Genomic DNA, 60,948 nt, shown 5'->3' with positions numbered 1-60,948 from the left:
GAGCATGAACTGCACTGCTTCCTTCAAAGCACCAGGACTCCTTACCTTGTCCAGGGCAGCACCAAGGGGTGAAGGGCTTAATGCCTCCTTCCCACTCTCCTCTCCCTCACAGCTCATTGCCACTTGTGCTGACACTGATCCAAAACATGGATTTTAGGAGAGCTCAATTGCCTCTGAAAGTGCAGCAGCTGCCATGTGGATGCCCAAGGCCTTTCCCTGCCCTCCCAGAAGCTCAGATCCCATCTGTAATTGGATCGCTCTTATCTGCACCACAGCAAGCAGTTCCCTTGCAGCAGCAAAAGCTGAGACTGGCTACCAGCCTGCAAGAGTCCAGATTTATTGGGCTATCTGCCACTTGAAACAAATCCTCAGCCTGAGATTTGCAGGTGCTGTAGTAGAGAAAAGAGCTTTCCTTCTTTGTCTCTTCTTTGTCCTAACAAAACTCATGCTGCCAATGATCGACTGTGGCATGAAACTGCTCCTGCTCTCACTTCCCACTCGTACTTTGATATTTGTGCATCATCTGTAGCATGGGGTGGCCCCAGAGCTGTGAAGAAGGTGCTCTGCCATCAGCTTGCTAAGGATGAAGGCCAAGGAGCACAGAGAGGTGTGGAAAGAGCACCTGGTGTGTGGAGCGAGATTTGCCAGGTCCCTGGGACCTCTCTGCTCCTGTTAATTGTTGAGTGGGGTGTCAGCATGGGCAGGCACTGTGTCAGACATGGGGCTCTGTGGCCTCTGGCTGCTGAACTCCAGTACGCAACCCAAAAATGGGAAATAAAAGGAAAAGCTGCAAGGAGCTACTGCAGGGAAGTGTCCTGAGCACAGCATCCCTCCTGGTGCATGACAGCAGATCTCGCTCCCACTGATGTTGCACAACAGAGGAAAACGGAAAACTGTCCACCGCTGTCACCCAGAGAAGGCATCACACCTGAACCCCACGGCTTACTGCATGGCCATGCTGTCAGCTCAGGGCTCTTCTCTTCCTTGTCTGCTTTTCTGACCTGCCTCATATCCCGAGGCAAAGTGTCTACAAAGCCCTGGTCACAGACCCACTCCGTGCCCTGCTGGGCAGTGCGGGTTCTTCTATTTGTGCAATGAATCTGACCACTTTTGTTGGCCCAGTGATGGGATAAAATATCTAACTTGTGGAAGGTTTTTGGAGCAGCTTTGTATGCAGCATGGCATTTCATGAAGGGCTAAGTACTTGGTCAGTGATAGTAACCCAAATAAGGGTACCTGAGGGCTGGTGTGATGCACAGGGCTATGGATCTTCTGTGGAAGATGAAGCCAAGTCCTGCCTGTGGTGTCTTGTGGCCCTGGAGCCCCAGAGCAGCAGCAGTGAGGCCGGAGGTGAGGAGCAGCCCTCAACTTGCTGCACTCCCACATGCGTGCTAGTAAAACTGTGATGAGGTATTTGTTTTAAAATTGTTTTGCTGCTCTTGTTCTATACCTTTCTACATTTAGAGGGGAGCTTTAGATTAGAGGTTTGGAGGAAATTTTTCACTCGGAGCATGGTGAGGCACTGGAACAGGTTGCCTGTGGATGCCCCATCCCTGGAGGTGCTCAAGGCCAGGCTGGATGGGGCTTTGGGCAGCCTGGTGTGGTGGGAGGTGTCCCTGCCCATGGCAGGGGGTGGAACTGGGTGGTGTTTGAGGTCCCTTCCAACCCAGGCCATTTTATGATTGCATGGTTTGGATGTGTTCCGCTCAGTCACCTCACCGGGCACCAGAAAAACAGACAAACACCACGCGATCCCAAGCGTCTGGGAACGGCTATGGCTATTTCACGCCTCGGCCGGGCACTGGGCTTGGACGGCAGCCGCCTCCTCTCTCAAACGGGGCTGTGACACACCAGGGCGAGGCGGCAGCCCCTGGGGACACGGCGGCGGCATCCCTCACCCCCCGGCCCCATAATTTGGGCGAGGCTCGCCCAGCCCAGCGGCAGGCGGGCGCGGGTGCCCTCATCAGGCCGCTCCGCGCACCGCCAGCAGCAGCAGCAGCAGCAGCAGCAGCAGCAGCAGCAGCAGCAGGAGGAGCAGGAGGAGCAGTAGCAGCAGCACCAGCAGTACCAGCAGCAGCAGCAGTAGCAGCAGCAGCATCATCAGCCGCCGCCCCCCCGCCCTGCGCAGCGGCGGCAGGGGGCCGGCGGCCGGCGGAGCCTCCCCGGCTTGGCCGGGCAGGGCCGGTGGGCGCCGTGGGATGCGGGTGCCGCCCGCAGCATGCTGTGGGGGGTCGGGCTGGCGGCGCCCCGCTCCTGCGTGGCGGACCTGAGCCGCAACCGCAGCCTGTCGCTGGGCTGGTGCGGGGGGCCCGAGGAGCCGCCGCCCGCCCTCTATGGGGGCGAGATCGTCGCCTTCCCGCTGGCGGGCGCGGGGGCGGGCGGCACCATGGCGGCGCTGGGCTCCGACTCGTGGTGGAAGAAGACGCTGTACCTGACCGGCGGCGCCCTGCTGGCCGCCGCCGCCTACCTGCTCCACGAGCTGCTGGCCATACGGTGAGGGGCAGCGGGGCGGCGCGGAGCCATCTTACGGCGCCACGGCGCGGGGAGGGCGCGGGGACGCAGCCCTCTAAGCCAAGGGGGGATGCGGGGAGCCCCGAGGGCTTGGGTTTTGCCGAGGGGGCGAGGGGGAGGCTTGCGGTGGGGCACGGTGCGGGACAACGCCCGGCGTGAAGGCGGTGCTGAGAGCCGTGGCAGGGGCTGGCCAGGCGCAGAGCCCCTGTCAGAGGGACGAGGCGATGGGGCCCCTTCGTGTTGGCGCACCCGCCGCCGTCTCCAGTGTGGGATCGGCCAAACCTCGTCTCTGCCGCAGCACTGTAAGTGCCTTTTAGTGGCTCAAGATCCAGCGAATAACAAACAAACAAACAAACAAGAATTGCAGTAGGCCATTAAGGGAGGACGCGTGTGCTGCTTCAGCCAGGATTTCTCCTTTGTGTCTGTAATGTGCTGGTGTATGATGCAGCTGGGTTTTGGGGTTTTAAATGCTGTTCTGTTTTTGACAGGAAGGAGCAAGAGGTGGATTCAAAAGATGCTATTATACTGCATCAGTTTTCGAGGCCTAACAATGGTGTCCCGAGTCTCTCCCCTTTCTGCCTGAAAATGGAAACTTACTTAAGGATGGCTGATTTGCCCTACCAGGTACATCTGTACAGTTTTCCTTTCCCTATAATTGCATGAAGTAGCAAGCAGGCATCTTCCCCTCCCAATCTTCCTCATCCGGGGAGAGGTACCCGTACAGCTGGCTGGGTAGATCAAACCTTTTTTATCTGCGGTTAAATTTGCTATATAACCTTTAAAGGTACAACTTGAATGAAGTTGGTCTAGAACAGCTCTAGATTTAATTGGTAAAGCTAAGTCAACATTGGAAGTTAACTTGGTTGGAAGTGCTGGAGTGGGAAGGTAGCTCATGGTTTATGTAATGCTAAATATTACACTAAAACTAAAGCATGGCATTATATGATCTTTGATCTTTATTATATGGTCTTTGAATTGCATCTTGCTAAAGAGAACAAGATTAAATAGCTGCAGCTTCTTGTTTTCCTGGTGGTGCACAGGGTTTCTTCCCAGTGCTCTCCTTCTGCTTCACCTCGCATCACCGGTGCTTCCCCTCTCGTGAGGGAAGACGGGGCTGCTCTCCATGCTGTGAATACAGCTCCCTGGTTGTGGCTGGGTGCCCCCCATGCTGGCTTCCCTTGGGGGATGAAGCCCAAGATACTCCAGTGAAGGAAAGGCAGGAGAGCACAATCTTGCTGTCTTGCCTGTTAATGTCAGGGTTCAGTTGCGATGGCACGAGTTGGGCGCATGCTGTGTGGTGGTGTCACCAGGCAGCTTGTGCAGAAGACAAGCTCTTTGAAACACAACACGGGTCTTTTTGCTGTTTGTATAAAGCACTGAGGGCATTTCAGATGTCATCATTACTGTTGTATCTTAGGTTGTATCTAAGGATCTTCGGTGGAAGAAATCTCTCTCTTTTTTTTTTTTTTTTTCCCCAAGCAATGTAAGTTTGGGATTTTACTGTGTCTCCAAGGGCCTGAGCCATGGCTCACCTCGTGCTCACCCCAGATGGGTTCAAGTCACTTTTTTTTTGCTGCATATCCAGGTGCTCTTAAGAATATTTTGATCAGTCTTTTGCAGAGGAAAACAAACCATTTAACAACTTTATTTCATATTTGGGGTTGATATTCATCCACATTCCTATGCAATTAAGCTCCTTTACATTGGAAGTAAAAGAAAACCTAAGTAGTACATTTTGCGTAAGTCTTTAAAAGCATGAAATTTAATGTTCATTACCTTAAGATGTAATGAAACTTGAATAAGATACTTCAGAGCATTTGGAAGTAGATTGGGGGGATTTCTGTCCCATGGGATGTACATGTATTTTTTCCTCATTTTGGGTTATGGAACCCGAAAGATACTGAAGTTTGAATGTGTTGTTGGACCAGAAGGCCTTAATGCACATTGCTTCTCAAACCAGAGTAATATGAGTAGAAATTGCACATCTGAAGGGAAAACTATTCCTGGCGACGTCTGTTTTCTCTCTAATAGCAGTTTATGCAGCTCAGAGGTTTGAAATGATTAAAAAAATCGCTCTGATGGGGAGTAGTTAAGGAAAGCTGCAGTGTAAAAGATGGCTGTCGCAGGATGTAATTACTTCCAGAAGATAACGCTGCACATTCGCGTGATTCAGGATGGAGTCATTTGGAAAGCTAGTGCTGGGTACAAGTCAGCCACCTGGCACTGTGGGAAGAGAGGGATTTCCAGAGGGCTCTCCTTCCCTTTCTGTTTCCTGTACTGTCAGTCAGCGTGTTGGTTTATACACAATTTCAGCATTTGTGGGGTTACCAGCCCTACCTAGGATTTTAGGCCTAAGGTCAGTGGTGCTAAGTTTATGAGCTGAGGACACAGCTCTTTTGTCTGAAGGAGATAGGTTCTGGTTTTTTTCATTATGTTAGGAATGTGGTGCTGCTTGCAACTCATACAGGTAGGGGAAGGCGTATGTTGGTAGCCACGGCCACCAACCCTGTGGTGTTTCCAGTTCTCTGCGGGGGCGACTCTGCCGCTGTCTGAGTTGTGTGGCCTCCCCCAGCCCTGTCCAAGGGAGGAGGTACCCCACGCAGCTGGCAGGGGCAGGAGTCACACTGAGTTACAGATGAACTCTGCAGCTCTCTGGGCACCAGGTGAACTGGAGTGGTGCAGCTCTTGGCTCTGCAGGAGCAAGCAGTGGTAGCTACCACAGGTCCCTGTGCTGAGTGTCTGGGGAGGGGAGAACAGCCTGGGGGGTGCAGCCAGAGGCTTGCTATGAACCATCACCTTCCTGGGGAGGGGCTGCTTAGAAAGGAGGAACATGAAGCAGGGTGACAAAAAAAAAAACCACAAACAAAACAACAAGAGAAAGTTGTATCTGATAGAACAAATAGCAGAGGTTTCAGACTGTTATTTCTTTTTTGATTCCTTGTGTTTTGACTTTACTGGAGAACATTAAAGTACTGAGTGACGTGCTGTGTGTTGCACAAAATGTTTTAATGGTGTGTCAGAAGACAGGAGGAATGAAGTAAAGTATTCCCACTGTTTCCTAATCTGGATTTCTCCAAACAGATTTGTTCTTATAACGTGCTTGGTTTTTCTTGAAGCTGCCTTTCTAGGTGCAAATTCTCAATCAAAAATAATTCAGCCCGTTCTGCTCGGGCTGGTCTGTGATACGACCTAGCTCTTATTTTCAAAATGTTTCATGATTTTCTTCATAAAGGCCTTTTAAAGGAACCCGTTCTTGGTGCTTGTGGAAGTCTTTTGGGTGTTCTTGTATTTCCTCGTGAATATTAAGATTTGAACATTTACATAATCTGATGAGTGTTAGCACATCAGAAACATGATGTTTTCAAGCCAGGTCTGTGAAGATGGTACTCTCTATGAGAGGAGACATGAGGCAGAGTAAAATATAAGCAACAATAACGGAAAATGTGGAGCCTAATTTCTTCTGGAGAGCACTAGAAAATTGCCCCAGAAGTGCCCTGTGCTGCTTGGTTTGTAATTTCCTCTGTAAATGATGTTCTCAGGAGCTCTTGTTATAGTTGCTTTGTAGCCTGCAGTTCAGGTTAAAGTACCATGAGGTATGAGGGTATTTTTTTTTTTAATAATACCATGGCTTTCCTGCTTTGCAGATGGACCAGTTTTCAAGTGGAAAATTGATAAATATTTGATGGCAATTAGCAGCAGCCATAAGGATACTGAGGTTTGAAGCCTAAAAATATCCACTTGAGAACAGTGGATATGAGAACAGTATGATGTGAGATTTGCCCAGAGACAAAGGTTTCCCCAGGTCATTGAAAGATGTTTCCCCTTTTGTTTGATGAGCTGTGTGTAACAAAACATGAAAATCCTGCAAGAATTTTTTTAGGTTTGCCTATACCAACTTTCCTAAAGCAACTTAGGCCATCATTTGTGTTTTTGGGAGTATAATATCAGTGCAGTACTAGCTTTTTACACAGTGTATTTGTATGTGCGTGTGCATGCTTGAGGAGTTGTGTGGCTGAATAACAAAAAATTGGCTTTTTCTGGATTGCAAACGATGTGGCGTACAGAACTGCGATAGGTTATGGGCACATCTTCAAGCCCACCGCCTCCTGCAGAATATCAGTATCTGTGCACATCTCATCCTGAAGGGGCTGTGGACTTCACGCTCTGCGTTGGGTTTCAGGCTCTGGGTGGTTTCAGTGTCTTTCCCACTGACAGGGCAGTCACCTGCACGTGCGGGCGGGGAGGATCCTGCTGCTTTGTTCGTCCTGGCGTGGATGCAGCGTAGGAGACATTATATAACCCGGTATTCCTTCCATCATATTTGCTTGGGCAGGAGTCCCGGAAAAGGCTGTGACCAGAAGGCTTTGTTTTCCCAGCAGCGTTAGGCATTTCTTCTGCTCTGATCCAAAAGGGATGAGCCTCCGGGAATGGGCGCGCATTGCTCGTGGTGTACACATCCTTATTTTGGGTGGCAGCCTGGGTGCTGTGTACTCAGTGTGTTCAGGCCGAGCTGGGGTCACCTTCTGGTGTGTGCTCCTTGCTCCGTGGTGACCTTAACCCATCTTTAGTGGATTTGTGTGGGGTAAATGTTTGAGACCCAGGCAGATCAGCTGAGAGCAGCTAACCCTGATCTTAGCAGCTGGACCCCAAAACGCTTAGGCTGACTGCCAGGTGTGGGGCACTGAGTTTGCTCGTTGTGAGCCTTTCTGATTCTGTTTCTGAGCTAGGATTTTTATTTTGCTAAATAATGGGACACGAGGAAGTGAATCCCAAGAGAAGAAAAAAAGTTCTGCCTTGTATCCCTGCTTTCAGAAGCAAGAGAGAATTGAGATCAAATATCTGATTGCATTTTGGAAGCCAGGCATACCTCTCGTGTTTGTTAGATGAGGCATAAATTCTCTCATCTCTCTATTTCACCTTCTCCAACTGGAAAATGGAGAAAATACATTAATACATCCGTACAAGAGCTGCTCTGAGGACACGTACTAGTATTCAGCAGTGTGCTCGTGCTGTGCTCAGCAGTGCCGCTGGCCCAATTGTAGATCCAATTGTAACAACCCTGGCTGTGAATGTGAGAGATTTCTAAGTTAGGAAATTGCAGAAGCACATGTAAAGGCATATTTCCCTCCTGCCCGGTGAGGGAATGATAAAATGATAAAAAACCTTTCATCGTGGGCTCACTGAGACAGGCAGTGAATTAGTATTTATAACATAATTTTAATACAAAAAGTGCTGCTCTGTGTATGAGCCAAATTAAGGTGTGATTCCTGTGATTAAAAACTTGTTTAGAACTATGGACCCAATCTTCTGGGAGATCTGAGCATCTCCAACCCCTTAAATACCCCAGGTACTTAAGTAATATTAAACCACGTGGCTTGTAATATGGAAGCTTGTAAGACATTGCAGGACCTGGAAATAACTATTTTGGTATCACTTAAAGCCACTGCTCTGTTTGTATAGGTACAGTTAATCTGGTGTATTAATTAAAAATGTTACTTTTAAAAACACAGAAAGCTATTAAAAAGCTTTATTCTCATTGAAACAGAATCTGAAGGGCCTTTTTTGTCTATTTGCTTTTTTTCTTAGAACTATTTTGATGGAAAACTTTCCCCTCAAGGAAAAATGCCATGGATTGAATACAATCACAAAAAAGTATCTGGCACTGAGTTCATTATTGACTTTTTGGAAGAGCAACTCGGAGTGAATTTAAATAAAAACCTGGGTCCACGTGAACGAGCTGTTTCCAGAGCAGTGACAAAAATGGTGGAGGAGCACTTCTATTGGTAAGCTTGCATGGAAAAGCTGCTTGTGTTCTGCTGTCAGACCTGCACCTGCGCTCTTGCCTGTTAGGGAATGCTCATTTTGTCTCGCGGTTATTGCAGTTATCCAATTATTAATTTCACAGCTCTTCTCACTGTGGAAGGCTGCTGCTTCTTTCTGCTTATGCTATGAGTCAGGAGCAGCTCCCCTGAGAGCTGTAGTGATGTGTAGGCAAGGTAAGGAGTCGGCGTTGCAGAAGGAAGCAGCTGTTTGTCCTCCTCCCTCCGTGTGCCCTCCACATGGGAACAGCCTGGTCAATGAGGAGCAAAGCCAAGATGGCTGCAAACGTGAGGTTTGAGAGGGGAAACAAAAAATAATGCCCAACATTTACCGTGAAGCTAAAATATTGTTTTCCTGCAGTTACTGTTTTTTTTTATTGTCTGTGTGTGTGATTACAGTATGGATTATTGCCTTTCCTGTAATGTAGAATATTCCTGTTAGTAAGTATTGCTGGCAGCAGCACCAGTTGATAAGGACACAACATCACTTGTGGTATCCTCAGAAGCTGGAGTATAGATATGAATGAAAAACCTAAATATAACTTCGCTGATATTCTATGCATTTTACTGACACATTTGAAAATAGTATCTGTGATTTTTAAATTTTTATTATTTTATTTTTATTCCTTCTCCTGCGCCCCGACTTTTCATTTCAGTGCATTTTTAAGTGTCCTTTGCAGACTGGATCCACAGAAGTAGCAGGTGGGTGTGGTGTCCCGGATGCTGCATGGGATACCTCAGTAGGCATAAGGCTTTTTCTCAACCATTTGCTTTCTAGCGTGCACTTAAGTTCCTGTTGTACTGAGTCTTGCATTCACACAGCATTTTATTTTCTCCAAAAGTGTGTGATTTAACTTGATTGCATTTACCTTGTTTTTTTCTTTTTTTTTTTTTTCTTTTCATTTTCTTATTGAAGAAGAGCAGCACCAGGTGAACATGTGTATGTATAGCTCTTCAAACCATTTGTAGTGTTTCCTGGGAAGGAATGTAGCGTTCAGTAGGCAGGCTGAAATGATGTGGTTTCAAAATGAAATCCCAGCCTTCTCAGAAGTGTGACTTTCACTGCTTATGCCCATCTGCAGTGATGTGTCTTCAAAAATCTGACCACAGCTCTTAGACACCTGTCATTTGCAAATGTGCTTTTTTTTTTTTTTTGTTTGTTTACTTTTTTTCTTCCGTTATTGTAGCAGCTGGAGGGAAGGTGAGGCCTTTTAAGCCCCTAATGCTCCATCTCCTTGCCTAAGTACGTTGTTTGTTTTGTGGTCTGTGGACTTAACTGCTTTAAATGCAACACTGCGGATGACAAACTTGTACGGCTTTTGTGTGTCCCAATTATAAATCGCTCTTCCTTCCTTTGTGAAGCTGATGTCTGTCCATCCACACTCCCACTGAGCAGACTCAGCGCTGCTGGGCACGAAATAGAGGAGTATGGGAGGCAAGGAGCAAGGAGATGGCATTGAAGTAGATGGATTAAGCTAGAAGAAATAGAAATAAAACCATGTGCATGCATGGTTGCACATCCCTGTTGCCTTTTGTATTCAGTCCTACAGGTGAGTTTTCCTCACATTTCCTAGGGCATGTTGTTTTTTTTCTGCAGCATAGTGAAAGGTCCAGCTGTAACTCCCGGATAACAGCCCTGACCCCTCCGTGGTTAAAATAAAATAAAATATTTTTAAAATAAAATAAAATATAAATGATAAAATCAGGCCATAGCTGTGTAGGGCTGAGTTTGTATCTGACAGGATCGCATTCATGGTTGTGAGGTTCCTTCACACCGGTGCTTGAACCTGGGTGCTTCCCACTTCCCACCAGGAGCTCAGGGTTCATTTGTGATGTCTCCAAGTCCCATGGTGAGGGAGTTGTGAAAGCAATTTCTGCAGAGTAAGGTTTATAAACTCAAGCCTCCAAAGCAGTAGTATAAACTGTGATTAATACAGTTCTGTTTCCAGCAGCATGCAAAGTAGTTCCGTCATAAATAAGTAATCCCGTAGTGCATCTATCGAGTGAAGAGGCAGAGAACATCTTGTGGTGTGCTGTCTCTTCTGGATGGAGCTAATCCTGGTGGGTGCTCAGCATCTCCTCCTGAAATGTTTAGCTTTTGCTGAGCTAATTGCCTATCTTCAGCAGCAGCTCTGGTTGCTTAGTGCCTCTTAAAGGTGGAAATTGCTGCTTTGGCTGGAGCTGAAAGCGGTGTAGGGTTGTTGTGAACATCAGCCTCCAGCCACCTGGCCTCTGCCCCAGGCTGCGATGCCTGGCAGGGGTCGGGCAGAGAGCCAGTGAGTGATTGAGTGTACCCATTTTATTACTGGGATTACAGCATGTCTCTGAGATTCATGAGGCTGGTGCTGGAGCTTCTGTCCCCGGAGGAGGCTATAATTGTCAGCCTTTTGCTATGTTTAAATCAGCAAAGGGAAGAAATCTCCTAACCTAAGTGGGGGTGAGGCTGAGTCAGCAGGAGGAGATGGGGGCAGAGCAGTTCCGTGCCTCAGGGACCAGGCTTTGACCCGAGGTCCTCGATCTGTGTGCAGACCTCTGTCATCTTCCGAAGGCTTGGCCTGGGACATCTCCGCACCCAGCAGTGACCCGTGGGCCCCTTAGGAACCAGCTAAACCTATCCAATTGGTTTAGCTGTGTTGTGAAAAACAACCTTAGTGATTTATAAATGTATATACATGCATAAATCTATCAATTTCTTGCTTTGTCTTTTAAGAAGACCATGTAAATACCACGTATGTGGTGAGTGAAGGACAGGAAGAGCTTGGTACGATAACACAAGAGAGTCTGACTTTGATAGGTACTCAGACCTGCCATGCATTGAACATAATGTAATGCATGTTTAACATCAAGGCAGTTACACGAGTGACATCTCTCCTGCTATTGACAAGGCCTGAATACCACTGCTGGCTTAACAGCCATTTCCTCTGAGAAGTCACACAGCAGGTAAGGTGTCCACAGCTGACGGTGGATTGAATTTGTTATAATCCGTTTCTCTATCACGAAATTCCACGCTGTGCAGGATTCAGATGGGAAAAATAACCCCCAGTTCGAATCACTTTCAGCATCTCCCCCCTTGCCTTGGTGCTTTTTTTTTCAGTTCAGTTAGTTTGGGGATAATCAGGCAAGCTGCTGCTGATGAGTCACTTTCTCCATCTCTTCTCCTGATTTATGTATTGAGGCCAGAGCTGCTGTTACATTTATACTTCAGATTTGCTTCACCTCTGTAGCATTTTTTTTCATGCATTATTGTTTTATTTATACTCCAGGATTTTTACAATTTTTACGTTTTTACAGATGTGCTGGTACTAACGGAAATGCTAATGTTACCTGAAATGCTCAGTTCAGGCCAATATTTAAAATGGCATCCCATAAATACTGACTGTAGTTTAAAATGTATAATTATGCTGAATTAGACTACCTGATTTCTGGCATTTCCTAACTTTTTGTAATTTTTATAATGCTGGACTAATGCAGTCTAAGCAGAGGAATGATGGGCGGAATTGGATGCAGAGGAGCATGTTTTGGTGGGAAGCACTGATTTTATCAACCTTTGAATATAATCATTTTAACAAAGTGCCCATAAAGCTAGTTTTAAAAGTACCTTTAGCTGTCCCTCTAAATCCGAGCCTACTTTTTTTTCTGTGCTTTTGTGTGCTCTGAACCATAAAATTACAGGCGTAAACTCGGTGGTTGTCTGTTGAGCTGGCTTCATTGCCCACATAAATTTGAGATCTGGGACACGACAACTTTACTCACTCAGAGCGACAGGCACACGTCCAAGATCGTGCTTGATGACTTAGCTGAGATGGGATTACCAAAATCTGGTGCTGTTCTGCTTTTCCTGCATCGCCGTCCGGGTCGTTAACTCTTCATCTGGTATCTGCCTCTTCCAAATCCAAAGACCTTCTTCCCCAGAGCAAGCAAGTGAGCGTTAGGGAAATGTGCTCTTGTTTTGTAGGACAGGCTAATTAGCTTTGTGGGAAACCTTATTTGTCCTGTCTCATGAAATTAAAGCTGTCCTGGGCATGGTTGATGACTTGGTGCGGTGCCAGCTCGCTGATGGAGTCAGAGTGCATAATAGTCCTGGAAGGGCTGGAGGGGCTGTTGGACTGGCGTGATTTTTTCCAAAATACTACAGCATAGCCTCCTTTCTGCATTTTTGCTTTATTTTGTCATGTTTTTCTTGCTGTCCTTCTCTATGGTGAGCCCCATTGTCGTAAAGCAACTAAAACTGTGCTGCAGAGTGGCCAGGTGAAGCCAATGAGATCCATGCTGGGGAATGAGGGCCTTCATAGTCAGATGCACAGCTGTGCTATTGGAGAGCAGGTTTCTCTCAGCTTATTCAAGTAAAAAGTATAATTAATAGCTGATGGATGTAGGTAATACTTGTAATTATTTCCTGATGTTCTCATCAAGACCAGGTTCTTTCTTCCCCTTCCAAGCTGTATCCATCCAAGAGCCCGTGTCCTTTCCCAGGCCTGTGAAACACAGCTACTGAAATGTTCTGCTTTATGAAGTGCCCTTAGGTTTTCAGCCCAGTTTTCTTCCCATGTTTCTTAAGTTGTTTCACCTTTTATGTCTGTTCCTGGGGCAAAGCAGTTTTGCAGCACATCTTTCAGCCAAAGTTGATGCTTCTGGTATTTCAGTACCCGTTTGCTCCAGTGCTTGCTGGTTTCATGTTCCCCATGTCATTCTGGTGCCCCTTTCTAAACCCAGTTTTGTTTTGAACCCAGCTTTGCTGAAACTTGCCCCCAAAACTTTGGTTGATTCATCCGTTTTGAGCACTAAGGATTGTGCACTGTCTCCATTTGAAGAGCTGCACCGAGGTATGTGAGCAGTGGGATGCTGTCGTCATGCTGATATAGTACAACAGGTTGTGGAGAAACCTGGTGAGGGTAAAAACTGTCAGAAACAAAGCAGGTGCATTTTTGGTCCTTACTGGTCATGCATTTGCACCAATGCCTGCATGGGCCTCACTGTTACTGGCTTTAATGAAATCACTTTGAGCAGAAGACATTGTCTGCAGGGGACAGTTTTTTGGTATAACTGAAATGCCTTTCCTCCTTTCTGAGAGCATTGCAAATTTGAGCTGTAAGTGGATTTTTTTTTTTCAGCTGTTATGCCAAATATGCTCCTTTTACCTCATGTTATTAGTAATTCAAATAAGGAATTTGTGAAAATGTAAAGATTGGAGCATTTTTTCATTGTTCAAAAGTAGATTTTCCCTGATGGTAGTGCTGAAGTCACCTTCTGGTCATGATATACTGGAGGTTGATAAGGCATGCGAGTTTAAAAAAAAGAAGTGTGAGTGTTCCAGGAGATGCCTCTCTTTTTTTCTCATACTTTGAATTAGCTGATCTGTATAGGCACTAAGGAGATTACAGGCAAGTAGAAATATGTAGAATTCTACTGAAGTCATATTCTGAACTTTAAAAAAAAAAAAAAAAAGAGCTCCAATCATAGTGGAAATGGAAACATTTAATTATTAAACACTATTTAATATTTTACATATGTGAACTTGCAACTTTTGATATTCTAGCTTTTCTATCTAGCTTCATTAGTTTATCATATCTCATGAGCCTTTTTTCATACCATCTCAAATACATAGGCCTACTTTTTAAAATTTTTCAGTTTGGAAATTTTTAAAAATATAGTGGAACATGACTATAAATTCCCAATATTTCTGAGACCCTGTTGGCTTCAAACATTTGTCGTGTATGCTTTGAGATGTCTTTAGCCCATCTTTCAGTACCCTTTGAACTTCTGTCACAAGTTGTGTGGTCTCTTGTTTCTTCAGAAAATCTTGTGTCAGATGGTGCTGTGCATTAGAAAAGTTAAAGTAGCAACAGCAACAAATGACTTTCTTTGCCTACAGTATTAATAAAGCACAAAAATTATTGTGGGAAACAAAACATACAGCTGGTAAGACAAATTTTGATGAAAAGACCTTTTGAAGTAATGCATTTGCCATTTAATAAAGCTGCAGTACAGCCTGAGACACAGCAGAAGCCTTTAGAAGTGTATCTCATACAAGATCAATGTCTTCGTTAGGGGAAGAAAAAACGCCGGAAAAACATAGCCTGAGAACGACCACCTTTTCAGTTGTTTCCTTTTTTTTTTTTTTTTTTGTTTTTGTTAAAGGTTGTGTCATTGTTATTCTCTGGAGAGAGCAGAGATCTTTCTGAGAAATCACTGCTGCAATATTTATGTTGGTGCAAAGTTACTGCTTGACTAAGTTGCCGCAGTATAGAAAGCAAGGAGAACAGGTTGGTGGGAGGAGAGGTTGGTTTCTCAGTTTTTCTTTGTTTTCCCTAGGCCTGTGCAGTCGGTCAGCTTTGGCTAATAAACCCTTTTGGCACCCCGAGGTGCACCAAGGTCTGCTTTCATGGGGCGCTAGCCCTCCATCGGGGCAGAGAGCATCTAGTGTTAAAACAATCTGACCTTTGTGGGAGCTGTTGCAGGGTGGCGACTCTTACAACTTGCTTTGTGCATCCTTCCAGGACTCTGGCGTATTGCCAGTGGGTCGAAAACCTTCATGAGACGCAGAAGATGATCTCGGTGTACGGCCCCCTCAGTGACCTGCTGAAGTGGATTCTCTGCCACCTGACCAAAGGGATCGTGAAGCGGGAGATGTACGGCCACGGCATCGGCCGCTTCTCGGAGGAGGAGATGTACACGCTGATGGAGAAAGACATGCGGACTCTAGCAAGCCTCCTGGGTAACGTACAGCAAACAATTCGCCTTCTGCTTGAGCACAGCCCGCGGGGTGAGGTCGCCCGTGTGTGGCAGCCTGGTCACACATATGGATGAGCTCGCTTCTGTCAGTGGGTGGAGGCCATGCTGCCCTCAGCGCCACCTTCACTCCCAAGGGGTCGGCGCTTCTTTTCTCACTATTTGTCACCAAATTGCCTCTCTAGAAGGGTAGGCGGGTTGCTTCTCTGTGCATCGTCTGTATCTAAAGGAGCAGAATGTGGCCTGTGGTCTTGGATGAATGCTTTGTTGTGTGAATTCAGGACATCGTAGTGTTCATTTTGGCAGATGTAAGCTCTTACTTACATTTTGGGGAATCTCTTTTCCTAGTGGGACTCGTTACCATCTGACAGATTATTGTGAGGCTGCCATTCGAAAGTCCTTTGCAGGTGGTACTTTGGTGAGCTGGACTTTGCTGCATTTGGTTGGTGTGAGCAGCTTTATTCAAAGCTGTAGGTAGGAGGTGGTTTGTCAAAATGGATGGGTTCAGGTGTGCTGGTTGTCATGGGTGGATGCTGTGCAGGTAGTCTTAAGGTCGCCCTCACTCAGCTAGAGCCACGTGAGCCTCATTTTGGTTGTGTAGCTCAGGCTGAAGTCTGAACTGGAGCTGTCTGCAATGAGCTTCTGGGCTTCAATCTGCTGAGAGCTGCTCGCACTGTTACAGTCCCGTTACGGTCCTCTGGAGAGGCTGAGCAGCAGGTGGCCCTGCTGGGAGGGACTCCTTCAGCCGAGACCTTTTCCAGGTATAGCTGTTACCATGTTTGCCTCTCCGTAATTGCTTTTGGGTCTGTTCCCAGATTTATTTGTATCCTTTCGACTCAGGAGCATATAGTGATGCTCAAGTTCATAGTTTTGAGTTCAGCTGGGTCTCTGAATCATCCAGTTGGGTCTCTACAAATGGGTTGCTGCCCTGAGGCACCCATCTCGCTTCTGGTTGAAGCGGGTCTTTCCAAAAGGCATCCAGCTTTAATCAGAAGATTTCAGGAGGTGGAGATGCCACTGTGTTCATCAGTAATTGGTGGCAGGTGTTGATCACCACCAAAAGCTGTCCAGTTTCAGTTCAGAGCTTGCACAATCTCAGCCTTCAGGAGATGTTCCTGTGCTAGTTCTTCCTCCCCTCCCTGGGTGGTCTGTGGCCTCTCCTTGCGAAGATAAATGCTGTAATCAAACTGTTAATCTCGCTCTTGGTTTCGATGGGAAAAATGGCTGGAAACCCTCAAGCTTCTCTCCAAGGTGTTTTCTTCAAATCTTGCAAAAAAATGTGCCTTTTTTTTCCCCTCTGCCTTCTCTCCACCTCCCACTCTCTGGACAGACCTCCCCGCAGCTCCTACACCTCCGCGTGTGCCTGCATGCTGCGTGCTGCTCGTGGCCCCGTTTGCCAGCCCTGCGACTGCCCTTCGTTTTTTTGCCACCACGCTGCTTTCTTTTTGCGTGGTGCGTGTGCTCCCAGCAGGGCCTTGCCGCCCAGTTCCAGGTTATTGATGGGAACATCGTGTCTGCCTGGATTTTGTAAAGCCTCGATGAGCACCTGCTATTTTATTGTTACTTTACTATGTTATCGGCTGAATATTGTTCTTTTTTTTCCCCATTAGTCAGTCAGATTAGTCAGTGTACAGTCATTATATTTGACCTTTGGATTGTCTGGATAACCGTGGCCTTCAGGGGTCTGTCCCCGTGGGGACAGGAGGTGGGCGAGGGACTTCCAGCCTGGCTGGAGGCTCTCCTGAATCGCTGCGGGGCAGTACGAGCTGTCAGACACAGGTTGGTGCAGCTGTGCCCGAGCTGGGGAGAGTTAGCTCCGTTTTGCTACCACATCCAACAAGCTGTAGGAAGTTACCATTATTCCTTATTCCTGAACACTGTTTTGCTACGTTGTAGTACAGGGGGATAGCAGATTATGTTGTGCTGTACTTCACAATTTGCTGTATTTCACCGCTGGACAGTTTTTCTAAGCTCGCTCAATAACCCTAACATTTAATAACCCGCTGAATTACAGGCAGCTTGTGTTGTACAAGGGAAGAATGTCCTGGGGAGATGGGATAACTGGATTTGGAGAATTCAATTACGGGCAGCATTTCACACTTTATAGCACATTGGGCCAAGGCAGGGCCAAGGCAGCCATCTAACCTGACCCCTGAAATGCCTCACGTCTCACTTGTGTGCCCTGCTTGCTGCCTGTGCTGTGGGGCTAATGCCTGCGCTGAGGCAGCAAGCTGGTACTGGATGATCCTTTTGCGAACGGCCTCCTTGAAAGAGGATTTTCTTCCCTGTCTTAGTCAGTTGCTGTCTGTGTGTGCTGTGGTAGCTGCCCAGGACCATCACGACGGCTGGGTGCCCAGAGAGGTGTGCGGAGCAGGCACGTCCTTCCTGCAGACCAGGGCAGTCCCACGTGGCTGCCGTTCCCCCTGCCTGTGCACCAGGAGTGCTGTGGCTGCATCCCTGCTGGTCAGAAGGCGGTGCCGGGAGGTGGGGGTGCTGTGTGTGAGGAGGGCTGGTGGTCTGTTGAGCCCGCTGGCTGTGTTGTGGCTGAGTGTGAAACACCCCGCTCTCAGTTTGTGAAGCTGCGGCAGTGGGATGCGTCCGGGTGGCATGGGGAGAGCCTGCTTTGCTGTTTGCTGTCTGTGGGGCCCCTGTCTCTGAAGTGAGGACGCTCCAGGACTCCTCCTGGTGCCTTCCACAAGCGTGTCGTGTTGGGATGGAGCTGGGGGCAGAGAGTGGGAAGAGCCTCGTGGCCGTCCTTGGAGCGGTGTCACCTGGCGAGAGGTTCTTGGCAAACTCACTCCGAGCTCCAAGCTGTTTGCTCCTGCCCACGGCTGCTTTCTCCTCTATCTGCTGTGTCCTCATATGTCTCCTGCCTCTCCTGGAGATGCAGATCTGCTCTGAGCAGTCACAGTGAGTCTTAGCGATGCATCAGTGTCAGTCTGAACAAGCTGCACAGATGGATTTCACCTACTGAGGCCTAGGATCAGCTTTTGAACCCTGATCAATATCAAATCTCTGCCTTTGAACTAAATGATTTTCCATAAAAATTGTGTTGAAGACATAATGGGAAAAATCCAGATTTTCACTGCCATTTCCCCAGTGAAATGTTTGCTGTTGTATTTACAGGTGACAAGAAGTACATTATGGGACCAAACCTTTCCACTGTTGATGCCACCGTTTTTGGGCATCTGGCCCAGGCAATGTGGACACTACCAGGGACCAGACCAGAGAGGCTAATCAAAGGTAAGAGGTTTTAAGTGATCTCCGACAAAGGGAAAAAAAAACAACACAGAACAAAGACTATGGGTGGCATTTGCTGTGTTTAAACTTGGAGCACCTTGTAAGGTTATTTGAAGATTGCAGGGGCACTTAACTGCATCCTAGGCTGTTCTTGCCTTTGATGTAGCACTTATATCCTGTAATGTTGTTTTTTTTTTTTTTCTTAAAATTCTTGTTTGTTTTCACTTTAATGATCTGCATGGTGATTGTTTCTGTTCCTGTACTTGATCTTTTCCCTGTTTAACATAGCAAAGACCAAATGCCTCTATGGAATGAACGCTGGGTAAAGTATTAGAAGCCATGAGCCAAATTTTGCTGAACTGAGGAGTTTCCACTGACAATAGAACTGCAAGCACTGTTGTCCTAGTGCAATTAGAGCCTTTGTTGCTATTAAGGATGCTGGGCAAGGAAAAGATTCCAGTCTGGCTTTGGAGTTTCTTTGTTTTTGCATGAATTGGAAACCAACATAGCTGCTCCTCCTGCCTCAACTTCTTTTTTCCTTTGTGGAGTGGCATATGTGTGCCAAAGTCTGGTGGGAGCATCTTGGCGTCACTATGCAGAATAAAGCCACACAGTGTGAAAAATGGAAAGAACGAAGGATGTGAAATAGCTGTGAAAGGAATTAATCTAATCTGTAGACCTACTCTGAGCAAGAGGTAGCTACTAAGGCAACAGTTTGGAGGCACAGACTTGCCCATTACTAGCACTTCGAGTGGAGGAAAAAATATACTTGAGATTTTTTATGAGGGACGTAGATATAGGCCATGTAGTTCTTTCCCTTGATGTCTGAGGGGACAGATAGAATTCTAAAGGGTCCATGGGTTTCAAGAAAAATGATGTTTGAACTATTTTGTATCTAAGAGAAAGGAATGGTAAATTATATAAATGCCCAAGCAGCATGGATGATTCTCTGTACCCATCTAGCTACTCATGCTGTGTTATATTACAAGTGCTGGTTCCATATACACATACATAATCCCTCTAATATGCTGTTATTTCTTTGGTCGTTGATGTTTCCTCATAAATTCTTTTCTTTAAGCATATGTATACATATAAACATAAAGCATAACATACTCCTGTGGGCTAGGAACATTAGAGGCGAGTCACAGAAAAGCCAAACCCATGAATTTACCTTGCAGACAACGCTGCCATCTGGTGGTGCAAGCCCCAAACATCCAAATTCACGAGATTTTAATAAATGAACGGATTGCATATGTAGCATCAAGTCCTGACTTTAGAAACCATACTTCTGCTAAATAAGCAAGAATTTTGACATGAAAATCTTACACTAATAGTGTCTTGTCTTATTTCTGTAGATATTGAATTTGGGTTAGGTATTCTGCATTTATGTTCATTTCAGTGTAACCTTTCTTACTGTGTATGGGTTAATAGTGTGTGTTTTAAATTATGTGAACAACCACTGAGAGGATTGACTGGATCTTGCCATTTCAAAACAAGGTTCTGGTACCTCTTTGGAAAGAACCTGCACAATTTATTTCCAAACTATGCTAATACGTTCTTGCATCAGCTGGCAAGTTGTCATTGACTGGATGTATTTACTGGAGTGTGTTGTGCTGTGTTGCAGGTGAACTGATTAACCTTGCTATGTATTGTGAAAGAATAAGGAGGAAATTCTGGCCAGAGTGGCACCATGATGACGATAACACTCTGTATGAATCCGAAGAAAGCAGTGAAGCAAGCAAGACTCACTCCCCTTTGCAGGACTTCAGTTTTTATTCAAGGACAGAAACATTTGATGAGGAAGGGAACAGTATTTCTCATACCCCTGACACAGATTACACTGGACACTCGCTCTTTGATTCGGATGTGGACATGGATGACTACAGAGATCACGAACAATGCAAATGATGTGTACAAGCATCTCCCGTTTTGCAGACAAGCTGTTTCTTGGGACCAGTCTGATTTCTTTTCTGCTCCAGGCTGGGAGGAGGTCTGTACCACCTCCAAGAGACCATTGTGCTTGACTTGGCTGTCACATGTTGGACTGGACTGTCTCAATCTTATTTCATTTTGTGTAACTGTTCAGATGGAACCAAGGTAAACAGTTATTTAAAACACTCATGGGCAAACTGGGGGTCCAGAGGGCAATGGGACCATTTAATCATCATTTTTGCTCTCACTGAAAAACAAATCCCACAGCTGGGTGGGAGAAGCATCCAGGTGGCAGAGCACTTGTAAGAGCTGGTTTGTGTTGATATCTTCACGGGAATGGGTTGAGGACGAAAGTGGAAGAGGCATTACTGGCACACTTTTCTCCTGTGGAAGAAAATGGTTGATGCTGTGTTGATTTGGTGCGGTTTTGGAAGAATTTTACTTGATAGCTACCTGCATGCTGGGTGCACATGTTGTCACAGTGTCTGAGGTGAGAATGGATGCATTGGGTTTGCCCACTTGTGTGAAGTTTAACATCTACACCTGTGTTGCTTGGCCTTGACCGGTTCATTTTAAGTGGAGAGAAAGCATATGGAAATTACAGATGGTTCTGGTCTTTGTAAACATGTGTGTAAAATCAATTATTTGCCTGCAAACGTTGGCGGTAGCCTGTTGAAAGTAGTTTAATCAGGGCTTTCTGAGTGAATTACAGTTCCATGAATCAGGACCCTTCAGCAAAAAAAATTATCAAATGTCTATTCTGGGAATAGACAGGATGCAAATGCTTTAGGATGCTAATTGTTGGTAGGCTTAGTAGTCTGGAGCCTGAACTAGCTCCAGCTTTCAAAGGACATGTTCCTTTCATGGGCTGTGGAGTTTTTCCATCAGAGGAAAATGCTTGCTGTGGGGAACACCCAGCTAGCTGTGGCTCTGCAAGTGGAGGGACAAGTCTGCAGTCACTTCCCATGCCTGGGAGCTGCTGCAGTTTGGTCTGAGGTGTGTGTGAACTGGCATCTACTTCCTAAATTCCTCACACATTTCCCTGGGGCTCTGCTCCAGCCTCTGTTGTTGTGGGCAAGCAGCATTTGTGAAACGAACCCAAACTGAGGAGGATGATGGTATTAATGATTACTTGGGACCCTTCTCAGGAAACTAAGCACAGGAACAGGTCACAAGAAGACAAGTCTTGGGCTTGAAAGCACAAGGGGTGATGGTCTGATACATCTGTGAAACTTCCTAGATAAGTCAGGGCAGATGCTGCCTGCAGACGGTTAGGTACTGACGTTCTGGGTAACAGGCATCTATGTCAGGAAGCTCCTCTTTAAAAAACACTCATGGTGGAAATTCTGATAGAGATTCTCTCATTTATTTTGCCGTGAAGTGAGCTTTGAAGCTGTGTGTCTGAAGGCTATGCCTTCTCCATCTTTTCAGCCTGAGGAGAACATGTTTCCAGGTATGGAGCCCCTGCAGACAGCAGATGAGTCCCAGCAACAAGTCCCCATTATTAAAACACCAGCCTGAGTTCAGCGGATGGTCTCATCGTTGTCATTTCCCTGGGCTGACAAATCTGCCAGTGGCAGCGATGCTTGTGACTTCCCAAAATGCAGCCAGCCAGAAGGCAGCAGTGTAATTTTACCTGTCCGTGTGTGTGCAGCTGGATTAGGGTATCACATGGCTGTGCACGGAGCAGGCACAGGAATCAGCATCGCCACCGTGGTGTGAGGCTGGTGTCACATCGTGGTCTTCTCCCATGTCTGGAGGTCTTCCTGGGGGCTGGCCCAGAGCCTTGTTGCCAGAATTGCTCCTGCCAAGGATCTGGTGCTGCTGCAGAGCAGGGCATCTCTCTCTATATATAATATAGATACATAATATCTGTGTGTTCATGTTTCAGTGTCAAAAGGAGCGGAATGGTGAGAAATACTCTGGGATTAATCCTGCACAGGGGCTTGACTTCACTGTGGCAAGTGCGGCGAGGCACCGTGATGCAGAAGAGTGAAACAAGGAGAACAGATCTGATGGGGCTGGGGAAGGGGGAGGAACTTCTTGCTGTCAGCTGAGATTTTTTAAAGTGTTTTAATCAGTTAGGTGAATGTATTCTGTAGCATGTCACTTGCCTTCCATTTCTTAGGAACTACTCAGGTTATTTTAAAGGAGAAGTTACTCACTAAGTAGCTTTTTCCTCATGACAGCTACTCCAGATACTATGTTTCTGTGTTTGGCTGTGTTTCAAACTTGGGGTGAAATTAGGAAACAGCATCTCTGTAGGGATTTATATGTGCAGTGTTTTGACAGGGTCTGATAGGAAATCCTTGGGTGTGTTTATCCTGCCCAGAAGCAAATACTGGCTTTTAGACCTGTTTAAAGGATTTAATCTAAGCCTTTTTCTTTTGGAAGCTGGTCTTGGCAAAATGTTTCCGGGGGGAAAAATGTCTAAAAAAGAGCTTGCTTTAACACCTATGAAAGAGTTTAGTTCATTTTGGTTTGAATGGGAAAAGCGTACAAGAGTTGTCTTCAACATAAACAGAACAGATTTCTTAAGCTTCCAAAATTCTGCTAAAAGAGCAACGTTTCCTTAGGCCCGCAGTGTTGTTTTTTCCCCTTGATCATTTCTATTTTTTATCTCCGTGCTGAGGGGCTGTGCAGAACTACAAATTGTCGGAGAGAATCATGGAATCACAGAATGTCCTGCGTTGGAAGGGACCCACGAGGATCACTGAGTCCAACCCCTGGCTCCACACAGGACCACCCAAAAACCAGGCCACGTGTCTGAGAGTGCTGTCCAAACACTTCTTGAACTCTGGCAGACTCAGTGCTGTGACCACTGCCCTGGGGAGCCTGTCCCAGTGCCCGACCACCCTCTGGGTGCAGAACCTTTTCCTAACACCCAGCCTGACCCTCCCCTGTCCCAGCTCCATGCCGTTCCCTTGGGTTCTTACTTTTATTTATTTATTTATTTATTTATTTAATTTGTCTTGCCCTCACTGTCCCTTGATCAAAACTGCAAGCATCCCGGAGGTCCTGGCCGTGCTGCAGGGCAGGCAAGAAATCTTGTGTCACCGTAGTGGTGAAACCTGGGACAGCCCCGCGAGGTTCGATGGCCTTTTCAAGCTGGGGGTGAAGGAGGCCACAGCGTCATGCCTGAGGTGATGCTGGCCACACGGGGACTCCCTGCAGGGCAGGGAGTTGGAGAGCATCACAGCCGCCGGCTCCAGACCTGGAAGAAGAGCTGGGGAGCAGCTCTTGCTGCTGCTGTGGGGCAGCGTGGTTCTGCCCCCTTGTTTTAATTTAAACACCGCCAAAGGCCACGTATTGCACTTGTTTCCGTACTGCTGCTCCAAGGCAATGGTAAGTGGGCTTCTCATTTGGCAAGCAGGAGGTTAAAGAACCCCCTGCATTTCCAATATTGTTAAATTTAAAACAGCCTGTTGTGTTTTTTTTTTTTTTTTTTTTTTTTTTTTCTTTTCTGCTGTGAATTGCAGTGTTTGGTTGTGTAACGCTTTGTCGTGTCAGGATGGATTTGTCTGTCAGTGTCGGCGTCGCTGGCTCTGTCAGCAGAGCTCACTGTTACCGAGTGGGGAAGCAGATGCTGGGATGTGTAGGTCCTACAGAAATCGTACAAATGTGGTGCTTGATTTAAAAACCAAACCGAACCTGATGTTTCAGATCTGGAGGACTGTTCCCATCCAATTATAACACTGCAAGTCACACGTTTTGATCTTTAAAACCTTGGCAGTGTCCCTCCAGATCTGTATTCTCTTTGAAAAAATATTGCCTGAAATATTTCTGCAGCAATAGTTCAGGCACAAATTTCCTTTTGTCAGTGATGTCTGCTCAAGTAATCATGACAGCTTCATACTGTTTTCATTGAAAGGGTTGTATCTGTCAGATACTGAGCCGTACAAAATATTGCCTGCTGGAAAAGTGTGTTATGTGCAGATTTATGCAGGGCAGCTCGCAAGTGAAATTTCTGTGGCAGGGGATGAATTTGAGTGGGTCTTGCCCTTAGATGTTTGAAGAAGAATTTGAATCTTTTTTCTGACAAGTAGCTGTTTAGCCTAACCCCTCCATCTCCAAATACTACAAAATCACGAATTAGGCTTATAATCAAAATAAATTATGCTCTGTGAGTGCAGAATCAGGGCGGACAGCCCAGTAGCTGGCACAGGGGGCTGGAGACACGTAGTGTTGGGGTGGGTCATGGCCATGCACGTTGGTGGCTGCGACCTGGAGGAACACCCAGGTAGCACAGTCTGACCTTGTGTGGTCCAGGAGGACCGGAGTTACCCTTGGATGACTGCAGTGGTTTTCAGCAGCTTATTGCTGCTCCCAGTCCACGTGTGTGCTGTGCTTCAGCTACTGGTTACTGCGAAGCAGGCAGCGGGGGGACTGCTTTGAAGCTGCTGCTCAGGTGAGGCTGCTGGTGTGTTGCCATCCTATCCCTGCACTGCAGTGTCACCTATGTCCTCATGGCAAGGGACAAGGGTCCCTTCGGGTCCGGTTCCTGCACAGAGTGCTGCACTGAAAGCAGCTTCCCGCTGACCAGCGAGGTGCGTGGGCTGGTGAGCCCAGTCGAGGGGAGATGTTCTCTGTCCCCCCGTACCGCCCGGGGCTCCTGCTGGAGGGAGGGGGGCACTGAGTTTCAGGCTAGTGACCCTACTCCTCACGGCTCTGCCTTAGCGGAGAGAAGTGTTGCAACACAAATCAGGCCTGTCTCAGCGATGCTCTCTTAGACATCCATCAGGGAGGGCTTTGCTTGCGCGCCTTTGCTGCACGTGTCAAGGTGAAGAACTTCTTGGCGGAGATTTTCACAGTTCCCTGAGGTGTTTGGAGAAGAAATAGGATGTCTGTATGTACAGCATGGGAATCTTAATCGATAAAAATGTTCAGTGAGTCACTGCGGTGCTAAGCTGTAAGTACCACGTCCTGTTTGCCCAACTTGCAAATTTTTAAGGCCAGAGATCATTATGGGCATTGAGTCTGACTCATGCATACAAAGGATTGTAGGATTTCCTCTAATGATTTCCACATTCAGCTCAGCAAACTAAAGCAGCAATAGAGTGTAGGCTTCCTAAAGGCATTCAACTTCTACAGAACCAAATCCTGCCCCCTTGAAGTCACTGGCAGAAGCGCCGTTCGCTTCAGCAGGGCCAGAAATTTCCGATCAAGCTTCCAAGTGACCCAGAATTTTGCACTTCTCATTAATGGGACTGTTCCCTAGAGTAAGGCAGACAAGATGTGACCTTTGTATTTTGTTTAACTCTTTTACAAAAAAAGAAAAAGCTTTTTAAGCTTCACTGGGCACGAGGTTCGCGTGTGTTCTTCCCTCCCTTTTTAGTTCATTCTTGTGACTGATCTTTCCTCGACTGTACAGGTTTTTATTTTCCAGAATACTTGAAGAATACAGGTCCCAAAGTTTTAACTTACAGGGTGTGCAATCCAGCAGGAATAAAGCACGGGTGGATGGGTTATGGGGGGAGGGAGATACCCAGCTATACATGGTGTACAAGTTTTTCCTAACAAAATGAAGTATCACATTGCTAAATGAGGACTTTAATGCTGTAGCTGCATTATGTTATTTGTCTATGTACTTACATGAGAGATACATTATTTTAGCACTGTTATTACTACTAGTTTATAAAGCCATATTTAAAATTGTACACTTAATTGTAACATAACTTTAAATTGTGCACTGTGTTGAACCCTGTATATATATATATGAAAATCTGTATATTTTGTCTTTATGCCGTATGTCATTGGTGTGTAAATTATAAGTGACGGATCTAAAATACCTTTCTGGTTTGTGTCCTTCTTCTGAATGTCCCTGCTTTCTGAAGGCCCATGAACTAACCATCTCTTAAGTGTGAGAGAGGGGAGTCTCTGGAAATGTAATGGCCAGTGAGTTAAACCTCCGCCTCACCAGGCAAATACCTTAGCCACCACTGTGCTGTGAATTGGATCACACTGTCACTGTCTGTCTCTCCCTTCGGCACTGCAGGAAGGATTTCCAGGGCAAGCTCAGGAAGAAGGACTGCGCTTAACCATGGGCAGGAGGAGGGGTCCCTGCTCCTCTCTGAGAACAATGCTACTGGCGTGAAAATAAATAATCCTCAGAGAGACTCGATGGGGGAAGTGCATGTACTTTAAGGTCCTTGCCCAAAGCAAGGGCTAGTTTCATTGTATGAAAATATTTTGGAAAAAAATAGCATTTATAAGTCCTTAGCCAGACTTATCACATGGCCCTGAGCACAGTGTAGGGATGATATGGCAGGAGACAGTCTTGATAGAAGACATACAAGCAAACAGTGGGCAGGTGCACTCACACCTGCTTCATAATTGGTGACACTGATGTTGCAGGCATATACATTCACATTTAAAGAACAAAAGACACAAAGCCCTGATGGGTGTAAACCAGTGTAGAGTTGATGTTTCTCCTTTCCCTTGGGGAAGTGTGGGGTGTGGTAGTCCTTCTGCTCCAGAGAGGGATGCTAGACCGGGTTCTGCTGCTGGTGTTGTGGGTTAAGAAGCTATGGGGAACCCTGCCAGCACCGAGCTTGGCCCCCAGGGTGGCTTTTGCAGGCCCTGCTGTCACATCCTGCTGCCAGAGATTCATCCCAGTGAGGGTTGGGGCAGCACTGCCTGAGGGATGGGAGAAAGGAAGGGCGGGATGCATTGGCTAGTTACACAGCTTTGTGTTGTGAGACCAGAGAAGAGAACAGACAAGTGAACTTCACCCAGCTGAACAATTGACAAATCAGGCCCAGCCCTTCCCTTCTGAACATATATTTTAGCTCCTCTCATTGTGTTGCAGTTTTATGGCCTGTGAAGTGGGTGTTCATAGACTTCTCCATGAACGCTAGCAATGTCAATGTATTTAACAAACACTGAGGTAAAAAACATGCATAGATTGAAATACAGGACTTCAATCATTCCATATTTCAAGCTCAGAAGAGCTGGCAGCCAAAACTGAGCCCTTCCAAGGAAACAGCTCTCTCAGTTCCAGTGAACTGTGTTGTTGAAATGCTTTCAAACTATCATGCCTGAACCTCCAAAACTTTAAATTATGGCGTTGGAGAAATGTTCTGGATGATAATTCACAGAGGGTTGCTCTTTTGAATAGTTAACTAAGAAAAAAAAAAAGATCATGATAAAGCAGCTTTGTGAGTTCCCATATATCAGCCATTTCACAGTCACTGGCCCGTTGTGATCTCCAGCTAAGGATGTTAGCTTAAACCTCAGTAAAAGAGATTTAAGCTAATGCCTTTTACCTTATGGTAGGTCTGGGCTTTGAGTACATGTGCAGCTGCTTACTGCAGTCTTGCTGACAGAAACTCCTTAAATCATAGTAACTGGTGGCAAGCCTGATCCTTTTCAGAGAGCACTTCTGGACATGGGAGGGCACCCGTGTTACTCACGTGAGGCAATGGAGGCTGGTGGTCCAGGAGTGACCTAGGATGAAAGTGCCCCAGGACAGCACCTGTAAGGGGAACCCTATGGTGAAATTCCCCAAACAGTGGTTTAGCCACCAGCCAGGCACTGGGTGGGAACATCCCTTGTTTTCCAGTGAAGTCGTGACCCAAGGGTTGCTTGAGACTAGGAGCAGCACCTGGAGCCCAGACAGGGTGGTTTTACTCAGCTGGGCAGCTATCACTAGCAGACCACAACAGTACGAAAACAAAAGCAAACACCTTCCACCCAACCATACTCTTCCAGCTCCTGCCCCCAACCAGCACAGGGGAACAGGGAATGGGGACTGTGGTCAGTCTATAGCACTTCATCTCTTTCGCTCCTTCACAGTCACTCTCTGCCCCTGCTCCATGTGGGGTCTGTCCCATAGGATTCCATCCTTCCTGAACTGCTCCCACACGGCTCTGTACCACGGGGTCCATCCCCCAGGAGCAAACTGCTCCAGCACTGGTCCCCCATGGGTGGGCAGCAGCTTCTCCCACACCCCCTGCTCCTGCGTGGGCTCCTCTCCACAGGCTGCAGCTCTGGTCCGGGGCCTGCTCCTGCAGGGGCTCTCCATGGGCTGCAGCCTCCTCCAGGCCACATCCACCTGCTCCACCGGGGGCTCCTCCACCCATGGGGGGGCTGCAGCGTGGAGATCTGCTCCATGTGGGACCCATGGGCTGCAGGGGGACAGCCTGCTCCACCAGAGGCCTCTCCACGGGCTGCAGGGGAACTACTGCTGTGTGCCTGGAGCACCTCCTGTCCTCCTGCCGCACTGACCTTGGGGTCTACAGGGCTGGTGCTCACTCTTATCTCCCAGCTGCTTTTGTGCAGCAGTTTTTTTTTTTTTTTTTTCTCCTCTTTCTTAGATATGTTCTCACAAAGGTGCAAACAACATCATGTATTGGCTCAGCTCCGGCCACCAGTGGGTCCCTTTGGAGCTGAGCCTTATCTAACAAGGGGCAGCTTCTGGACTCTTTTCACAGATGCCACCCTTGCAGCGCCCCACTACCAAAACTTTGACACATAAACCCAATACACCAGCCAGTCCATTTTTGATGTCCTAAAATAATGGCTAAACACCTTTGTTTAGGCAACTGAATCCCACCCTAGATAACCACTTTAAAACAAAACAGCAAAGAGTGATGGTTGTGTCACTGGTAAGATTCAATATCTATATCATGGTAGGACCCAGATAATATGATCTGCACGAGTCCTTGCACATAATGTACTTCACAAGCTCAGGGAGAGGCTTAGATTCTGTAGCATGAGGTTTACAATTCAAGAAAAAAGGTGATGGAAAAAGCATGAGGAGAAAGACAGCCAAGAGGCTCTTGTTTCAAAATTTTGCCCTAAATTTGTCCACATATATTTAATGTTACAGTAAGCCATTGCTAGGCCACTCTAGATGGCTTCCTTGGAGTAGATCTGCATGGATTCCAGCAAGTGGTTAATGCAGCTGAGGGGCTCCTCAGCTGAGCAGAAGAAGTCTGCTCTCAAGTGAGCTGAACCCCTCCTGCTCCAGACTGTACGGCCAAAATCTCCATGGATGATAACAGCAGCCAAACATTCAGCCCATGAATATACCCTACAATCAAACACTGAGATTAACACCTCTAAATCTCAGCCTGAATCCCACCCTAAAAATGTCTGTCATAACCTGGAACCTCAGCCAACACATCTATTTTGATACTTTTTTTGGGTAATGATGCACCATTGCAGACAGAAGAAACTCAAACTTCAGGCTGTAAAGTTGAGCACTTGACAGTTAAATTGCCCATATAGTTTTAATGTCACCTCTTTTTACATAAGAATTGAGTTGCAGATTTCAGTTCTTAGTCTTACTATATTTTTTCCTTAAGAAAGGTGCATGGGGTAGAGACTTGTGAATTAATAATGAGCTGTTGGTTGTTTCATTTGAAGTGTGACCCCCGAGCCTTATTTACTGCACAGTATTCAAGCCCTACAATGGAAACAGGATGACTAATTTCCTCATGAGCTTTTTCTGTGGCAGTCATTACCATGGTTTCTGGGTGCTTCAAAAATATTAACAAGTTTATTTTCACAACATTCCTGTCAAGATGCAGTAATAGGCAAGACTAGAAAGATAGCATTGTTAAGAACCTTGAAACTAAGTACAAGAAACTGGAATATGATACAGAAAGAGCCAGAAGATGGGCTCAAAGAAAGGAAAGATAAACAAGCAATAGGCAGCAAAAACGTTCTTAGCAGATCCACTTTATGTGGGTTAGAGGGTCTTAGAGAAGTGTTGATTACTATAGGCTGGGAGATGAGGGTCTGAAATACTGCTTTGTTTGTCAAAATAGAAAGGAAGTGATTTAAAGGAGAAACATGATACAGAAGTAGTAAGAAGGAATCTTGGAAAGAGGAATCATGGGCTGTCACCAGACAGAGGCCCTTTTTTGGTCCTTCACAGACCACTCCTTAGAGACAATAGGGAAAGGAGCTTAATTTACTCTGTCCAGGCACAAAGACTTGAAGGCCATGCTTTGCCATCATTTTGAAGACAGCATTTGTTTGTGAGCCATGTGAACAACAGTTATCTAATAAGAAGCTTTGATTTGTCAAAGGGCAAGATATAGACTACTATGCTGAATACATCTATGCATACAGAAATTGCCATAATTTCACATAAAGGGACTCACTGTGACAAATAAATCTATAATTATTTAGTGGGTAATCTTTACTGCATGCTAACACAGCTCTTGTCATCGTGGCTTCTCAGCACCCCTCTTAATGTGTCAATACATGATCTCAGGAATAAACAGCAAAGTAGGGAAAGGATTGCTCCCAGGAGGATCAGAAGTGCTGGCAGGAGAAACTTGAGAGATCAGTGGCTGAGATTAGGAAAAGCTCCCCCAACACCAGCCCCTCTTTGCTCCCAACCATATTTTTCATCCTGTAACTGAAGAGCATCAGGGATTCATTGCCACACTACGATTTGCAATAGGAAAATAGAAAGTTTCTGATGAGGAAAGTGTCATTATGAAAGGACTTGGCTCCCAAATATGTGCATCTTCTACTCCTAAAATCACTGAATTTGTACCTCCTTTCTACTGAACTGTTGTGCAAGTTGTGAACAGCCACTGCTTTTCCTCTTACAGTTCTAGAAAACTCTGTTGCACTACGTCAGCTCTAAAATACTGTTGCACATTTTAAAGGTGATGTGCATCTGATCTGTTCTATAGGTGCATCTGTTTTCTCAGGTTTAGTACCATATAAGTAGTAAATATTCTCCAAGCTGTTTTCTCAAAGTCACTCTCATTCTCTGTTAGCACATTCCCTGTTATTCCCATAAAAATAATCCAGAAACCCATATTTACTTTAATGTATGTGTAATAACAAATGTGAGTTGGGAAGTACAAGGATTTCATTGTAGCCCATAATCAACTACCAAAAACCTGTATATTACCAAAGGATTGTAGAAGTTTGAGGATGTTATGAGGACTTTCTAGCTGCTGTAACTATTGTTTATTAATAAGTTTTCTTTCTGCTATGAGGCCAAAAACAAATCTTAACCAAAGGGGAAAAAAGCTACTAAATCTGATCTATCATTTATATAGCTGTGTATAATTCTGCAACCTACTCAGGGAATCAGAATGGATAGCTTTCTTTTTGAAGTCTGCTTAATGAAATGGTTCACAATGCCAAATGTCTTAGATAAGTCATTAAAAAAGCCTTCAGTCTTTTATTGAAAGCTATGAAAATATTAGTATATTTACAACGAGCCTAAAGAGAAACAAGAATACTTAATATAACTGCTAGCTAATCTCTCCACATTTTTGGAGCTGGCTAACAAGATAGATAAAAGTCAAGTTCTTAGTAATGATTTACTTTGCTTATTATTGTATATTTTTAAATCCATACATAGATTTCAGAGAGGTTTGGAAACATGCATCACCTGAGCAGGCAGCATTAGGAAAACGTCAGAAAGGACCTTACACGTAATGTATGCTGATAAATACCCATGGCTAACGGGGGAAAAAAAAAAAAGAGCAAATATTTGAAGAAATGGGGTAAAACAGATGCTAATAACAGGAGGATACAGAAGACAAGCCATCATTTTACAAACGCAGACCTAATGGTTTTTAGGTGAAATTTTAAAATCCTACCTAGCAATGAGCTCATCTTTCTGTGTAGTGAGGGTGATTTAATGCTGCTTACCAGAACTCACCTGCAGAGATGCAGGACTTGGAGTCTTTCCAGGAGATGAGGTCTCTCCCAGGGTACCTTTAGGAGGCCCCACAAGAAATGGCTAGCAGTGTTTCACATGTTTCTTCCCTTCTTCCATGGACAGGGCAGGGACATCCACATTGTTCTCAACACACTCACTGCAAGCAGCTCTGCAATTAGTCAACTGCTACTAGCAAATCCCAGTCCTCCAGGCCTTTGACAGTTACCTCATAGGCACTGGGAAACACTTTCCTCACTAGGAGCAATGGATGAGGTTTATTAGCAGTTTTCCCACCTGCCTCTACAGAGGCAGAGCAAAGATGACTTTCAGCTGGAGATGAGGCCTCCTCCCTCACTATCATCATTTGGGAATAACCTCCAGCTGAGTTACCTGCAACTGCAGGAGCCTCTGACACTAATGAAGTCTCAGGCCCCAATACTGATATTTTTTTTCTATTTTATTTTGGGATGTGGGGATAGTTGAGGTCCAAAGATGTCTATCTCCTTCACATTTAACATGACACCCAATGAAAGAGATCTAGTGGCTATAGCAGGCAGGCTCCCATTCACAAAGTTTGTAATAAGCAGATCGCTCAATCACAATGATGATTGGGTCAGTCTCTTAAAAGAGATGATAAAAAGGCTAGGTAGATTTGGTGATAAACTTTTACCAGTCTAAAAACAGGTTCCTAGGTTTGCTGATGTCTTTGAAGGCATCAGAATGGTTTCTAAAAGATGATCTTGAAGCTGAACATTTTCTGTGCTAGTAAGGTGAGAAACTTTAGGATTTGCTGCTGCTCTTTGGGGTTTCTCTATAGCATACAAATTCTGTCACGACTTTTACCTGCACAGCCATAAGTGAGAACTTGCCACATGGGTCATTCACCTTCTGAAACAATTTCTCAGCTCTGCAGACAATTTTGTATTCTACTGTATTCTGGTGACTGAGGAGGTGTGTTGAGGGAGAGGAAATTGTAGTGAGGAAGGTAATGATAAATAAAATACTCAGCATTCAGGTTAAACTTGTTTATAAGGCCGTAATTTGTATGGCTGTGATTACAAACATCTATGATTGAATTTCATGGGTACCAAAACATGTCTGGAATGACTCAGAGACGATACAAGTCATATAAATTACATGTAAATGTAGGCTAGAGTCCTTCCCTGCAGCCTGCTTGATGGTGCCCTTTGGGGCAGCCTTTCAGCACACACTATGCCACTTCACAAGCAAAAAGATGTTGAAGCAGAGAGAGTCATCTTGCAGCATTTCCGCTTGCAAATCTTGCTTTCCTTTTTCTGTTCAAATTAAAGTCAGAAAAAATACTGAATATGAATATATATATATATATATATATATATAGTATTTTTTCTGTCTTTATTTTTTTCTGTCATATATATATATATATATATATATTTAGGGAAATGTGTTGTTTTATTGGGGCAGCTCTGGCTTGAATACCAGCCTCACACCATGTCCCTTATCTGATTCCCCGCTGGAAGGTGCCAGGGCCAGTTATTAATTGCACATCCCCACAGTTCTGCACTGGGGTTAAAAAGACAACTTAGGCGTCAATCACCCTGATTTTGATCTGGTATAACAATGCCCCGAATAAGGAAAGACCCAGCAAAGCCCTGGTTTAGCTGGTTTTTCATTCTCACTCTGAGTGTAATCTCTGTCGAACAGAAGTGCCATTTTTAACTGTAATCTAAGCCGTGTTGGCATCGAGGGTAGATCATGTCATCAGGCCACTGCAAACATAAGCAAACGAGTCCTTGTTAGGTAAGTAAATATTTTCTCTGTTTGACACATGAATGAAGCCAAACAGATATGAGTGATTGACGGACACCAGAGATGTCAGACCCCTTGGATGCCCCCCACTTGGCCTAGTTCAGTCAGCATTTTGCTCCATATGTATCCACAATATAATAATAATTATTTTTTTTTTGTTTATCCAAACCTTTAAATGAGAGAATGATGGTTTTAATTTAAAGTGCTGTTCCTTCCCCTCCTTTAACCTCTTCATCTTAAATGGGGTACAGACAACCAATGTAATGTGTGAGCCAAGTAAATCATGCCACCAGCTTTCAGCCGTGCAATTATATCATCTACTGCAGTTACACCACATTTCTTAAACACCTAGTGCTCCCTACACTGTACTTCATCCCTTAGCAGTCATATATGAGGAAGCAGAAACTAATTATTTTACAAAACTTCTTTGTGAAGGACTGGTGTAGAGTTTGTATCTTATTTGCCTTCCTTCTGCTTTTGCAGTTCACCCTCCTCCTGGTTGATCTGAGGCGTCTCCAGCAGAGACTCCTGCTCGCTCTGATGTACATCGTCCTGGTCCTACAGGCTGCCATCTCACTAAGAGAGCTCCAACAATGAACATTTCAACCAAAAATGTTCCTGCTTTCTCTGCCTGGGAAGACTGAAAGAGGCCCCAAAGAGATCCAGAAGAAGCTGCAAAAAGAACCCTGATACCTTTCTTTAAGGGGTTGGCCATGTGGTACTCATATTGCTTTTAATTATGTATTGTGACTAGATGACAGATAAGAAATCATAGAAACATAGAGTGGTTTGGGTTGGAAGGGACCTTACAAACCATCTAAATACAACCCCCCTGCCACAGGCAGGGACACCTCCCATCTGACCAGGTTGCTCAAAGCCCCATCCAACCTGGCCTTCAACACCTCCAGGGATGGAGCAGCCACAGCTTCTCTAGGCAACCTGTGCTAGGGCCTCACCACCTTTTGAGTGAAGAGTTTTTTCTTTATATCTAGTCTAAACCTCCACTCTTTTAGTTTAAAGCCATTCCCCCTTGTCCTATCCCTACACTCCCTGGCAGAGTCCCTCCCCAGCTTTCCTGCAGGCCCCCTTAAAGCACTGGAAGGCCACTATAAGGTCCCCCCGGAGCCTTCTCTTCTCCAGGCTGAACAACCCCAAATCCCTCAGCCTCTCAGCCTGTTTTTATAGGAGAGGTGCTCCAGCCTTCTGATCGTCCTCATGGCCCTCCTCTGGACTTCCTCTAATACGTTCATGTCCTTTTTGTGCTGGGGGTCCCAGAGCTGAATGCAGGACTCCAGGTGGGGTCTTACAAGAGCAGAGCAGAGGGGGACCTCCCTTGCCCATGCAGCATTTGATGCAGCCCAGGATACATTTGGTTTTCTGAGCTGCAGGCACACATTGCCAACTCATGTTGAGCTTCTCATCAACCAACACCCCTGAGTCCTTCTCCTCAGGGCTGCTCTCAATCCATTCTCCACCTGGCTTGGGATTGCCCCAGCCCAGGTCCAGGGCCTTGCACTTGGCCTTGTTGAACCTAACGAGCTTTGCAAAGCCCCACCTCTCAGCCCTGTCCAGGTCCCTCTGGATGGCATCCCTTCCCTCCAGCATGTTGACCACAGCACACAGCTTGGTGTTGTTGTCAGACTTGCTGAGGATGCACTCAATCCCACTGTCCATGTCAATGACAAAGTCAAACAGTGCTGGTCCCAGTACTGACCAAGGCCAGTAGTAGCTTACCAGGCTGTGTGCCTGCCCTACTGGGTCTGGCAGGGTGGCTGTGGTGGGTTTGGGCAGCACAGGACATCCCTTCACCAGGTTCCCCTGCCACTGCATGGGGCAGCTGCCTGCAGCCTTGGGCAGCACGGCCATCCATGGAAGAGAGGCCAGCCCTTAGTTTTCACCTCTGCACTGACCCCCTCCTTTATTCAACCTTTGGCACTTGCCTTTTTGGTGGCACATCTTTCCATTATTGGTTTGAAAGCAGGATGCACCTGTATTGTGTTGGCTGTGTGGCAGAAATTTAGCGATTTGTAGATTGATGATTGGCAAAAGTGGGAAAGAACTCAAGTGAACTCCAGAAATTCTTAAAAACGTATTGGCTTTCTGATTTAAGATTGTTCAATGTCACCTCAGTCTTATATGCAGTGACAGAAAATACACCACATGCCCAAAATACTGTTGAATCAAACCAGCAGTTCCAATCCTACCCCTTTAGCAATGGCATGGGAAAATGAATAAGACTTTGCAATCCTAGCTGTGCCTAATCCAGTAAATTTTCAGACTGTCATGTTATATTAAGGAAAAATACAAGGTTAACCTCAGAGACTAATGCTATTATATCAAAGGTTTATATTGGTTATTATTTTTTTCATAAGAACGCAATAAAATTGTAGAGAAGTACTAATACAAGGAATTCTCCCATGGTTTTTAAATTACACAGTTGGTATACAGTCTGTTTATTTTAATTAATAAACATTATTTAAGTTAGAAATGATCTTTCAGCCAACAGCCGAGCATGAAGTGCTGGGGAAAGACAACCTACTAATTGGTAAATTCAGATGAGGCCTTTTATCTGAAACCGTGTTTTGCAGGTGCTTCACACAAAGCCACAGGAGGGCAGTAGATGACCTGAATATATTTTTTTTCCTTCTAGTTTTTATCTGTTCTTTAATCGTTTCGTTTCCCTTCCAGTGAGCTCCTATCTTGTCAAGAAATAAAAATTTGACGCTGATGCGAGAAAGGGGATTTGATTTTCATTTCCCTCTGCGGGTTTGGCACATTTTCTTCATATTCTTGTTAGTTCAGCTTATCATCAGTGTGTGGAGAGTATGTGATACCATCCCTTGTACTGCAAACAGGGCAAGAGGGGAGCCAGGGGGAAAACCTGTTTGTACAACTTCCATGTTTACACAACTTTCAAGGTCAGGACTTCTTCCCAAGAAAAATCTAATAGAGAGCCCACAAATGGTTTATTGGTTATCTGCAGGGTTCACAAGTTGTCCTAGGTGCACTCTGAATTCTTCCTCCTTTATTTAAAGACCTGACTCACATTCGGCACAGGTTTCAGTCAACAAACAGCTTAATAAAAACCATGGCTGTAGACCCTCCTGTGACTTGAAGATTTGCTAATGGGCTACTGCATCTTTTTGTTGCTTAAACTAGCAATGAGCAAAAGCTGCAATTATTATCAGAATTAAATATTACTGGTACAAACAAATGAAAATAGGTCTCCTCATGGTCACTCTTTGTGTACAGAGGGTCTCTGTGATGGACAGGAGACAACAACTAAAAATGTCAGGAGAGGCTCTCCTGACTGACCCTGTATCCCTACCAGACATAAAGAAGTTAGCAAATACTCAAGATCAGAGGAAGCCCAGTCTGGTAGTGAGCAGAAACAGCCACATCCTGGACAGACAAACACTCCTTAGAGACCAGATATGGGTTTTACAGTTCACAGCAGAAGCAATGTTTGAAATATTTAGAGCAAGTTAGTGAGAACAAAGGCTGTTTCTGTGGCACGCTGAGTACAGGGAGGAGAGTAGAGCATCTGCAGTGTGCCAAGGCAGTATGAAATATACGCCTGTGTCTCAATATGCCAGAGACTTCTGGGCTTTATTCCCAGAACTCCTACTGACTTGTATGACCTTGTGCTAGTCACCCACGCGCGCCATGCCTCAGTTTCCCTATCACAAAGTGTGGACTAAGCTAGCCTACATCCACATGGCTGTGAAGGAGCTGAATTTGTAATGTCTTGATGCTGGGGAGAGGGTCTGTGTTTGCATTTCTGTAGAAAGAACATCCTGTAGGAGCTGACAAAGTAGGAGCTCTGCAACTTGTACTGAAGTAGTTTTGACTCTGTGTAACAGAGATCAGTACTGTACAGCTATAGTGGCCAGATGCATGCCAGTAGGTTATTGACCCATAATTTCAGCTGCCAGGTTGGCCGGTCACCAGCTCCTGATGCAATGTTCAGCGTGCCCGTGCTGACAGGAGAGGACGCTCAGATGGCACTGGAAAAGCAAAAGGAGCCTGACCCTTAACCGTGAAGGGCAGACGAGAAACCAGAGTGCCTGATGAAAATCTCTATTTGGCCAGCCTGATGCTTGCTGGGTCAGACTCCACATGCCCACTGTGAAAGGATTGGACTCACAGTGTACGTACATATGTGATTTATTTCTCAGCGGTTTTACACAGGTTTACAAGTCCGGATTATTTTGTAAGGGACTCCCAGCTCTGTCACTGATCTTGGGTTGTACAACATTTCTTTTAGCTGCAGGATTGGATTACACTATATGCAAAACTGCATGTACACTTACAGAAGCTGGCTTTCTCCATACTTGCTTTGCTTTCACAATTCACCTTCATCAAACCGATCCCCTAGGCTCACACCCAACAATGGTGTGTGTGCACAGACACACACACAGCCCACCAATAACTGCTTTTTGGGAAGGCAGGGAGAACATACATTTTGTTACATTCTTGTTGCCTTTTTGGTTTGTTTTCCTCAATATTTGGGGCAATATGTTTTTTGACAGAAACATCTCCCAGCAAAGTAGATCCTAAATGAATTTTGTAGCATAACAGCAGGGAATTCAAACATCATACCCGCAGAGATAGATGTTTACATAACCTTCTCTGAACAGCAAAAGCAGCATAGGGTCAGTAACCATTTCAATTGTTTCAAGTGCAGAATATTGCATATTGTCTGGCAGTTCCTTGTGACTTACCTAACTATCAAAAAGTAAAAGTAGACGTTTTCACTTTTTTTTTTTTTTTTTTTTTTTTTTTTTTTAATTCTTTCAATAGCTGAGGTTTTCTCCAGGACACCAACAACCAATTCTAGAAACTCAGCTCCTTGTTGTGAGATCTTGGCAGCCCATTTGGTCTTCATGTTCCTTATTTATAAAGTAGGAACAATATGCTTTCATTATTTCTTCTTTAGAGGAAAAGTACACTGAAACTGTGATTTTCCCATGTTCTGAGATAGAGAGGGACATACTATTGCCTACACTAGGTTTGAATTCAGACTCATACGGTTTTCTTAAACAGAGTTTCCTACTTGATTTCTCTCAGAGACAAAGAGGGCCTAGAAGCACCACCGGGTCCAGCAGGGCAGTTTTGATGTTCCTCTGCACAACCTCCAAAACAGGGACAGGTATTGCAGCATTCAGCTTCATGGGTGAATGCTCCCACCACTGCGATGTGCCGTGCCTGCTCTGCTCTGCCCAGGACCCAGAAGTGTGTGTAGGAAACACATATTTCCTACCAAACAGATCAGCTTTATTATGAAGAGTTCAAGAGAGTTCTTGTCTCAGGATATGGACATCGCTTTCTGTCCTGAGGAACTCATCAGGCTTGGGGAAGAGTGGCTTGAAAGCTGTGCAGAGGAAAAGGATCTGGGGGTGCTGATTGATGCTCTTCTGAACATGAGCTGGCAGTGTGCCCAGGCGGCCAAGAAGGCCAACAGCAAACTGACTTGTATCAGGAATAGTGTAGCCAGCCGAACCAGGGAGGTGATCGTCCCCCTGTACTCAGCTCTGGTGAGGCCACACCTTGAGTACTGTGTTCAGCTTTGGGTCTCTCACTACAAGAAGGACATCGAGGCCCGGGAGCATGTCCAGAGAAGGGCTATGAAGCTGGTGAAGGGCCTGGAACACAAGTCCTGTGAGGAGCAGCTGAGGGAGCTGGTGTTGTTTAGTCTGGAGAAGAGGAGGCTCAGGGGAGACCTTATTGCTCTCTCCAGCTGCCTGAAAGGAAGTTGTGAGGAGCTGGGGGTCGGTCTCTTCTTGCAGATAACCAGTGATAGGACAAGAGGGAACGGCCTCAAGTTGTGCCAAGGGAGATTCACGTTGGAAATGAGGAGACACTTCTCCTTAGAAAGAGCAGTCAGGCACTGGAACAGGTTGCCCAGGAAGGTGGTGGAGTCACTGACCCTGGGGCAGTTTAAGGAAAGTTTGGATGTGGTGCTTAGGTTTAGTGGGTGACATTGGTAGTAGGGTGATGGTTGGACCAGATGATCTTGAAGGTCTTTTCCAACCTTAATTATACTATGGTTCTATGATCATACCCCCAAATTTGTATACTGGTCTTATGACACAGGACCTTTTCTGGAGAGTGGAAGAGGCTAAGTGGCCTGCTCATTAAGGGAGGATGGACACCACAGTGCTATGATGAGATTTAGGGCATTGTTCTGAACAGTGGAAGGCTTCATTTCAGCTCCATGCTCTCACTAAAATGCAGTCTCCCTCACAGCAACACATCCCCATGAGTGCCTTCAGCACCAGGGCACAAAGCTCTCCCCATTATGAACACCCTTCATGGGAGGTATTTTGTGACAGTGATTCCCCCCCCAGTGATCTACTCTTTAGCAAAAATGACCAGAGTTGTTGCCTAATTCACTGGAAATGATGAAACATATTGATGTGGGTCAAGCTTAAGGAATATTTTGTTGTGAGAGCTTACTCTGTTGCCTGTAGGGCTGAAAGCCAAATGTTTCTCTCAGGCTAAGAACTGGAATTGAGTGGTGGAAGGGTAGAGAGGGATACGGGCTTACCAAAATCAGCTATATCTGCACTAAACAAGTTTTGAGAGAAGTCTGGTTTTGTTGCTGTTATTTTTAAGCCACTAAATAAACAAGAAATATTAATGACACCAGTAATCCCTCCTGGACATATGCCTGGTCATTAACTTCTCTTATTTTCCTAAGCAAAGGCAACAGCATCACATTGTGTTGATGTGTTTTCAAGAAAATATCACTAGCAAATAATCCTCTTAAGGAAGTGCAACTGGCTAGAGGCAATGCTTAGGGCTAAAAAACACAAAGTGGGCTCAAACCAAAACAACTGCTACCCTCCATACTACTCTGCTGCTGGGCCACCATCCGAATACTAATGCAAAGTGGTCTGGCTAGCCAAGTTCTGGCTCACAAAACAGAAGATTTTGACCCCTTTTGATAAGAAAAAAACCACAACTATGTTTGATCAGTGAAGTGTCAAATCTTATAAAGGGTAGAGGATAAATCAGGTAGCAGCTAATTACAGTGTCAAAACAGTAGATCAGGTTCAACTCTGCTGCATGCCAGTGGAATTCTGATTTGTTTAGCCAAATTTATACATTAATTTTACCTGCTGCATCCAGTGTAGGTGGTGCTAGCTTGTTTCCAGTTGGCCTTCAGAGATTTTTCCAAATGTTACAGAAGCTGCTTGCTCTACATAAGCACCATTTTAATTGAGCAAATTTAGAAGGCTGATGAAAGCTCTGTGCTTTGCAGTCTCATTGATTTTGCATCTAAAGAGGACTGTGAGGACTATTGTTGTGCAGAAATAGGTCCTGCTGACTGTTATGACTTTTTGAACAGTTGTGGATTCATTTCAAGAGCCTGATGATAAGCCTAGAGGTGAAAGTTGAAGAGAAACAGTAGAAGGGATAAGTTTTTCTTGAACTGATATTCCTAACCAAGCCCATTTCAACTGAAGATTGGTTTTAACCTTCCTGTTTTTAATTATTATTTTTTTTAAATACGTTTTTAATCTTTTTTTTTTTTTTTTTTCTTTGCTTATCGAACTACATCCTTCCTAAAATGCTCTTCACTCTCCTGAATCCTTCTCTTTTTGCCTTTCTCCTCAGGAAGATGGGTATGTAACATATAATTCTAGGAGAGGGGACAATTACCTCTGTAAGAGTAGTTTAAAAGTGCTTAAAAATTTTGTCTTATGATCTTCATAAACCTTTTTGCCATTGTTTTCACTCTGATTGAATACAGTGAATGTATTTTTCCACTTTTTTTCTTTCTTCCTCAGTGCAGGGGAACTAAAATATCCAGGAAGCATGTAAAATTATTTGGTTACAATTAGCCCTTCTTCAGACCATGGGACTCTCAGGGCTCAGATGGCTGTCCTTACACACAGCTGGGATGGTGTGCAGGAGATGTGGCTGGACTGGGTGCTAGGAGGGAGAATTGCCTGCAGGCACTCCACATTCTGTCTTTGGCATGAATGGCCTACATGAAGACTGACCTGAAACAGTGGCTACTACAAAAATGCTGGCTATCCAACAAAATAGGTGCCATGGGTGCTTGTTCGTCTTGCCTGACTAATGCTTAAGTTAGGAATGTGGTTGCTATAGCTTCTGTATACTCAGAGAGGCGAAAGGTCCCTCCATAGGGCAATGCCCCATTGAAGACTTGGTACATGCATGCAGACGCTCCCAAAAGTATCAAGTTCATGGGGTGCGCTCAGAAAAAGTATTACACGGGCTGTTTGTACACAAGTGTGTTAAATCCAGCTGTCAAACCAGCTCATGGAGTACCTCAGGTATCTACAGTTAGCCTCATGCTCTGGGGTGTACTGGTTCTAGTATGAGTGTGGGACGTTCATTACAGGGTGTGTAGCTGCGTTGATGTAAGTGGTTCAGATAAAGTTGGGTACTACAGTAGCAAATTATAAGGAGAAAACAGCAATTAACCAGCAATTATCTTGAGTACTGAAAGAAAGAGAAAAAGCAGTGGTAATGTAATTAAGGACAGTATTATAAGACAAATGCACAAGACAGCTTTAGAGTCACATTAATTTTGTTATTTTCTAACTCCTGAACACTTATATTGCTGCCTCACTTATTAATCTAACAAATATATAAATGGTCTTTGAGGCCTGGCAGATGTCTCTTCCTCTTTCTCTATGCAGCTGGGGCAATGGTTTTTGGCCTCTACTAATGGTCATGATAACATTTTAGAAAGTGTCTGGGGTGGGCAGTATGGTGACACAAGGAGCAGGTGTTATGCAGGACCTCCTGGATGAGATACCTCTTGCAGTGCAGTAGGAGGGCAGCTGTTTGTGCACAGCCTTAGTCTGGCTGATGAAGCCCAATGGCAGGAGAATCCCAGTGGCAATGAACTGACTGGGTAGTATCATTGAATTTTTAAGGTGGAAGTAGATTTCCTTATTTATTTTTTTAGTTTTCTTTCTTTCTTTGTTTATCATAAAATTTTCACATCCCACCTAGCTTGTTTGCCTGCACTAGGTCTACATAGATTCTCTACCACAGCAGGATTCAAACTGAATTTTTCAGCCACGTATGGCCAACACTAAAGCTGGTGGGACTGACTATGAGCATTATGAGCTTATTTTCCTTGTTCATTCACAGAGAGAGAAACAAATCCTCATATATTAATAGACAATTATATGAGCTAATGATCAAATTCTCATACTCAAAATGTAATAGCTATACTCTTTATTTTCAGCTAGAACAAATTTGACACAGATCTGGGCCAAGCCAGTAATGATTGCCAGTTCCCGTTATACTCTTAAAAATTGAATAATATATGTAGCACTTCCAGTGTTTTAGTGGCGATAAAGTAGTCAAAGAGCTGAACAAGCAGTATTGCATTTCACACTCATTTCTGTCACACTGGTGTTCACAACTGCTGTCCTCATCAGCTCTCTCTAGAAGGAAACTAAGGTCTGAGAAGACAGTGGTGAGCTTTTAGCTCAAGCACAGCTATGCACCTAATGTAGTTCTGCTTTTTGTAATGAATCATTGAATCACTAAGGTTGGAAAAGACCTCCAAGGTCATCTGGTCCAATCATCCCCCTACCACCAATGTCACCCACTAAATCATGTCACTTAGCACCACATCCAACCTTTCCTTGAACACCTCCAGGGACGGTGACTCCACCACCTCCCTGGGCAACTCGGTCCAATGCTTGGCTGCTCTTTCTGAGAAGAAATGTCTCCTAATTTCCAACCTGAACCTCCCCTGGTGCAGCTTGAGGCCATAACCGTAACAAGATTATGTCCATCTGCATCCAGTCATGTCAGTGTGCCTCTCATGCCTGCTCATGTTTTCCCTTCACCTCTTTACTGTGGGTTTTACGGGGTAACAGAGAAAACTTGGATTTTTTATATTTATTTTTTTCTGTCTACATGCAACTTTGATTCTTTACAGTGAATACACGTACGTGAGCTGTTAGCTGTGAGCTGTTAGGCAGCTCATCTCTGGAAAAGCTACTGCTAAGGTTTGGGCCACTGCAATGCCAGATGCTGCAGACTCCTGCTGTGGTTAGTGTCTGTTTGAGTCCATTGCACTGTGACCACTTGGGGTGACTTTGTAATAGGGTTGCTGTAGGGGTCTTCTGGAAAGGGGACACAGCATTAAACAGAAGGACAACTGGATTAAGTATATCATTAAGTATATCCAACCTAATTCAGCTGCCTTAAAGTTAGATGTTTCTGTCAAGTCTGGTTCCCTTATGGCTCTTGGATTTCTTCACTGGAATGAGGTTGTGAGGGCTCCATTTGGAGTCCTATATATAGAGCAGATATCTCCAGAGAGCATTTCACATCATCCTCAGACAGATACCTACAACAGGTGGCAATGAATCACTGCTGGAGACTTCTGTTTCCTTCCATTGATAATTAAATATACATAAATCAACAAGGTCAGGCTTTGTTTTCTTCAGCTTTAGAAGTTAGGACAGATAGATCCTTTTGTCAGTGTGCTAGGTTCCCACATTTAATTCCTTCTTTCAAAATCTTGGTCTTTCCTTGTCACATAATTACATCCTGTCTTCTGACATTGTCTTGGCAGCACTTTTTCTGTCATGGAGATGGGTCAGGGATATTATTTTATTGTTAAGATCTTTGGGGCCAAACATAATTGCACACTTTTCTCTTGTATGTCTGTAGTTAAATTCAATTTACACTCTGGAATAGCCAGAGTTAAGACATGCCATTATGAATATCTTAATGCAATGACTGTGTTGTCCACAGTTATAAAACTAAAAAGAGAAATTCCACCTGCTGCATTGGGCTTACCATGTTGTCTTATTTACATCAGCAGGTCATGCTTCTCTCTCTCTTTACCTTTATGAGAATGCTAGAATTTATTCTCTATTGCATTACTTTAAACTTACAGCAAAAGAAAGTAGTCTTAAAATGTATTTTTGGTCTTTGTGGTTACAGAAACAAAACGACTGACATAATGGACTACTAGTTTTAAGTATATGTTGTACTGGGAGAAGAATGGCAAAAATAACTTCTCAAAGCAAGGTTCAAGGTGCTAGTACCATGAAGTACGGGAATAACCAAGCATCACTGACCCAGGGTGTAAACTTTTCCTTGTTTACATGTAAATTTTCAGAATGTAGAGGAAGAGATATCAGCTACTCTATTTTTATGCCAAGAAAAAATAGAGGAGCATTGACTTGGAACCTCAAGCATAGAGCAGAGTTTGTATGGGAAGTACAGGGGGCTCACATAAAACTGAGACCAATGGGAAAATGTTTGATAACCTGGAAGATCAGACTATGCCAAAAACTAGAGGTTGACAGCCAGGTTTTGAAAAGAGGATTTAAAAAATAAATTAATTAATAGATTGTGACATGAGAAGTGAAGGTTTTTGTTGTTAGTGAATACAAGGTAGCTTAAATTATTCCTTTTAATACAGTTCATTGGAGGGAATAATTTAAGCTATTCATAAATATTGTTGTTCAGCACTAAGGAAAGAATTGTGATAGTCTAACAGCTTAGTGAAAGTGGCTGATCAATATGGGGCTATAGGTCTGAATGGGGCTGAATACTGAGCATGTTAAAGCCGTATCTGACACGTCATGAAGACATAAATGATGAAATTTGACATCATCCAGGATTCTGGTCTAAGTCCTGCTTCCTTTGTCTCAAAAAGAAGTATGAAAACACAAGCTGGCATCCAGGTAGCAAAGGTGGTTGTAAAAATAAAAGGTCCTTACACCTGAGTTATGGCTGAAATAACAGAGGTTGCTTGGTTTGGAAAGATGATAAGGAAGTGGAAACATATTGGTAGAACAGAAAAAAACGAAGGTGGAGGAAGTAAATAGATCACATGTTCTTTCTGTCAATGGCAGATGAAATGTATATCTAAATTAAGAGGCTCTGTAACTACATAAAATCCAAAGAAATGCGTTTTTAACACATAAAAAAAAAAAAAGCAACTTGTGAAACTCATGGTGGCTAGCTATCATAGAGCTCCAGGTAGTTAGCAGGATTAAGAGTGGATTAGACATTTACTACTAGGGCAATTATAGATAGCTAAGAAGTGTACAGACATATTAGATAGGATGAAAAATGCAAAAGGATTATAAAACTTTTTGCTTAAGAGAATATAGAAACCATTTGAGATTCAGCAGGCTCTTCCAAGGACAGGTTTCTTCTCAGCTGTCTGTATGAAGACTTCTTGACCTTTCTTCAAGGTATCTGCTGCTGAACAATCATACTTTGATTAGAACATTTTCAAACTTAGTTTATTTGGCTATTGGAATTTTATCATGGAGATTTGGTGAAATTTGTTCAAAGCCAGTGAATGTGGCAATTAGGCAATGTGGCACTAAGGACTAAAATAGAGACAATAGTGTCATAAAAAGTATATTGCTTGTAAGCCTGGTCAGGAGCTCCCTTTTTTAGGGGAGGGAGAAGTGTTTGACCAACTACACATCTAAGAAAATCTAAGGGATGGAAAGAAAAGGGCAGGAAATATGATGCTGCCAAAAAAGGGAAGATGACTCACTTTTTGGGTAAAGTGTGGTCTGGAAGAGGTCTAAAAGTGGGACTCAGGAAACTTCCCTTTTGCTTGATTCCTGCTCTGCTCAGGGAACAGGACATTCTATACATGCCTGTAAATAAAGAGGATTCAAAGAGGTTTCTGACTGCATCACATATTTTAACTACTAATTGCCAGAACGTAGGCTAATTGATCTGGACAAAGAAGTAACCTCTGCTCTGTTCTGTTCTGCTCTTTTCTGTCACAGTAACACTAACTTCAGTGTGCCTATACTAAGCTTTTCCTATGCTACTTTAGGCAGTGTATATTTTCCACATACATATATGTATTTATTTAACTTTGTATTCTTCTCTTCCAGGGGCAGAGAACTGTGGAGGCATCTGTTGTAGGGTCTTTAGATTTTTTAAGAGACTTTTCTGATAGTGTTGATGAGGATGGTGAAACAGGCTCTGCATGTGGAGCAGAGGAGAATTAGCGAAGTCTCATCACTCCTGTGAGAGTTCATTCTGCTGCCACAGCCTGGCCCATGAGAATATTTCTGCAAAGATGAACTTTATCTAATAATAAAAAGTCCACTGACCTGCTCTCATGTCACAATTCCTATAGCATGAATAATTGCACCCTCTTGTATAATTGGCAACACTAAGAGTGCTAAGTGAAATAATTAAGAAAGAATCAGATTTCACAAGCACACCATGCTCTTACTTTGAGGATTTTATTTGTAACTCTTTCCCTCTTCTGGATAGTCACCACTCGGCTTTGCTTCTGCTGGGAGATGTGGGCAAGCATCTGCCTCGGCAGCCCTTGCCAGTCTGATTCTGGCAGGGTGTCAGCAAAGCCCTCAGGATAATGAATGACATCTTCAGCATATCTGGCCTTCAGCCTCACAGCAAACATGAGGTGAGATTTGAGCTGGAGGCATGAAGTTTTGCACCAGGTGCCTCTGGTGTCTGCAACTGGGGTTTTCCAGGGCTGGAGGGAGCAGTGCACTCCTAAGCACTGTGGAGACAAATCATTTTGTAACTGCAAGGTTCATGTCCCACAGATTAATGAAGATTGATCCTCCCCTCCCAGATCTCTAAAAAAACAAGAGTAACACATTTACGGGAGAGCAGCCATTCAAAGCCATCTGAGTGTAAGCATGTAGCTCTGAGTGGGTCATGCGGAGTTGGTGGGAGCGTGCCATCTTTGCTGGGCCAGTTTATAACCAACAGAGAAAATCCCTGACCATCTGGCAGAATGCAGCTGGCACCTGTGTTGGTTTAAGATCTTTTAGCTGGTTGCAGGGCAAGGGAGATTGCCACAGAGCAGTGTGCGTGGTTCACAGGCAACCCCAGGGAAAAACTCCAATGATGTGCTTGTTCCAGCTTTGACTACGACTGAGCCTCGCAGATAACATGGAATTATTATTTGACAACTACCCTTTTCCTTAAAAGATAAAAGGAAAGGAAAGGAAAGGAAAGGAAAGGAGAGGAAAGGAAAGGAGAGGAAAGGAAAGGAGAGGAAAGGAAAGGAAAGGAAAGGAAAGGAAAGGAAAGGAAAGGAAAGGAAAGGAAAGGAAAGGAAAGGAAAGGAAAGGAAAGGAAAGGAAAGGAAAGGAAAGGAAAGGAAAGGAAAGGAAAGGAAAGGAAAGGAAAGGAAAGGAAAGGAAAGGAAAGGAAAGGAAAGAAAGATGAGAAGAAATTTCACAAAAAGACAGGAAATATGAACTGGTGAGAAGCAACTTAGAACAAGGTAAGTGCATGCAGCTTCTTGGGTCACATGTTGGGGTGGAAATCTGGCATGTTGAATCATATGATGAATGTGATGTTCATGAGATCATGCAAGAAGTATGTCCCTAAATACGCTGTGTGGCAGGGCAGGGGAGCAGGACCCTGCAGGAGACACGCTCCTCACATCATCTCATGGGTGCCAGCTCTCCCCAGTGCCCATGCGTGACTTGGGATGGGGACTGCTTGTGGTGCAGCATCGGTGCCTCCACCTGCAAGGTGCTGCAGTGAAGTTGATGTCAGGGGACACCATCTGAATAGGTCTTGCAGGAAATACCTGGCACTTCTCCACTCCTGTGGGTGACAGAAAAAATGATGCGAGAAAATCTTGAGGTTAGCAAGGTTAGTACCATCCTATCATAATCTTGGGAAACACACTGGGGACAGAAGGAAGATAGGGAAAGTGGCCAGGGAATAGCTGACCTTCTCAAGACCCTGCAGTGTCATAGTTTTGTTATCTTTGCTGCTTTACAGTTGACCTCTGACTATCTGATGTCATTTGAGAAAGGCTGTGGAATGAATGACCTTTCAGGTCCAGTTTCTATTGTTGTCACTTTTTTCTTGTGTGGGTCTCTGAAACATGTGCATTTCTCACAGACAGTACCCATTTCTCCTATACCACTTCCCTAACTCACCAGATAACCCCACAGCCCCGTTCCTCACTGCAGCCACCATGTTACACCAGAGTTCAACTTCACATGTTGGCATGCACCAGTTGCTCTGCTTATGCCTCACCATGTGCCAGCAGTGGGCTGGGATTCACTTTCACAGGCTTTGGAAAAGAAGTGTGGAGATAGGGTCAACAGTGAGAATGGACAAAGGTACATGGGAATGCTGGGTGGTAGAACAGATCTGAAACAGGGACTAACGTCACGGTGCTTTGCAGATTATTAAACTGCAGCTATAAGTAATCCATGCGCCTCCTCAGTGCATCTACTGGGAACATACTGCAAAGTAGGTCCCAGCCCCTCTTCATTATGTCTGCTATTCCTGCAACCCTGTCTAAATACAGATGTCTTTTTCCCTTGTGATCGTTAATTTCCATATATCAACATAAACAACAATAAAGATTAAGAAAAAAAAGTTTCTAGTCAGCTAAAATATAAGGGGAGAGGGAATTAATATAAAGAGGAGGCATGAAGGCATCGCATCAGGCTGCCTACAGGGAACAGAGGAAATAAACACCACTACAGATGAAGATTTATAGGGAGATTTCTAACTGTGCTCAGCCGAAGCTGTTTCAGAAAGAGAACTGATCCAGTCTCTTAAGCTAGGCTTTAAGCTGGATTCCCCCTGCCTTAACACTCTTTTATTTTGGCAATTATAACATTTGTGTTTATCCGCACTTCTCAAACTTCTGGTAATCTGCAGAGTTTGCAGTAGCACGTAGTATGGCGGATTCAGACGCTAGAAACAGCTTATGTAGTGAGATTATGTAGAGAGACACTTAGCATTTTTGCCACATTCTTTTCAAAATGTCACATAAACAAATAATTTCTGTATTGTTGTTTCTACCAGTAGCAGTTGAAGTAGTATGATCGTGCTCTACATCTCTTTTGATATTGCCTTTCTTGTACAGAAGAGAAAGACCAATACGGCGGGAGCCACATACTGCTAAATGATGACTTACTTCTATTTAAACCAGTCCTCTCACAGTAAAAATATAATTATTATTTCTAGCAATAGCAGACAGTACTGATTAATACACACTGAACTCATAATCAATTAATTTTGATTCTGTTAAATTGATGTTAAACTCATATGTAACTCATTATTAAAAATGAGAGATGCATTGGACATTCATAACACCATAAATTTGCCAGTATTTGGAGTTGTAAGGCTGGGGCTACCCCGCCTTACAATCCAGTGGAAATGCATGCCATTTCTGCATAACCTGCTGTGGCTGCACAGAGACACTTGCTGTGTCTAGGCTGGAGGAGCTGGGCTCAATGGTGCACAAAGGACTCAGAAAGCAGGAGAGCAGAATGAAGAATCAATATTTGGTGGCTTGGACGGCTCAAAAACTTTCCCAGAAATCTGATTTCTTCAAATGGGAAATTGGTATTTTGATGGAAAAAAAATGTTATTTTCCTTGAAGTTGTTCCTTGTAAAATAAAACATCTAAGCTTCTTTTTCGTTTGGCAGATAATTGAAAAAAAAAAAAGGTTTCTAGATACTCAGCAAAATTTTGAAATTCTTGATGGAAAGCTCCCCTTTTCTAGCCAACTCCCCATGTGCCTGTCCCTCTGATGCCTGGAACAGCTCTGCAGAAGGTCGAGCAGGACAGCTGAGGAAAGGTCATTCCTTGCAGATGCCCTCTTTCATCTGGATGTATGATACTAAGTCTGACAAGTTGTGCTGTCTAAACTTCCGTATCACTTTTTTTTTTTTTTTTCTTTTTTGCCGTGTCACACACTTAGGCCTCAGTCTCAGGCTGCCTGCTTAAGTTATTAGCATTGTAAACTCCTATTATGTTCAGCATGCACTTCACGTGTCATTGGCCTCCAGCTGTTGGTGCCAGCACAGGAGAACACGGCTTGACCCTAGGTGGGGAGGGGAAAAGTTACGGAAGACCCTTGGAGTGAGACAGCCTGGGAAGCTGTCCAAGGGTATGCATGTGTAAAAAGCGGCTCTGAAAGGCAGGAGCTGCACACAGAGCCATGCCCTATCACTCAGATTAGCAATTTCCTTATCATTTCACACTTCTGTACGATATCAGCTGAGGTCACAGCTGTTCTGTGTAAGCTAGCCATTAGTGCACTAGCTGCTGTGTGATACTGGCACTTTCTGAACAGGACCGGACAGTGTGGTGGGTGAAGAGCTAGCAGCCAGACCTACCAGGGTGCCTCACATTGATAATTCAAGAGAGGGACATTCTTTATAAAAACTGTACCAAGGACAGGAAATTCCTCCAAGGGAGAAGGAGTTTGGCTGCCTGAATGGTGACAGAGTGATCAAAGCATTTTATGTGGAAGAGATATCCCTTTGACTTGGTTGGAAGTCATTACAGGCTGTGGAAAAGGAAATTCTGATGGAGGGAATCTATCAGACAGACCAGGAAAACACAGATCCTAAACATACCTTGAAAGAAAGAGAAAGGAGGCAGAAGGTAAAGGGAGAAGGAAGGTAGGACTAGCAGAAAAGCCAGGAGATGCTGAACAGCTTTGTTCAAGGGAGGGTGACAAATCTGTGTCTGTAAACAGAGGGATAAAAAGTCAGGGGAGAGAAAGCAGATCAGCTAGAGGTAGGACAACAATAAGGCAATACCAGGCCCCTTCCCACCATGTTTCCCCTGAGCACTGAGCCAGAGAGGTGATTCTTTTTCATTGGCGTTGTTACACATATCCCCAGAGCTGCCCTCTTTGCAGTAGAGGGTGCCCATTTGTATACGGCTCAGTTGCTTGGTAAAGTCTGGTATATAGAGAACGGAAGGTGGGAGGATTTCTGCCACCAGTAAGGCACTGTGGCTTTACAGCTGGGACCTATGGCAGACAAGGAAGGAGGTCTCATGTTCTTCCTAACACTAAATTAGAGCTGTAGGTGACCTGCTAAGGATCCTTTATCACCAGCTTCTTTTCCACTTCTTTCAGTTTGTCAGAATGTGTGTTTAAGATTATTTTTATAGCCTTGTTAATAACAGCATCATCATGATGCAGAGATCAGGAGGCAGACTGAAACTTTAAGATCATTCATTTCCAAAGAAAACATCTTCAAAGTGGGAGAACAGAAAGATGGTGATTGCATGCTATGTGCCACATGAATTTGGGTGAAAGTCTTGCACCTGAAAGAATCTGATAACTCTTCTTATATGGTACACATACACAAACTTATGCCCAAGTATTTATGTATATATGCATACCTGTACATGTTGGAGTGAGGCCAAAGAAGGGCCACTAGGATGATCAGAGGGCTGGAGCACCTCTCCTAAGAGAGGCTGAGGAAGTTGGGGTTGTTCAGCCTAGAGAAGAGAAGGCTCCAGGGATACCTTAGAGCAGCCTTCCAGTACCTAAAGGGGGCCTACAGGAAAGCTGGGGAGGGACTCTTTGTCAGGGAGTGTAGGGATAGGACAAGGGGGAATGGCTTTTAACTAAAAGAGGGGAGATTTAGACTAGATCTACAGAAGAAATTCTTCACTCAGAGGTGGTGAGGCACTGGCACAGGCTGCCCAGAGAATCTGTGGCTGCCCCATCCCTGGAGGTGCTCAAGGCCAGGCTGGATGGGGCTTTGGGCAACCTGGTCTGGTGGGAGGTGTCCCTGCCCATGGCAGAGGGGTGGAACTGGGTGGTCTTTAAGGTCCCTTCCAGCCCAAAGTGTTCTGTGGTTTTATGCATTTATGCAGCATTCATGCTTACATACACACTTAAGCATATGGAATTTCTTTTTAGGGTTATTATTTCTAGGAAAAAATCTAACCCTGCTGGCCATATCCTTTAAGTAAAACCTGTTAAAACTGGGGACGGATGAAGACCTGAAGTGCCCGCACAGTGTTATGATTTGGGACCTGCAGCACTATGCTGCAGCCCAGCATCTGCACTGGGTTTTCTGCCTGGAGGAGAGTCCAGTCCCAGTCTCCAGAGGAGGCTGAAGGAGGGTTGCACTGCTCCCCAGCCCTGGGGATGACAGGGACAGGGTGGAGGCTGGATGTGGCCCCCCTTTTGTTGCTAGTGGTGGCTAAGAGCACAGTTCTGCACACAACTGAGCGCTGCTGTGTCTCAGATTGCACAATACAGCAGAATGCGATGCGATTGAAAAGGCTAAAGATAAAATCAAGCGCGAGGGAAGGATGAGAACACGTCCTTTCTTCTAGCGATGACTATTTTGTTGTGTCTGTTATCTAACCCTGTAATTAGGATGGCATTCAGAAAATGTGAACAAAGTTGGTATTCTTTTCATAACCCCCAAATCTTTGCATTGCTGCATGAAACTTTTGGCTTCAGCTTTTCCCTGTTCATTAACCATGCCAAAATTTTTAATCTAACACCACTGTTAAAGAGTGGCAGGCTTCCAGGGAAATATATCAGCCAGGCTTATTAATTTCATGCCAAGTGCTGGAGGCGTGAATGTAGAGAACGCTGTTTGACTTTGGATAATAGGAATCAGGCAGCTTAAAGGCAGGGGATAAAGATCAGGAGCCCTGTGTCTCCAGAGGAGGAGCAGGTGCAGGCTTCAAGCAAGGCCTTCAGGCCCAAAGGGGCAGCCAATGCTTAAAACAATCTGCAGTGCCTTTTTTTTTTTTTTTTTTTTTTTTTTTTAATTTGGCATGTGCCTCTCACAGCTTAACAGACCGCTGCTCCACAAAGAGTGGTAAACAGAGAAAGGGAAATTAAAAAGGGAAGTCCCATGATAGACAAAAACAAATTAGGGCAAACAAATTACACAGAGTCAACAAATAAACAAGGGAACATCTGTGAATATATTTCTTGGATTTTCTGATTCTAAAAGCAACCTGAGAAACAGTGGAGGGATGTATAAAATTTAATCTGGAAACTGAGCCCCCCCAGCCCCTCCTTCCCTGGGAGGGTGATGTTGCAGACTGGGGCAACCACAGCATTGCCCCGTCAGCCCGACACCGCTGGGGACCCCGGTAGCAGGGCAGTCCCCACCCTGTGCATGGTCACTTCCCCCTCCTGTTCCCATCCTGCTGTGACACTGTGGCCACACCAGTGCACAAGTGACTTCCCTGTGCCAGCCATGTCCCCTGGATGCTGGGGCTGGGTCTGTGCTGCCCACGGGAGTCGGCGTTTTGTTCTCCAAATTCTTGATACACCATTTGGTACATCTATATACACACGTGTATGCCTTTATTTATACACCTAAATACAAATAGAACTTTAAGTATAGATATAGTGCATTTCAGAGACATATATGTATTTTTCTATGTATATATATAAAGACATTAACAGATACAGAGATACAGACACAGGTCTTAAACATGCAGGCTTTCTCTTCTGCGAGGTGTGTTGGGCTGCCTCAGGATTGGAGATAATATAATCATAAACCTGAAGCTGGGCAGAAATTCTGAGACAAGCTCTTCAGGAGTGAATTAGGTGGGTCAAGCTCCCCCTTCCAAATGGCTGTACTGACTTTGTGAGCATACGCTGTCAGAAAGAGACATTTACTTGCCATTGGCTATGGGGATGTATGCAAAAAGAAAATGGAGGAAACCTGAATTTATCAAACTGATCGCCTATTTTGGCTTCTAGAAATTAAGACAGAAAGTTTAGGGAAAGGATCTGAAATCAGAGAAACCCATGCAAGGGGCCCTGAGCCACTCATCTGAGAGTCCACCTGAAAGCACAACACGAGCATTTCATCTCTGTCCAGCACTGAAGCATGGCTCTGAATAATTTCCTTCTCCTATATCTATTACATTAAAAGTTTCTTTCAAAGTAAATTATTATGTCAACAAGCACCCAGAAGACATAAATCAACAGTGTCAAAGTTTCCTATGCAGCCCTTAATTTACCCCCCTGCATAACAAGCTTTAGTCACAGTGTTGCATAATATTTTTCCCACGGGGCTGTAGCCTTGTTCTGTGCATGGAAGGGGCAATACTTACTTAAAAGGCAACCATTCAGTACTATGTTTTTGTCTTGTTCTGTGTGTGGTCTCTGCACACTATTCAAACTCTGCTCTGTAGCCAGAAGTTGTTAATTTTCTTGAGTTTTTGCTGTATTGTCCTTCACCGTGTTTTCATGGTGCTTCAGAAACCTCATTTTATTTTCATGACTCCAGAGGGATGGTGGCAATGGTGACATGCTGTTGCTGTCTTACAGATGAGGAGCAGAGGCAAGGAGGAGCTGCAGTTAGACTTCTTTTGGACGGTCGGTTTAAAATGCCTGGAACATGGGCTCTGTTTTCACAAGGCACTTCCATTAATATACAAAGCATGTACAAATGCAATGCAGTTGCTGGTGGCATGTCTTTTCTTGTGAACCTCTCCCCACCACTCTGCTCATTTCTCATCCCTGGCTCCTTGCTCTTGGTCCCAGTTTTCACAGAAAGCATGGGAAAAACAAGCCTCATCTTGCTGTAGACCCCAGTTACAACACTGAAGGAGGCCCCCATGTGGTGCTATGGCACATCCAGGAAATTTGTTCAAAGGCATTAGTCAGTTCAGGTGAGTAACCCATAGCAGCAGCTTTGGGAAATGCAAGCTTGGTGGGCTTCTCCCAGTCGTTGGTTTCACTTCTGAGTTAACTAATGTCAATTAAAGAAGTCCAGCTAAGCAACCACAAATACAGGGAAAACACATCGGAAAACTTTCATATTTCTGGTAATTTTAGGCATGGATCTACAATTATATTAATTAATCAGCAGTCATCTGGGCATTTGGAGACATCTGAAATTGTCCTGGCTACAATAAAAAATACACAAATTCAAGACATGTTAGCAAAAAGACACAGGGCATGGGTAGAGCAGAGTTCTTGCCTTATAGACTGATGCTGGAACTTTCACCATGTATATGGATGCTTAGCTGCTCAACTTTCAAGAGTAATTTTTAAATGAAAAATCTGGGAGAGAAGTTAGAATTCAGCTTGCTCTGAGTAAAAAGCATTTATCTGAAAGGAAAATCACATTTTTGAAATGCACTTTCTGCCTCACGGCTTTCATGTGGCTCAGTATGCAGATCAAACCGAGTAGGTGCTGGATAAACATGATCAGTAAAGGTTCATATCAGACCAGTGCACACCAGACTGGTGGCTTCCAGTGTTATCCAGACTGGTTACACCATGCAGAGAGAGGAAAGTAGATGAGGCAGGGAACACTGTCACTTTCTTTCAGTGTGTGATCAGGCTGGCTCGGCAAGGTGTTGTAACAGAAATACCGAAAAAGTTGAAGAAACTTTTCTTGTCCAAGATTGGTTAAGGAAAGGAGCCATGAGAAGAGAAGTTACCAGGGTAACTTCTGTGCGTACCAGGGTATCCCAGGCACTTATGTTACTGCATAGTCTTGAAGACAAGAATGAGACATTTCATGAGGGGAAAAAAAAAACAAACAGGACTAATCAGGAATCTTAGTGTAGATTTTCAGTTGAAAGTTTTAGATTGCAGGGTTTTGTACTAATAATGTTAGTTATCGAAAAGCTTGTTAAGGTCCTCTTATTTGTTTGTTTGTTTGTTTGTTTGTTTGTCTATTTATTTATTTTTGCCATCCTTCCATCTAATTGCAGACAAACATAGCGCAGAAGTTTAATGAATTTTGCTGGATGACCTGCCCAACTCTAAGTGGAGTACAGGAATCCAGGGTGAATTTGTCTCCAAGGAGTTTTTGTACCTTGCATGAATGGTGTCCATCTCCTTGGTATCATCATGAAATCCTGTTCTGTCTCAGGGAAACGTGATGAGCCATCATGCAATTGCAAAGCCCTTTCTGTCCCACCCAGACAAAACATGTTCCCAGTGCCTGGTGTGTATTGGCACATTGATTAATGCAAGCTGAGTGAATTTCATCCTCATGTATAGGCTTTAGGAACTGTGGGCTGGGCAACCCTTTGCTATGGAGAGCATATATTCAGTTACTGCCATGAAGGCTCTTCAACAAACAATCCATTTGCTCCCAGTTATTGTAGACAACTATAATACCCATCTGTATCATGTTATCCAATTATGACAATTTCTTCTTCAAAATAGATCTTATCTCATTCATCCATATATTTGTGGTTTTCTTTACCTAGACTTTAACTATGCAGATGATAAATTCTCTCTCAGGTTGGCGAAAGGAAACATATTTCCTTTGCAAGGGCTGCTGCAGCTCTAACTTAGATGAGCCACCACTGTGTCACTTGATGAGAGAGAAGTTGGTGTTTAATACCCTTTTCTGCTAATTTCATTTGCAGCACTGTACATGTTCCTTTAAACTTCAGCTTTGTGTCCTGCTTATTTTTTTCTGAGGACCATAGTGCTCACCTCAGGCATGGTTATGAACTGATTCAAGACATGAGTGATTAAGAAGAAGGTCTCTTTTACAACAACACGAGCCTAGAAGTACTTGTCACAGAGATTCAGAATTTTGTCTAAATATTTCACCAAATTTCAGTATATGTCTATCAACTGTATGTTTTTGGCTTCCAAAGAAATGGGTTAATTACATAAAATCCACATTTAAAGCATATTCCTGTAATAGGTTTATGTGGCAAGAGTTTGGTAGCAGGGAAGCTGCAAACATGGTACCAGTGAGCGGAGCCCAGCAGCTTCCCCGTGTCAAGAGCTGTAGCTGTAGCTGTAGCTGGCTCCATAGGGACCTGCTGCTGGCCAGATCTGAGCCAGGGAGTGACGCTGGGTTGGCCTCTGGGACAGAAGATTTAAGAGAAGAAAAAAACTGCTATGCAACAGCAGCTGGGAGAGAGAAGTGAGAAGCAGCCCTGCAGACCCCAAGGTCAGTGCAGCAGGAGGTCAGGAGGTGCTCCAGGCACACAGCAGCAGTTCCCCTGTGGCCTGCGGAGAAGCCCCTGGTGGAGCAGGCTGCCCCCCTGCAGCCCATGGAGAAGCCCCCAGTGGAGCAGGTGGATGTGGCCTGGAGGAGGCTGTGGCCCATGGAGAGCCCCTGCAGGAGCAGGCCCTGGGCCGGAGCTGCAGCCCATGGAGAGGAGCCCATGCAGGAGCAGGGGATCTGGGGGGAGCTGCTGCCCACCCATGGGGGACCCATGCTGGAGCAGTTTGCTCCTGGAGGATGGACCCCATAGTACGGATCCATGTGGGAGCAGTTCTTGAAGAGCTGCTGCCTGTGGGCAGCCCCCCAGGCTCAGTTCGGGAAGGACGGCATCCCGTGGGAGGGACCCCACGTGGAGCAGGGGTAGGGAGTGACTGTGAAGAAGCAGTGGAGACGAAGCATCAGGGACTGACCACAGCCCCCAGTCCCTGCTCCTCTGCGCCACTTGGAGGAAGGAGTTGGAAGAGTATGGATGGGTGGAAGGTGTTTGCTTTTGTTTTTGTACTGTTGTAGTCTGCTAGTGATAGGCAATAAATTACATTAATCTCCCTTATGCTGAGTCTGTTTTGCCCGTGATAATTGTTGAGTGATCTCTCTGTCCTTATCTCAGCCCTTGAGCCCTTTCCATTGTATTTTCTCCCCCTTTCCCTTTGAGGAGGGTGAATTTGAAAGTGGTTGTGGTGGAGTCCATCTGAAACCACCACAATTACCTAGCTTGCACATCTGAAAATTTTGCTTATATCCAGCTACCCCGAATCTTTGAGTGTTGATGTCTAAATGCTTTGGTGTAATCAGCATAACACTAGTTTCAACATCTTTCACTTCCTTCCATCCCAAAAGTATTCCACTGCATTTTGTTCAAATTTCTTCTCTTTCCTTCAACTTTTGGGCTTTTTCAGGAACTTCAAAAGCTAGATAACACATGCCACAAAAAAATCTCGTATTCCCTAGGGATGATGTTAACTTGAGTCACCTATAGTTTTACAAGTCTATCAAGCTTTGTGGTGCAAGCCACAGTGGAGGGAAGTGGAGTTCCTACCTGCTCGCAGGGAGCATAAAGCCTTTGGCTGTCCTAAGGGAGGTAGCAAAAAGTCACCAGGCTGTCTCTGAGGATGCCTGTGAAAGCTTAGCATACACATGTCCTTAGAAACACAAAAGGAACTTCACACATCAGATGCCTCTGAAATCTTCCTTTTCAACCCACAGCTGTGAAATGAATTCCACCTGTAGCAGCCCAAGTCTTCTTAAGGCCATGCCAGAGCAGTCTACATGGCACTACCCAGCTTCTCTCGTGTTCTCTGGGGAAGGGATGCAATGGAACCAAACTTTGAGGATTTGAATGTTCTGTAAATAATTTTTTTTTTTTTTTTTTTTGGAAGGAGATCTTCGTCAACAACAGTGTTGCCTATTTACAGGACTACATCTCTAAGCTGAAATACAGGAAAGGTTGCGATGGCCTCTATCTCTCTGTATTGCTGAGATGACTTGTCTGTTCTGTTCATAATATAATGCAATTGATGCAGAACACTTGGTATTTTAGAGGGAGATGAGCATTTGCTGGCATTCAAAGATCCAGTTACTTTCAAATGTTGGTCAGCTCAACCCCATGTTTGGAAATCTTGAAGACAGAAGACCATAGAGAAACAGTTGCTGTGTCCCAGACCATTAATCTATCCACAGGTTGGAATTTCTCCACCTAGCACATCAACTCTTCAATTAAACACGAGGGAAAACCCTTCTGCAAGACTGATAAAGAGCAGAAACCTACACATTAAAAAAAAAAAAGCCTTTTATGAACAGCTTTCAGAAAGACTAGAAGGCATCTTGAAAATTCATTAAAGAGGAATGATTTGTATGAGGAAAGTGGCCATGATGGCAGTTCACCTGATTCTTAAGTGTTAAAAAATAACCATGACAAAAGATTACTCTTGAATTAAATGGGTGGGAAAAAAGATTGCCCAAGATGAAATGACACATAACTGGGGCTAATAAGGCCTGAATAATTCTGGTTTGATTCATTAAGCCACTGAACTGAATGTCAATATGCTTTTTTTCTACACTTGGTGTTAAAATCCAGTATAAAGTATAGTCTTTTCAAGTAAGGTGTTTTACTTGGAAATTAATTTACAAATCTAGATTGACAGTAGATGTTTTTGTGAATCTGACCCTGAACTAAATATCAGACTTCAGTAAAACTTAAGCCATATGGACACAGCCATTTTCTTTGATTCATAGTTTGATTAGTTTAAGAAGAAAGATTAAAGCAGGGATGAATGGCTGTGTTAATGAAAGCTGATAGGTCTTGGAATGGGCTCAGTTACAATGTTGATCTCAGTGTCCTAAAAATGTAATGTCATTATCCAGGATCAGAGATTATAAGTGAGAAAAAGTTTTTTGTGTAAATAAATTTGTTCCCAAACTCTTTTGATTATTAGATTATACCAAAGATTTCAGAAACATTATGTATAACATAGTATGAGACAGACAGATTAAAAAACAAAACAAAACAAAACAAAAAAGCAATTTTTCTCTGAATTAACTGCAATATTATTATTATTTTTTTTCTTCAGCCCATTCTCTGCCCCATAAAGTTCTGTTTAATTTCAAAGACTTTATCAGAACTAATTTTGGACCACGTGTAAGAGTGTGTAGGCTATTTTTCTCTGCTTGTGAGAGTTATAATTTGACAGTACTTTCTTGGTGTCTCTGACTGGAACCACTGGGCCAGAAGAACCTCAGTGGCCATCTTGCGTGACATCTCTGAATACACAAGCCAGGCCCATCCTGTATTACTGTGTCCAGGTAGCTCCTACATCTTTAGCAATGAACCCAGTTCTGAAATTTGAGCTTTGAAGGATCCACAGAACTACATTTTCTGATTCTTTTAGGTGTTAATAATGATCCTCATGAAGGTGCTTGATGACAATAGTTAACTATTTCTTCAGTCAGTTTTTGATAAAAATAATGTAAATAAGCTTCTGCAGTGTTTTACTATGAGACAATTTTTCTGACATTTACTACAACCTGAGCTTTTTACCTGGTGTTTCTAACTCCCACTTGCTCAGAGTCTTGGCATCCCTGACCCTCATCTTCCTGCTTTTGCAGCTACATGAGGCAGTGTTTCCAGGGACTTTGTAGCTCAAGTCAGGGGAACGGCTGAAAACCACTGATCTAACTATAATTGATTTTCTTCTGAGAGCAGCTAGGCAACACACTAATGAAGGAGAGAGACAAAATCAGGATGCAATACATACCTTATTCACTGCATATGTGTTCCAGCTGTTGAGGTGGAAATGCACAGTCTGCCAAACTGGCCATACAAGCTTCACAACAGACATCATTTTGAAAGCTCAAGCTGGGTTAAATAAAAAGCAGGGAGGAATATCTGGAGGTATTTCAGGTCTCCCATTACATTAGTCCTATGACAGTTTCTTTAGATGCATCACTACTCAGGAGTTTAATACCTGAAGTGGAATCCTGCCACATTTGAAGAAGTTTTATTTCATGTTATGTTACCTGTTTCTGCAAGGGCTATGCAACATGAGTGCCATTAAAACA

The 60,948-nt window shown here is 44.5% G+C and overlaps 1 protein-coding gene across 1 annotated transcript; it reads left to right on the top strand.

Moving 5' to 3' along the window:
• Positions 1-2,218: 2,218 nt before the first annotated feature.
• Positions 2,219-20,207, top strand: FAXC (failed axon connections homolog, metaxin like GST domain containing; the record flags this gene model as incomplete). The annotated part of the gene is made up of 6 exons (XM_082758199.1): positions 2,219-2,493; positions 3,000-3,135; positions 8,098-8,294; positions 14,828-15,045; positions 18,186-18,302; positions 19,924-20,207. The coding sequence occupies 6 exons, from the start codon at positions 2,219-2,221 to the stop codon at positions 20,205-20,207; spliced, it is 1,227 nt and encodes a 408-aa protein (XP_082614325.1).
• Between the last annotated feature and the right edge of the window lie 40,741 nt (positions 20,208-60,948).

The sequence above is a fragment of the Aythya marila genome (genome assembly GCF_965140915.1).
Source record: "Aythya marila genome assembly, chromosome: 3".
Taxonomy (NCBI): domain Eukaryota; kingdom Metazoa; phylum Chordata; class Aves; order Anseriformes; family Anatidae; genus Aythya; species Aythya marila.
Note: the sequence above shows the minus strand (reverse complement) of the source record. Positions and strands in the feature narration are given on the sequence as shown.